Source organism: Solanum pennellii, chromosome 7 (genome assembly GCF_001406875.1).
Source record: "Solanum pennellii chromosome 7, SPENNV200".
NCBI lineage: Eukaryota > Viridiplantae > Streptophyta > Magnoliopsida > Solanales > Solanaceae > Solanum > Solanum pennellii.
This window is the reverse complement of record NC_028643.1, coordinates 62,641,036-62,700,488: the sequence shown is the minus strand read 5'-3', so window position 1 is coordinate 62,700,488 and position 59,453 is coordinate 62,641,036. Positions and strand designations below refer to the sequence as shown.

The 59,453-nt window shown below is 34.4% G+C and overlaps 1 protein-coding gene across 1 annotated transcript; it reads right to left on the bottom strand.

Annotated features, from left to right (window-relative positions):
• Positions 1 to 21,694: 21,694 nt before the first annotated feature.
• LOC107026022 lies at positions 21,695 to 33,330 on the bottom strand. Its single transcript, XM_015226847.2, has 9 exons — positions 33,154 to 33,330; positions 31,702 to 31,763; positions 31,494 to 31,629; positions 29,929 to 31,229; positions 28,009 to 29,510; positions 26,704 to 26,834; positions 25,843 to 26,612; positions 23,405 to 23,517; positions 21,695 to 22,224 (listed from the first exon to the last, which is right to left on the bottom strand). The coding sequence occupies exons 2-9, from the start codon at positions 31,738 to 31,740 to the stop codon at positions 21,942 to 21,944; spliced, it is 4,275 nt and encodes a 1,424-aa protein (XP_015082333.1). The 5' UTR covers positions 31,741 to 31,763; positions 33,154 to 33,330; the 3' UTR covers positions 21,695 to 21,941.
• Between the last annotated feature and the right edge of the window lie 26,123 nt (positions 33,331 to 59,453).

Sequence of the window (59,453 nt, the reverse complement as noted above, 5' to 3'; positions counted from 1 at the left end):
TTGGAGAAATTGTAGTAGAGGATGTTGTTGAGGAGTTCAACAAATTACAACAGACGGATACTATTGATGAATTTTTAGGGAAGTTTGAAGATCTCAAAGCTCAGATGCTCATTAGGAATCCTATTTTGTAGGAGGCCCATTTTCTGTCTAGTTTCATAGGCGCTCTGAAAGAAGAAATTCGTTTTGAAGTTAAAATGTTTAAACCAGCCACGCTTAAGGAAGCCATTGAGAAACCTAGGATGAAGGAAATTGATATCGAAGCTACATTAAAGAGGAACAAAGGTGTTAGTAGAACAGTTCCATCGACAGCACCGGTCTAGTTAACAAAGCATCGGGGGTCACAACTTACAGAAATAATTCGTATAGGCTCACTCCTGAGATATATGAGTATAGAAAGTCTAATCATCTATGTTTTAGCTGTGGAGAAAAGTATGGTCCTGGTCACATGTGTAAGAAAAGGCAACTGAATTGCTTACTGGGAACAGTTGAGAATGAGGTTGAGATAGACCAAGCAATGATGGAAGAGGAAAATGTGAGATGACCATTGAAGGAGTAGTGGAACAGGAGATACAACAAGCAGTTTGTTTAAATGCATTAACATGTCATAATCAAGGGGAGAATACTATCTTTGTTGGAGGTACGGTGAAAAAAAGACAGCTGTCTATATTAATTGATTTAGAAAGTACTCATAGTTTTATTGATGAGCAAACTGTCGCAGCATCTGGGTATAAGCTGAATCCTTGCTCACTGGTCAGAGTAACAGTAGCAGATGGAAATTATGATATGTGAAATTCTCAGTGCAAGGATTTTTCATGGAAAATGCAGGGAAGAAATTTCATAGAAGACTTGCTTATCATTCCTTTAGGTGGTTGTGCTTTGGTGTTAGGTAATGATTGGATGAAAAGATATAACCCAACTAAGTTTGATCATGAGAGAAAATGTGTTACTATAGGCAGGAAAAGTAACAAATTGGTATTACCGGGGTTAGTAAAAGAAGGCAGGTTAAGTATGATGTCTAGTGGAGCTATGAGAAATATGTTTAAGAAGGGGCAAGATATTGTTGCTCATCTATTCATGATGAATATAGTTCCAGCCACTGCAGATGAGGAAGTTGACAAAGGAATTCAGGAGGTGTTGAATCAGTATTCTGAGGTATTTGCAGAACCAAAATCCTTACCACCAGTTAGAACTTTTGATCACTCCATACCCCTCAAACGAGGAGCTATGCCATTTAGTTTAAGGCCTTATAGATATAATTTTCATAAAAAAAATGAACTGGAACGACAGGTAAGGAGATGCTTACGAGTGGGGTAATACAATCTAGCCAATCTCCTTACTCTTCACCAGCTTTGTTGGTTAAAAAGAAGGATGGATCATGGAGATTTTGTGTTGATTATAGAGGGTTGAATAATATCACCATTAAATACAAGTATCCATTTCCTATAGTTGACGATTTTCTAGACGAGTTACACGGGGCTTCATTCTTTTCTAAGATGGACCTTAAAGCCGGTTATCATCAGCTTCGAATGAAGTTAGAAGATGTTCACAAAACTGCTTTCAGAACACACGTGGGACATTATGAGTTTAAGGTGATGCCTTTTGGACTCACTAATGCACCAACTACGTTTCAGGCATTGATAAATCAAGTTTTTCAACCATTTCTTAGAAAATTTATTTTAGTTTTCTTTGATGATATACTGATATACAACATGTCGAGAAGAGATCACTTACAACATCTACAAGTCGTGTTCGAAACTTTAAAGTCAAATTCTTTATTTGCCAAGAGGTCTAAATGTTCATTTGGACAAACTCAAGTGGAGAATTTGGGCTATATTATTACTAAATTTGGAGTGACTACGGATCCTCAAAAGATTAAGGAAATGGTGGACTGGCCTAGACCATGAACACTTCGGGCTCTCAGAGGATTTCTCGGTCTAACAGGATATTACAGAAAATATATTAAGGATTATGGTACCATATGCAGGCCGCTTACAGATTTATTAAAAGAGGTTAGCTCAATACTTTATTGGCCTAAGATGAAGTTTATTGCTACCTTTGCCGATACCTAATCAAGCTTGGAGTCAAATAAGTATGGATTTTATAGAAGGATTACCAAAATCATGAGAAAAATATGTGATTTTAGTGGTGGTAGATAGGTTTACTAAATACGCTCATTTTCTAGCTCTTGCTCATCCATATACATCAGCTACAGTAGCCAATTTATATTGGAAGAAAATTCACATATTACATGGTGTTTCTGATTCTATTGTCACTGATAGAGACAAGGTATTCTTAAGTAACTTTTGGCAAGATATGTTCAAGCTTTTAGGAACTCAACTTCACTACAGTTCAACTTATCATCCCCAGAGTGATGGCCAAACTAAGAGAGTTAATAGATGCTTAGAAAATTATCTCTGTTAGTGGAAACAGTGGCTTCCAGCTGCTGAATGGTGGTATAATACGAACTTCCACAATAGTCTACGTTGTACTCCCTTTGAAGCATTGTACGGTTATACTCCACCCTAGTTATCAGTTGGACCACTTTTAGAAACATTAGTTCAAGATGCAGAAGATGTGGTGATGCAGCGACAACAATTCCTTTAATTGCTTAAGGATAATTTGGCTACTGCTCATGCCAGGATGAAATTTTTTGCTGACAAAAGGCATACTGATCGTGAGTTTTCTGTAGGTGATTCATTTTACCTAAAGCTCCAGCCTTATCATCAGACTTCAATTGCATTAAGAAAGAATTTAAAGCTTAGTTCAAAGTACTATAGTCCTTATATGATTTCGCATAGGATTGGTTCAGTGGCTTATCGATTGGCACTTCCTCCTAACTCTAAGATCCATCCGGTCTTCCATGTGTCACTATTGAATAAGAAAGTGAGGAATCGTGTTGTGGTTCAATCTGAGTTACCTTATACAGGCAATGATGGTCAGTTTTTGGTTAAACCTGTGGCAATATTACAGAGGAGATGGTTAAGAGGAATAACGTGGGTGTTGTGAGAGTCTTGATTCAATGGTCTAACCTGCGACCGGAGGATGCAACATGGGAGGATTACAATTTTTTGCGTGCCAAATTTTTAGATTTTGATTCTCATCCTTGAGGTCAAGGATAGTTTGATGGGGGAAGGTATGTGATGATCTCAGTAGAATTAATAAATAAATAAGTGAGGCTTAGGGGATTCGAACTCGATGAGAAAGGAAGAGGCTAAGTGAAGGTCTAGGATCGTTGCAATTATATGAGTAGCAACGGCCCCAATATGGCCACGTGGATTCGGTTATATAAAGTTGTTAGAGGAGAGAGAAGGCATTAACGAAAATCTGGTAACTCAATTCTCCTTCCATTCTCTGTTTTCTTCTTCCTATTTGATCCTTTCCCTTCTCCTCGTTCTTACTCTTTTCTTCTTCTTCTTCTTCTATCTGCAGAATTCGATCATCAATGGTGATTCCTTCCAGTATTAGTTCGATAGTTAGTTTTCATGTAATTGAGAACCTTTCTATATTCAATGAAGTCCTGGAATTGTCAAAATATTGTGTTTCGATTTACTGTGTTTCAATTGTTCTGTGAATTCGATCAGTGATCTCAGTGAGATCATAACATCTTCTCAACCAAGTGCTACTTTTAGAGACAACTCTTTGCGTATTATAGATGAGTTTGATTTGCAATCACTCAAACAGATCCTGAAGAAAGAATATCCATTGATAAATGTAGTCCTAGAATACAATAGTTTTAGAGACAATTCTTTGCGTTTTATAGATGAGTTTGATTTGCAGTCACTTAAACGGATCCTGAAGAAAGAATATCAATTGATAAATGTAGTCCTAGAATACGAGATGAAGTGAGAAAACACTATATTCAACAGGGGCTTGTCAACCGATAGTAATGATAATGAATATCCTCAAAGTAGATTCAGGATGAAGTGCTTTCTATACTAATTTTCTTGATAAAAAGTAGATTGTTCTTTTTTTAATTATAAAAATAATAAATTCATTATTAAAATTTTGGGACTTTAAACTTTTGGAGGCCTAAGAAGGCTTTGCTAACGTCACCCTTGTGCCACTCCTAACCTTATTCTTCCTTGAGTCACTCTTAGTAGTGCCCCTGTCTTCAAATCATAGGTTCACCTCTGATAATGTACATAATTTATACGACATAGTATATGTGTATGTGTTTGGTTAAGAAATATATTATACATATTAAATTGACTGATCAAATAATAACTTGCCCTTTATTATAAATATAAAAAATAAATCCCCATTTAAATTTCATAGTCATGATATTCACTATCTTCCTATATATTGGCCCGCAGAATTTTGTCCATATTCTTCTCATTGCCATTAGCAATTATTAATTATTAATATTAATTATTGATAGATAGATGAATAAATTAGATTTGTAATATAGACCACAAGTACTACATTTGGTTTTATCCACTTGTTGTCCTTTCAATCTAACTTATTAGGCGCTCTTTGATTTATAACCTTTTCTTATCTCCAACACCAACTAATAAACTTGGAAAACAAATCGTCATCATTAATAATTTAACGTAAAGTCTTGTTACATCATACATCTTGAAAATAAAAAAATCAATAGCTATAGTTTATTTTTTTATCCAATACTTTTATTTTCATTTATTGCTTTTAATATATGCTCATCGAATAACTTGCGGAGAAAACAAGAAAAAGAAAGTCCTTTTAAGAATTATAGATCTTGAATAGTATATATCAAAATGTCATATTAATCATGGTATGTGATATATATTTTTTAAAAAGTTTGATATTTGATACAATATTCGATATTTATAAAAAAATATATCAAAATATCGAATTTTGTGTTGGAGTATATAATTATATATAAGTAAAAATTAAGTATATATGTAATCGATATTTTAAAAGGCGGGGGCGTGAGACGATGTGTTTTATTTAGTGTAGGGTGAGATATAAGCCTCAATACGTGGGAAGTACACCCTATGAATTTTTAAAATTTTAATTTATATATAGTATAATAATATAATAACACAAAATTATAAAAATAAATCAATAGTTTTAAATAAGTAGAAATATGATGAAATAAACTAATAGAAAATAAAAATTATAACATGATTATACAAGTATAAATAATCTAATATCTTAACTTTCAAATAATAAAAGAATCATTATTTTTCAAAAATATATTTTGTCATACTATTTGATTTACCACTTAAAAGAAAATAATTAATAACCTTACTATTATTATAATAAAAATATCACTCTATCATGACTAAAAATAAAATTACTTTCAAATAGCTAAATAATATATAATAATTTTGAGACATATGACTAAATCATGAAGACTAATGATAAGACTAATGATAAGTGAAAAAGTAAAATTTTGCAATGTATTTTTAAAAGAAATGTTACGTAATATATAATTATTTTCACAGTGCTACCAAATAGGAAAGATGTGATACTAAAACTTCTTATTTTTGAGGCATTCTCAATCTTCTTATCTCTATAGATTAAAAATTATTAAGTATTATTTAATTATTCAAGAATTATGAGGGTCAATAATGTTAACTAAAGATTTTAACACATGAATTGTGTAAGATCTGTTAGGCGAGCCTCGAGATTTGGGCTTAGAATGTGCTTAGGGTGTGCAATCGGGCACTTAAGGCGTGTAAGTCTTACAAACTGAGTCTCACACTTGAGTCTCGAAGTGTGTTGTTAAAAGCCCTAGAGCGTTCTCCAAGATGAGTCCCAAGAGAGTTTTTCAAAACATTGTTAATATAACTATATAATAATAGCAAATATATAAAATAGCAACTGATTACTTAGATGTTCTAATTTTTACTAGTTATCTTTATTAAATGTTCTTTTTCGGTGATCGATTAATTAAAAGAATTATTTGTACTTTATTTTGAATATTTTTACATGAGTAAGGTTTAGTATATGATATAATTGAGATGTTATCAATCATAATTATTTATTATACGAATATATGTAAGTTGAAATTGACAAACTATTGTAACCAATTTATCATATCATTAAATACTGATATCAAACTTTCAAATATTGAACCATACCAAATTAATTTGATAACATAATAATATAATATTTTAAAAAATGAAAAACCAAAATTACCAAATCAAAATTTTCAATTAAATTGATATAATTTATTCATTTATTTGATAAAGAAAGAAGATGTATCCAATCTTCTTATTTTCATTTATTGCTTTTCATATATGCTCATCCAATAACTTTAAGGAGATAACAAAGAAAAGGAATTACTTTTGAGAACTAAAGATCTTGACAACCCAGAGAAGCATAATGGAGAGGCCATGGAGTAAATAATATTTACCCTCTCTCATAATAGTTGTCCATTTTGACTTGATATACCTCTTAAGTGTCACATCCGGATTTACCCCCTAGACGTAACTGGCGTCGTCGTCCTCTTTGAGGACTAAGACTAACCTCTTAGTTTACATCATTACATTCATAGGTCAAATTTAGCGAAAAATTTAAAACTTTTCTTTACTTCTACTTGGAGGTTTACATAGACCTCTGCATACACATAATATATACATACATATATATATATATATATATATACATATATAGTATACATAGACCCTTCGTATAGGAAGGTTACATAGCCTTTTACTTTTATTGCACATAAGTATATAAGATAGAACATAGTCTTCAAAGATTGTCTCATCTCATAACCATCTAACACGATTAGCAAATTGGGCATAGCCCATACATCAGTGTAAAGATAGTCACATATAGGCTTATACAATCCCTAATTAAATGAAAAGAGATAGAATGTAAGTCTTAAAACTAAAACAACATAGGCTCGATATTGGCATCGCCCTCAGACAATGAGGACCTACCTTTACTTGGATGATCAAAGATCCAAGCCTTCTTCAAGTCGCCTTCCAAAACACTTCAAGGATCGAAACCTAAAATATTGGGAAAAGGGAAAGAAATGGGGTTAGTATGCCACTTGTACTAAGTATGAGCCCAAATGCTCACTTACTTTGAAATCATGCTAATAAAAAGGACTTTTTCTAAAATATACACTTTGCCTTTAAAACCTTTATACACATTCAACAAGACCATACAAATCAATATTTCATATTCATTAAGTCATAGGCACGTACATTACAAGAACTACAACATTAAGTCTATTAAAATCAAAATACATATCATATAAGTAGGTACATACTCAAGTAACTCTATCATCAAGTCATATTAACACTAAGCATGAATAAGAGTATATTTCAACATAACCAAATCAAAACAATTACCCATGAACCCCTATCAAGTCAACAAGTGCAACGACCAAGCAAAGCCCTGTAACCTTACTCAATCAAGTAACCCAACAAGAATCATGACTAACATCCTACTTCACATAACATAGCATTTAGGTATACATATCATCTTACTTTAACAATATAAATCAACACATCTTCATATGTGAACTAATCAACATATAGTATCAACAATGTGCAAGTTCATCACATACATGTCATATAGCATTATAAACATAATCATATATAAGAACATCCTCCTAAGACTCCCCTCAAGTCTAACTAGTGCAATGCTCATGTACAGTCCCATACCCCTACCTAGAATAAGCTAGACCTCTTAGGTTATCATAGTTAGAGTTCAATCATTTAATTCATTTTACCTTTTTGGGAACATATTGCCCTAACCAACATAGACCACATGAGCTAATGTGGAATGCGGTGTCATAAATCCCTACACCGAAGGAAGACGGACTGCTTGCCAAGGTAGTATCAAAATATAAAACATAGCAACTATGTGGATCCACTAGCTAGTATTCCTATAGGGGCAACATAGTTCAAGAACTAGGAGATATAGATGAGACTCTCTTTATGCTACATGCATTGTAGTCTCCAAATCTCAAGATTACTTTAGTGTTCCTACCTTCCTTATATGGGAAGGAACAATCCTCACTTTAGTTCACTCGGTGCTAAGCTAGAGTCCCTTTTTGAAATGTCTTTAAGCCTTTAATTATAAATCATAGCTTAGTTTAGGTCATAGGGTCTAATCTTTGTATAACATCATCATCATCATAGCTCAATAGTAATTTGAATGAGTATAAGCCCTTTCATTACAATTTATATAAGTGAGTTTAACACATTAACATTTCATATCATAATAAGGCACACTGGTAATCACCACCATCCTTATAACATTTACATCTTTATCAACCTCACAATCATAATCAAGACATTTCAATTCAACATCATACCACCCTATCAATCCTAATACAAGGCATACTCCAATACATTATCGTGACTTAATCATAATTATCCACAAATTGAAGTAAAAGATAGAGATCATAAGACTTACCAAGTCTCTTTCATAGTACATCATCAAGGTATTACTAGAAACCCTCATTCAACCCAATTTTGGATACACATCATCATAGATCAAAAATCAAAATGATAACAAGACTAGAATAAACACTATATCATAATTCAATACTAGATCATAGCTTTAGACAGATACTTAGATCAATTCACTTCCTAACCTACATCACCTTCTCAAGACTAGCATTAAATACTATAATTCACTCCAATTTGTAAATGATTAATGTAACAACATCATCTAATGGTAACTCAATAAATTACCAAGTTAATTGGACTAAATTCAACTTAATTTACATCAAAATCAAACCTAGGGTTAAGGGTCGAGAGTTGTCTTCTACAACCAAGACCAAACCATCAAGATATATAACAATTGAAAAATACATGTTAATCTATTCATATTATCCAATAGAACACATTACCAAATCAATTCATAACCTAATTTTCGATATTGAGAAAGATCCACATGAAAAGTCAACTTTTGAAAATATTTTGAAGGAACCCTTTGAGGAAAGAAGTCTCAAAGGTGAATTAGATTCCATACCTCAATGTTTGATGAAGATTTGATGGTGAATTCGTCCCTTTTAAGCTCCCAAATCCCTCCCCTACATTGTCTTCAATATTGTCTTTCAATAGAGAGAAGGAAGAGGATTTGTTTTGTGAGTTATGTTTAGTCTAACGAGGGTTTGGGTCTTTTTATAGGAGGATTAACTAACTTAATTAGACTCTCTTAAAACCCTAATTAACCACCTAAGACCTTAAATAATTAAATGAAACTAAGTTAAAATGTGCAGGAAAATTACAGTACCATCGACGACACCATGATCGACGGATCGTGGGTCAATCGACGGTCACTGTGCCCTTCCGTGCTGCACATCCGTCGTTTTTGTCAGAGACTATGCAATTGGAGCCCTTCGATAAATTGTCTAAGTGTGGAATTGACGTTTGGCAACGATGCCCCGTCGATCCACACACGGATTGTCGATGCCCTCTCGTGGGTGCACAACTGCCCAGGCAGTGTTTTACTCCACTTTCAAGGGTCCTCCTCAAGGGCCCTTGGTTGGTCCTTGGGGAGTCGTACCCAGACGTTTCGACCATATTTAAACTTAAACACATGCTAGACACTCTTCCACCAACTTTCACCCTTTTCGACTCTTAAAAGCTAGTCAAATAGGCTTAGGCACGCTAGTACCTCCTAACTAGTTTCCGGACGTCATGGACCTTCTTGGACGTTTTGATTTCTAGACTTCATGAATGACCTATAAACATTAAAATAGGCCTTAAAACAGTGTCTAGACCTTATGACACCTATGTTAGGCTTTAAGACATGTCTTGGATTTTTCGAAGTGTTACATTATCCCCCTTTAGGAACATTCGTTCCCAAATGACACTAAAAATCTTTAGAAGGAAGGAATAGACTCAAGACTAGCAGCCCAACCAAAAACAACACATAACAACATCAATCATGTCACTTACACAAGGAAATTAAAAACTTCAATTACCACACATAAGGATCAATATTACATTATGAGGAATATCCTTCTCACAACCATAAGAGCTCAATATACTTTACATGAGTCAATTATGTCAAAGTTCAACTTACCAACATACTATATATCATTTCATGAAGACTCGTCATATCAATATGCACAAGATAACTCAAACAAACCAAAGAGCAAATTTCAAGTTCAAATGCATAACTTCACTGTAATTCACTGTAAGGCTATTCAAAATGCACATTTTTGCAAGACTTCACCAAAATCAAAGCAACTTAAATTTTTAGTCATTATTTTCATTATTAGTAAGAACTAGTAACCTTAGTTATCAAATAGATAAGGGTAACGGGACTTCATGTCGGTCTCGGCCTCCCATGTTTCACCCTCAACTAGGTGATTCTTCCATGACACCTTTACGGAAGCCACCTCTTTATTCCTTAACTTCTTGACTTGTCTATCAAGAATTTGAACCGAAACTTACTCATAAGAGAGGTTATTCTTCACACCAAGACCCTCAACAGGAAGAATAGACTCAGGATCACCGATACACTTTTTGAGCATGGAAACATGAAAAACTGGATGACCCGAAGCCAATTCACTAGGATGTTTCAATTCATAGGCAACTTTACCAACCCTTTGCAAAATTTCATAGGTAACCACATAACGAGGACTCAAATTTCCTTTCTTGCCAAACCTAACCACCCCTTGCATAGGTGAAATTTTCAAATACACCTTATCACCTTCTTCAACACCAAATCCCTTCTCCTATGATCGGCATAAGACTTTTGACGACTGTAGGACATTTGCAACCGGTTCCTTATGATATGAACTTTCTCTAAAGTCTTATAAATCAAATCGGTACCAAGAAGCGAAGGCTCACCCACTTAAAACCACCCAATAGGAGACCTACACCTTCAACCATACAAGGCTTCATCAGGAGCCATGGAGATGGATGAATAAAAACTATTTTTATAAGCAAACTCCACCAAAGGAAAATGCTTATCCCAATTTCCCTTGAAATCAATAATACAATCCCTAAACATATTCTCAAGGATTTGAATAGTACGCTCCGCTTGACCATCCGTTTGGGGATGAAAAGTGGTACTCAATTTCACCTTAATACCCAACCCTTATTACAATGACCTCCGAAACCTAGATGTGAATTGTGCACCCCAATCCGATATGATTGATAACGAAATACCATGGCGACACACAATCTCATCTATGAAGATCCTAGCATAATCTTCTGCCGAATAAGTACACTTGACGGGAATAAAATGAGCGGACTTGGTCAATCTATCCACAACCACCCATATAGAGTCATATTGCTTTTGAGTTTGAGGTAACCCCACTACAAAATCCATATTGATGTCTTCCCACTTCCAAGTAGGAACTTGGATTTCTTGTAGTAAGCTACCCGACTTTTGGTGTTCGGCTTTCACTTGCTGGCAATTTGGACACTTAGCAACAAACTCTATTATGTCCTTCATCATACCTTTCCACCAGTATATTTCCCTAAGGTCATGATACATTTTGTCGAACTCGGATGAATGGAGTAGCGGGACCCATGGTCTTCCTCAAGGATTCGGTTCCTCAACTCATCTACTTTTGGAACACACATTCTTCCTTGGCACCTTAAAATACCATCCTCCTAGGGAGAATGCTTCATTAAACTTGCCAAGGACCGTTCTTTGAACTCCATCAATGATTTATCAAGGTGTTTTTTGGACTTCAACTCAACTACCAATGATGACTCGGAGTTATTATGAAACATGAAATCACAATTTGGAATATCTTCCAACCTCACACCCAACCAAGCCAATCTATGAACATCTTTCACTAGGTCTTTCTTGGCTTCTTCTATGTGAGACACACTACCCATAGTCATACGACTTAGAGCATCCGCAACCACGTTGTCCTTGTCGGGGTGATAGAGGACACTCATGTCATAATCTTTCAACAGTTTTAACCACCTTCTTTGTCGGAGATTCAACTCCTTTTGGGTAAACACATAATGGATACTCTTATGGTCGGTATACACATCAACATGGACACCATACAAGTAATGCCTCCATATTTTCAAGGCAAATACCACGGCCACTAACTCAAGGTCATGAGTTGGATAGTTTCTCTCATGTACCTTAAGTTGCCGAGAAGCATAGGCAATCACCTTCCCATGTTGCATAAGCACATAACCCAAACCCAATCAGTATGCGTCACAATACATAACAAAACCCTTTGTACCCTCTGGTAAAGTCAACACCGGAGCAGAAGTAAGCCTATCTTTCAACATTTGGAAGCTTCTCTCACATGTTTTTAACCACTCAAATTCCTTGCATTTTTGGGTTAATATAGTCAAGGGAGATGCAATAGATGTAAAACCCTCCACAAACCTCCGATAATAACCCGCTAACCCAAGAAACTCCTAATATCCCTTGGAGTCAAAGGTTTAGGCTAATTTTTCACCGCTTCCGTTTTCCTTGGATCAACCTCAACTCCCTCACTAGAGATAATATGACCAAGAAATGTCACCAACCTCAACCAAAACTCACATTTGCTATACTTGGCATACAATTGATGTTCTTTAAGTACTTGCAAACCACTCTCAAATGGTTCATGTGATCGCCCTCATTTTTTGAATATAGAAAAATGTCGTCAATGAAGACAATGACAAATGAGTCTAGGTAATTTCAAAACACCCTATTCATGAGGTCCATAAACGTCGTCGGAGCATTAGTGAGGCCAAAGGACATTACTAAGAACTCATAATGACCATATCTAGTCCGAAATGCCATCTTTGGTATATCCTCACCTCTCACCCTTAATTGGTGATACCCCGATCTCATGTCAATCTTAGAAAAGTAACTTGCCCCTTGGAATTGATCAAACAAGTCGTCAATCCTAGGGAGAGGGTACTTATTCTTAATAGAGACTTTGTTGAGTTGGCGATAATCTACACTTTTTTAAGGACCAATCCTTCTTTTTCACAAACAAAACCGGATCACCCCATAGAGAAATACTTGGTCTTATGAAGCCTTTGTCTAGCAAATCTTTGAGTTGAGGCTTTAACTCTTAAATTCAGCCGGAGCCATCTGATAAGGAGGAATTTATATGGGATTTGTATCCGGTAGCAAATCGATACCAAAGTCAATTTCCCGTTCGGGAGGAATACTGGGAAGATCATTAGGAAAGAACTCCGAAAATTCAGTCACTACGGGGACCAACTCAATGGGAGGAATTTTGGAGTCTAAATCTTGGACTCGTACAATATGGTATAGACAAACTTAAGAGATCATTTTGCATGCTTTTAGACAAGATGATACGACTATAAGAATGAAATTTTCCCCCTTCCACTCTACAATGGGTTCATTTGGAAAGTTAAACTTCACCACCCTTTGACTAACAATCAATAGAATCGAAGAAAACATGCAACCAATCCATACCCAAGATGACATCAAAATCAAGCATAGCATGTTCTACTAGTTCAACATAAGAAACTCTATTGGGCAACATTATAGGACAATTTCTATACACCCTTTTTGCAACAACTGACTCACCCACCGTAGACACTATAAAAGGTTCATGCAAATATCGGGCAAAATATCAAACTTTTTGGCTACTAGAGGAGTAACAAATGATAAAGTAGCATCGGGATCAAGTAAGACATATACATTAATAGAGAAGACTTTCAACATACCGGTCACCATATCGGGAGAAGTCTCTTGCTCACCCCTAAAGCGGAGAGCATAAAAGTGGTTCTTCTTTGGAGCCTCATTTGAACCACTTGATTGAGCTTGACCACTACCCTTTTCTTGACCCCACACATTAGGACAATCTCTAACATTATGCCCACTTTTACCACAACCAAAACAATTGTTCGTCCCCTTAAGACAATCACTATAGTGCTTCTTGCCACACTTTCCACAAGTTGGCTTCTCAGTTGATGAACTAGTTCCCTTTCCCTTCTTAGGATTAGGTTTATACACCCTATCACCACTAGCCTTAGGGAACTTGGAAGGAACTTGATTAGAAACGCGCTTCTTAAATCTAGGCTTGCCTTGTATCTCAATCCTATTCTTTGAAGAACCTCCATGAAAAGACCTTGCCCTCTTAGCATCTCTACTCTTCCTCTTAGCCCTTGCCTCTTCCACATGCTTGACATGGACCATAAGACAAGAAATGTTCATGTTGTCATGTAGCATAGCCGAATGATACTCCTTTTGCAAATCATCCGACTTTAGTTTGCATAGCTCAATAGTAATTTGCATGAGTGTAAGCCCGTTCATTACAATTTGTATAAGTGAAGTTAACACATTAGCATTTTAATTATAATAAAGCACATTGGTAATCACCACCATCCTTATAACATTTACATCTTTATCAACCTCACAATCATAATCAAGACATTTCAATTCAACATCATATCACCATATCAATCCTAATACAAGGCGTAGTGCAATACATTATCATGACTTAATCACAATTATCCATAATTTGAAGTAAAGGATAGAGATCAGAAGACTTACCAAGTCTCCTTCATAGTTAATCATCAAGGTCTTACCACAAACCCTCATTCAACCCAATTTTAGATACACATCATCATAGATCAATAATCAACATGATAAAAAGACTAGAATAAACATTATATCACAATTCAATACTAGATCATAGTTTAAGACAAGATACTTAGATTAATTCACTTCCTAACCTAGATCACCTTCTCAATACTAGCATGAAATACTACAATTCACTCCAATTTGTAAATGATTAATGTAACAACAACATCTAATGGTAACTCAATCAATAACCAAGTTAATTGGACTAAATTCAACTTATTTACATCAAAATCAAATCTAGGGTTAAGGGTTGAGGGTTGTCTTCTACAACCAAGACCAAACCATCAAGATATATAATAATTGAAAAATACATGTTAATCTATTCATATTATCCAATAGAACACATAAACAAATAAATTCATAACCTAATTTTCAAGATTGAGAAAGACCCACATGAAAAGTCAACTTTTGAAAATATTTTGAAGGAACCCTTTGAGGAAAGAAGTCTCAAAAGTGAATTAGATCTCATACCTCAATGTTTGATGAATATTTGATGGTGAATTCTTTCCTATACAGCCCCCAAATCTCTCCGTAGCTTGTCTTCAAGTGTGTCTTCCAATAGAAAGAGAAAGAATAGAGAAGGAAGAGGATTTGTTTTGTGAGTTATGTTTAGTCTACCGAGGGTTGGGGTCTTTATATAGGAGGATTAATTAACTTAATTAGACTACCTTAAAACCCTAATTAACCACCTATACCCTTAACTAATTAAATGAAACTAAGTAAAATGTGCAGGAAAATTATAGTACCATCGACGACACCACGATCGACGGATCGTGGATCGATCGACGGTCACTGTGCCCTTCCGTGCTGCACATCCGTTGTTTTTGTCAGAGACTATGCAATTGGAGGCCTTTAAGAAATTGTCTAAGTATTGATCGACGGCTGGCGAAAATGCCCTGTCGATCCACACAGATCGTCGATGCCCTCTCGTGGGTGCACACTGCCAGGCAGTGTTTCACTCCACTTTCAAGGGTCCTCCTCAAGGGCCCTTGGTTGGTCCTTGGGGAGTCGTACCCGGAAGTTTCGATCATAATTCAACTTAAACATATGTTAGACAGTCTTCCACCAATTTTCACCCTTTTCCGACTCCTAAAATCTAGTCAAATAGGCTTAGGCACGCTAGTACCTCCTAGAACTAGTTTCTGAACGTCATGGACGTTCTTGTACGTTTTGGTTTCTAGACTTCATGAATGACCTATAAACATTAAAATAGGCCTTAAAATAGTGACTAGACCTTATGACACCTATGTTAGGATTTAAGACACGTCTTGAATTTTTCGAAGTGTTACATTAAGAAACTATAAATAGAAGGGTAATTTTACTATATCACTTTTTAAATATAGTAAATACAATTTCTTGAAAAATGTATAGGGAAATGACTATAACCAATGATAAAGGTAAATTAGAAATGATTGAACTCATCTGCAACACCTTAAATTTGGCACTAATTTTCACTTAGATACCTCAAGTAGACTTTCTTCATTTTAAACACCTCAAGTAGGGGTCCACTATGTCATTTTGACACCTTTTTGTCAATCAGCTAAATTATAAAGTGTGTGTAAGACACTTGCAGATGACATGGCATGATGGCTAATTAAAAGCTAATATGTGGCATTTGAATGTAAAAATAATAATTTAAAATAAATTATAAGAAAACAACTAATTTTTCAGCAAAAATAAATAAATAAAATTACCTATTTTCTACCATGTCACCCCACCTTATATCACCCCACCCTGCCCCATCTGCCTTTTACGTCCCTTTTGCCTCCCCAACTCTACACCATTTTTTTCATTCTTCTTCCATTTTTTTTCTATAAAAAATCATTAGATTTTAGGTTTTTTAATTAATTTTGAAAATTAGATATGACATTCTTCTAAATTTTTGAAAAAAATGGTGTCTTGTTCTAAATTTTTTTTTCAAAATTAGTGTGATGAGTTTTAAAAATTTTGTTCATGTAAACGTTTTTTAAAATTAGTGTGATAATTTTTTAATTTTATTTTTTCATATTCTGTAAGGTTTTTTATCATGAATTTTCATGGGGGAAGGTGGAATAAGTGGTAGGCTAAAAAGTGAAAAAGATGAAGGAAAAATATTCAAAAAAAAGAACTCTCATGCGCTCAAAATGGGCGCAACACACACAATACGTCAAGTCAGCAAAAAATGTCAAAATGACACAGCAGAACTCAATATAAGGTGTCTAAAATAAACAAAGTCGTTGCATAAGTGAAAATTGATGTCAACTATTTAGGGGGCTACAAATGAGTTCAACCATTAAAAATTAAGTGTAAAATTGTCCATGAATTCCAGAATGTGGATAAGTATTGTTGGATATCTATGTTTAGTAAAGTGGACAAGTATTGTTGGACGGAGGAAGTATACACTACATCAAGAAAGATCTTTAGCGGCAGTTAATTATCGATAATAACTCAATTGCCGCTAAATATAAATTTTTAGTGGCAATTAGTACTCTTTATATATGTCCTTAAAGTATTTAGCGAAGTTGAATCTAATGACACTTAACTAATGCCGATAAAGCTTTCACACTCTTTCTTAATGTGTCTATTTTTTGTCGCTAAAGTTTTTTTTATTGTAATGATATGATTACTATGTTTAACATATTATAACAAGTTATTTACTAATTACTGGGTGTTTCAAGTTACCAAATTAAGATTGATTTTAATTTAAAAAGAACAATGATTACTTTATTTACTTACTTCGAGCATCTTATTCAAAGTGTTTGTTTCATATTACTTGATCATTTATTAAAGGAAAAAGAATTTGATATGCCCCTTAACTTTGCTATCTGGAGCTGATATGTCCCTCATATGAAAGTGGCTTATATATACCCTTACCGTTGTACAAACGACTCACATATACGCTTACCGTTATAAAATGTGCTCATATATACCCTTAGTTTAACCAAAGTGAAAAAAAATTTTAAATCTATGTTTTTGATTTTTAATTTTTTTAAAAAATATCATGTAAGAGTATATGTGATCCTTCTAACGAATTTCAAGGTATATTTTAATCTTTATTATACATATTATTTTCTTTGGTTATCATTTTTTGAGTTTCATATTCTTATTTTTTTTCTTTTGTTCTTGAGTGTAAAGAGAAAATTTTAAAACTAATTACTTTTTTGTGGCTATATTATAATTTAAAACTATTTTCTTCGACTATATTTTTATTTAGTTTTTGTATTGAAAAAAATTGGGTCATCTATATTAAAGTTTACAAGAAAGTTAGTGAAACATAAATAAATTTGACCATCAAAATAATAATTTTAAATTAGTCGTTGAAACAAAAAAGTCAAAAAAAATTATTTGTAAGGACGATTAAATATATCCATATGGGATTATATTTTTTTAAAAATAATAGTAATTAAAATATTAAAATTAAAATTAATTTTTCACTTTCGTTAGAGAAAAAGGGTATGTGTGAGTCATTTGCAATCTATGCATGTATGAGCTACTTTCATAATGAGGGGTATATCAACTCTAAACAATAAATTAAAGTTGAGGGATATATTAGACCCTTTTACCTTTACTAAATTATGATTAATTTTTTTTTTAGTTTTACTCCTACAATTAATATGACGTTGGAAAGTTTGAACAAAATTTAAAAAAGATCTAAGAATTTCTTTGAATTTCTTTTTTCAAGAGGATAATTAATTTTAGCGGACAAAACAATAAAGTCGATTAAGCTCTTAATAATTTTTTAACTACCATATAAAATAGAAAGTGTGAATCTAATATAGAACAAGAATAATATTTCCTCTATTTACTATTATTTGTCATAATTTCTATTTTTAGAGTCAAACTATAAGAAATTTGACTAACATTTTAAGATGTATTTTTTCATCATATTAATATGTAAAAAATTAAAAATTCATTGAATTAACTTTTAAAAATATAATATAACAAATAAAAGTGGACGGGAGAAGTAGTAATTTAGTTAGGAAGCTCTTTGTTATGGTACTATTAGAAGTTTTAGAGAAAATGAAGAGGGTCAGTTTTGTGTTGGTCCCCAAATCCAAGCCAAGACAAACTAAACATACTTTAAAAATTAAACATTACATGTGAAATGGGAATCTGCTTTTCTTCCTCTTTTGTCCCTTCCACTTCCAGCAACAATCTTAAACCCTACCATTTTTTTATTCTTTTCCTTTTTATATTTCAAGTTAAGTTCTCCTTGCACCTTAACTAGGCATGATAACCAATGATGATTGTGGTGAGAGTCCAGCATTAAAACGAATACTTTTTTGAATTCTAAATATCACAAAGAATTCTCTCTAAAAATATATATTAAAATGCACAGTTTGTTCATTTATGAGCGAACGATAACTAATATCCCGTAACTCGGCCCGTTGACTCTTAATTCATCCTAAATAATATTATACCAACTTTAAAGGTAGTTTGCCCACAAATAAATGAGCTATAATTCCTTTTATTTCTTTTTCAAATGAATTTATATCTCTTTCTTTCTCACGTGAATTTATATTACACCGAAAATAATCGTATCCATTATTTTCCTGAAATAACAAAACAAGAAATCAAGTGAATATCCATATGTTTTGAAGTGAACAACTTTTTTTTATACCTTAAACGCGCACAACCTCAAAATTTATGATCAGGATTTTTTGGAGTTTTTGATATTTTTATTTTACAATACTCTTCGCATTTACAAATATTTGATTCAATTAAATTTACATACTCTCATTGTTGAGACATAACTATCAAATTTTAAAAATCAAAAAATATAAAGTATAAAAAAGTAGAAGAAAAATGAAAAATGTAGAGTGAATAATTCATATTTATCATTGAAGAAAGAGAAATATAGTTCAGGCGAGGAAGAAAGAGAGATAAATTCACTTGAGAACAAAGAGATAAATTCACGTGAAAAAGAAAGAGATATAATTCACTTGAGGAAGAAAGAGATATAGATCACGTGAGAAAGAAAGAAATGTAAATTTACGTGAGGAAGAATGAGATCGATATAGTTCACGTGAGGAAGAAATAGATATAGTTCACGTGAGAAAGAAATAGATATAGTTCACGTGAGAAAGAAAGAGATATAGTTCACGTGAAAAAGAGAGAGAGATAAACTCACGTGAGGAAGAAACAAAATGAATTGTGCCTTGAAAGTTGGTCTAGTATTATTTTGGATGAATTAGGAGTTAATGGAGACGACGGGGTTAAGGAATATGGGCAAACTGTCCATTTTGATGTTTGTTTTTAGAGAGGACCCCTTTTAGTGTTTAAGGTTCAAAAAGTGTATGTTTTGATGTCGAACTCGTGGTAGAGTAGTAAATACTTTTCATTCTTAATCAAAGGTTTCAGGTACGAGTTCTCATAAACACTAAGTCGTCTTTGTTAGGAAGCATTTTACTTCTTTAATGTGGAATTTTAATTTTCGACGTAAATTTAATGTGCCATATCGAATAAAAGATGAATATAAAAGAAAAAAAAATTATGCATATTTAAATAAGAAGATTAAAATATTGTAGATCTGTTATGGACAATAGATTAGCTGCCGCATCACTTAATTAGTTGGATCCAGTTACATTTGTCTCACTATAAATATTATATCATATAGATTGATCATTGCCCATGCTTCTAGTGACTTATTATAGTCTACTAATTAAAATATAATGACCATGACAAAGGGAACATTTTATTATATTTGGATAATGCACCGCAAACTGACAACATATAATATTCCATCCAATTGAAAAATGGCTCAAAAGTATTATTATTTTATTGCTACCTTGTCTAACCTTTTTCCAAAAGCATGCTTTCTTTCCATTATAACAACATAATTCTTTTTCAAAAAAATATGTGTCAGAAGATGGTGCTGAAATTTCTAAGAAGATTATGAGTTAATTAGAACATAATCACAAGAAAATAAAAAATATATATAAAATTTAAAAAGAATATCAAATCTACATCCCTCAAGGGTACAGGCACAGAGTTTTTCTTTAGGACTTAAAAGAATAGTACAAACGTCTCAATTACAACCACTTTATATAAATTTTCAAAAGTATTTTCCAAACCTACGGATGTACATAGATCGAATTAGTTTAGATATTTAATAATTCAAATCGAATTATTTGTATTGGATTTCTAAATATATATATATCAAATATAAACTAATAAATCTCAGGGTTTTTGTTAGATTTTTAAGGTTTTTTTTGGGTAAAGTATTAGTACAAACATATTATTTTAATTATTTATTGTAGCTAAAGAGTTACTATTCGTGACAAAATATAATAATTAGCTACAAAATTTACTATGACGAAAAAGATATGGCTATATCATTTAACTATTACCACAATAACATTTATCGCGTGGAAAAATCTATGACTAGCTACAAGATTTTATTGTAATACATAAGGGATAAGAGTGAAAAATATTCCATCTCTGGTCGAATTTGTTGTTGCGATAATTAGGACCTATGAACTATTTAATAGTGTATTTATTTCATCCCCTAAACTATTTAATAGTGTATTTTAAAGGTATAGATGTGCCCACGTAGACGCATTATTTTTTATGTCCACGTGAACAAATATATATGTTTAAAATATGGTATTAAATAGTCTAGGGAGGTAATTTGTCCTCATGAAAGTTCAGTATCGCAACCGCAAATTCGACTAAATTAGGATATTTTTCAAACTCTTATCCCTAATAATAAGGTTATAGTTATTTAGGTAATTATTGTCACGAGTATTAGTAACTGTAGCAAAAATGAGAAATAAGCTTTTCTAGTTTGACTATTGTGGCAAAAATATTTAACGAATTTGTAAATTGCTACGAATTTGAATTGTCATAAAAATATGTGTAAAGTACAAAGCAAATTAGCAGAATAAGGATTGTTATTAAAAAATGTCAGGCTAGTTGAAAGAATTAGAATACACAAACTCAAGGAATTTTCACAATGAATTGACACTCGTGTCAAAATGTGTCAATATATATGTATTTTCTGGCCAAATGTAAATATGATTTAAGTGAGCAACAGAGATTAAAAAACAATATTAATCAACGTTAAATCTCTGTGCACTTAATATTTTTATAAAAACTAAATTATAAAAAATGCAATAATTATTAGCAATAAAATGAACTTGGATGAGGTAGGATGGAGGACTTTGTCCAAACCTCAACACATACTTCTTCCTCAGTTTTTTTGACCTCCAACAACATACGAAACTATTATTAAATGACAAAATTATGAGATTGTGATGCAATTATGTTTAAAACAATTGGAACAAAAGCATTTCCCAAGTAATATCCAAAAGCCTAAATGGCAAAGGTCCACCAAAAAAGAAAGAAAAAATTAAACTACCTTTTTCTGTACAACTCCTTAACTACTGCAAATTATGTACATCAACAAACCAGGCAATTTTTCAACTATTGCTCTCCCGCAAAATTTTGTTTGCACATTCTCCCTTTGGCAACTAGCAGAATATACGAGCCTTGAACAATAACCGCTGCTCGCTGCTCAATAAAGAGAACCACTTTCTTAGACAATCAGTTGGATTTGCAGCTGGTGCAACTTCAATGTTACTTCCGACAAGTTCCTCGAACCTAAGAGGAATTAGGCCAACTAAAGCAATTCCAATGGAGAACTGGAGGTGGAGATCCATTCTTTTGGAGTCGCATTGTGAAAGTAATGCACAGAAAGAGCTTCTTAATCTCTGAATCCTAACATCTTCATATCCAAAAGCTTCAAGTCCACTCCTGTAAGAGATATCATATATAAAATGTCGGTTTAGCATGAACTGAATAAAACCAAAAAATATCCATGTAGAAACGCCGATCTAAACATTAAACAACAAACATAATTAAGAGATGCCTATCAAAAATAAATATAATTAAGATATAGAAGCATTGAGGTTATAATAACTAGCCTTCCATCCAAAGGTCAATTTGTTCATCCAAATGATGATTGTGACCAGCATCTCTACTTATTCACACAACTTAAAACACGGTACCTAGTTCTAAAATAATCAAATGCCCCAAACAGAAAAGTAACTTGTAGTATTCCAACTCTTTTCCTCGTCAATCTCATTCCAAAAGAAAATTCAGCCACCCAACTACAATGTGAAATTTCATCTTTTCTATTGCTGGCAAATGCAGAATGAGTTTGTTCATTCATCTCTGTAGGGCCTATAAGACTTCTCCAAGAACCACCTCAGAGTTCCAACTCCTGTCGCTGGCTATTAAGGCAATAAAAACTTAATTTTCTTGATATGTAACAATATAATATAAGTAAACTATCTGTGAAAAACATCTTTTTTTTACTTTATCATTTCCTGTTGATTGGAAACACCTATAGACAGTAGGTTTGTGCTAATTCTGTCTACCAAATCAATGAAGTTAGTGTAAATCCAAAAGAGATCAGGCCAATATTGTCCATTAAAGTTCTTACTTGCACGAGTGCTAGAGAATAGACCACCAATGGGAGAACGGTTGGGAAACAATTTGAGTTCGTTCGGTTACGTGAGCAGATGTACTATGATCAATCAGAGTACATAACTGTCAACCTATACATGTATGAATGGATAAATTGGTTGAAAGATTTCTGGATGGCCAAACAAAAACCTTTAAACGCATCCAATATCAGCAATGCCACTTATGTTGAACTATGGAAAAACTTCAGGATAAGGAGAAATATAATAAGGATCAGGATATCATCTCATAAGAAATGCAATGATTTGGTTCATAACAAATGTGCTTCAATCGAAAGAAAAAGAATACATCATATATGATCAGGAAATGGTAAAAAGACAAGTATGCAGCTTAGGCCATCAACAACACTCAAAATGCCAATAGAGATCGCTCTCATATTTCCCCACTTAAAACTTGCAATATGTACAGGATAAATGCTGAAAATAATTTACCATGTTTGGTCAGTTACCTTCCAAGTTGACCAAGAAGAGTAGTAATAGCAGCAGCATTGTGCTCTGTTGAACAATATTCCAATAACTTCAACAGTGGACAGGCAATTTTGTCAAACATCCAATCCCAGCTCTGCTTGAGAGATAAAAAACAACAGAATTAGGCAGAAACTTCTGAGAAATGAACTGAAAAGAAAGAAAGTAATTACCTACCCAGAACCTATAATCCCCACAAACCCTACTGCCCATTAGGAACCGAGCAAGAGAATTATGCCAGATATTATTTTAAAAGGAAAAAGATTCTCCAAGAATATCCTCCATTGAAAAAAAGATCCAATAAAAGATGGAGTGAGCATACAGAAGACTCAAATACAGTAATATAGGAGTTAAAAGAGTTGAGAATTTGGGTAAAGTAGTAGGCATTACAACTTTACAACTTCAATTGCTCCCCATAAATGTCCACTTGACGAATCAATTGAAAAATTTCGCATCGAAAAAGAAGCTATAGAAAGTGAAGAAATCATGACAAAATACAATAAAAAGCATGACAAAGCATTCTGAAGAAAGGAACAGTTTCTACAACAAAAAGTGATGATACTGAAGTACACGAGACAACAGATAGTAACAAAAATAGAAGGACAAGATACTGAAAGAGAAGGACACCTTTCAAGCCCAAAATAAACCGCAACCAACTAAGTATAGAGATAAATTGCGTGAGAATTAACTGAAAACATTAAAAGTGGACGAAATATAACTCCTATCCAATTAAATGGGGTAATTCCTAATAAGATTCACCTTAACATATTTTAATTTTTTGAAATCCATTTGTATTTTCGTTCTGATTTTTCATCCTTCTGCAAATACAAAGTCCAAAGTCCAGGATGCAAAAGCACCATATTAAGTTAACGTGTTTGTAATATTAGCATCTCATTGAGATATTAGGAATTGGAGTGGATTCAAATTCCCATGCCAAAAAATGTACTTTTAAGAAAGTGGGCAATGGGAATAAGACCAAATTCTGGAAGGAAGAATGGTATGACATGGGTAATCTGGAACTTCTTTTCCCTGACATTTACAATCTAGTTCTTTATCAACAAAGGACCATAGCAGAGATGTAGAACAGGGATGGAACTTCAATTTCAGAGGACAATATAATGACTTGGAAGTGATGAGGGTGGCAGAATTTATCAACATTGTTGGAAATTTTAATAGACTCCAGAAATATGAGGACGTGTTATGGTGGAAAGCTGACAGTAGAGGCATATTTAAAGTAGGGGCAACTTACAGGTTGATGGAGCAACCAAGTCAACAGAACCCGACTTGGCCATGGAAACAAATTTAGAAGCGCAGAATTCCTTTAAAGTATCATGTCATATGGCTAATAGCTAAGGAAGCAACTCTGACTCAGGATAATGCAATTAAAATGGGGATTATGTTCTAGATGTTTCCTATGTGGGGAAACCTCAAAAACTGCAAACCATCTATTTCCACACTGCAAATATACTCAACAGTTATGGAGGGTGTTCATTAGCCTCAAAGGCATTTCATGGATGATACCTAGGAGAGCCACTGAAGCTCTAATGAGGTAGGTGTACATGCTAAAGACAGAGGTAGATGGAGAACTATCCCTGCTTCAATATAGTGGGCAATCTGGAAAAAGAGGAATTCTAGGTGTTTTGAAAGCATGGAGATAATGTGCAGAAAGTTAAACTTCACTGCATTTTGTTGTTATGTTTTTGGTGTAACCATTTATACTCAAATGAAATTGTCTCTATAATTGATGTTCTAGACTTCATATAGACATAGAACATTGAAGTTCGGAGTTCATCTATATACAAGGTTTCAGTATAACCCATGTATTGTTGTGATATAATACAAAGTTAGCGAGTTTAAAGAAAAACAATAAGAAATGGTGCAGTAATTACTTTTAAAAAATCAGCATGCACTGCTGAATGAGCAACAATAAACAGATTTTACCTCTCCCTTGCAAGTGGAGTTCCTAAATATGGATACTAGAAAATGATGGAAGACAACGTGCAAATGTTGGAACATTCTATAACAATGCACAAAAAGAACATACTATTAAAATTAGCAAAAGGACAGCAATACCCGAAACTATGTTTTTCCTTTAGATAAGGTAACATAATTTTATTAAGATTAGCAAGTCAAAAGAAGCCAGTAGTATTCAATAGTCCATATCAATGCCTTGTGATAAGATTTTTTTGGGAGGATCAAGTCACCAATTATTCATAATATATTCAGTTGGAACTTTTTACATTTATAAAAGAAATGACAGTCTCCTGATATAGCAATGTCATTCATTCAAGAAAAATATCCTAATAGCACTCAAATGTTCATACTTTCTTTAGACCTGGATCAAGAGAAATAAAAGAGAACGGATAAAAAAGGATATAATTTCACAAGATTACAGAGTATATTAATAAAATAAGAATCATACCATGAAACCTGCAACTAGCTCCATCAGTGCAAGGGTATCAATGAACTGGCTTGAATCCCTCAAAGTAACATATGCCCACTGTACTAAATCTACATTATCTGCGGATTCATCAGTTCTCTTTCCATAACATTTGATTCCATATCTTGATGAGTTCAATGATTCCATCAAATCCAACCCCACAGCAGAGCAAGAATAACTCGTAAGACTATCCAAGAGTGAGGACGCAACAACATCCATGGTAGCTGCACTCTCTGAAAACGGGCACTTACTACCCGAACAAATCTTAGACAAAGACTCAACTGTAGTTGCAACACAAGAAAGAGGATTAGGAGATGATCTATTATTGTAAATAAGCATCACCAATGACTTCACCACAGTCATGGCTAAGCCATACTCTTTGAGGGTAATATATTTAGTACCACATAGATAGGCAAATATATGAAGAATATTTAGAGCATCAGATCTTAGCGTCCTTAAAATGTTGCAGGAAGCCTCACAAACAAAACCAATATGGTCAAACGCGCCACATACTGATGCTAGCAAAATTCCTCCAGTTAGCAACAATTGAGTAGAAGCTAGTTTCTTGCACAAGCTTATACTACGACCATCCAAAATAAGATGGATTCCTGAATTGGACGCAAGCTCTGAATCAGAACTTACAGCATGCACCAGCAATTTACCATGCAAAAGAAAATCCTCCATAAGAGAAAGTACATCATACAAGTTGCAAGATTCCACAAATATCCTTCTCATGTCTTCATGTGAGAGTTCTGCAAATACGGAAGATTAGGAGTCGCTAGGCATATACATTGTGAAAAATTCCATGAAACATCTTAATCTAAACAGACAAAAGGCAAGAACCTGTATATATATGCTGAGCAACAGAATTTATGAAAAGGATCAGGTCTCTCTCCCAATCATCTCGAAAGGCTCTTGTTGCAGTTTCAGAAATGTAGAGAAGTAAGAGTGAAAAGACGACACATGTCTTCTCCCTGAAAAAAGTGGGAATGGATACAATGTTAGCTATGTTTGATTATCAACATATCAAATTTGAAAACATTTGCTAGCTAATGAAGCATAGGCAAAACACTTAACATGGACAAGGACGAGATTAGTGCACATAAACTAAGAACATCCTACAGCCTATGAATGACAATTTGGCTGAAAGCATCTTAAACTTTTGCAAATAACTTAAAATATGTAAACCCTCCAGATCGCTGTAAGGCATCTAGAAAATAGATTAGAAAAAACAATCCAGCATAAGTTATCAATAAATTTATATAAACCTTCCATACATTATCATCACAACCTAATAACAAGTGATTCCATTTCCATGTTGCAAATCATCCTATCTGAACAAAATCAACATGTGCCAACAGAAAAAGTGTTTTTCAGTTGTTACAAGCAGGCACAAGTTTATGAGCTCGGGATGTCAAAAGGTTGTGATTCAAGAATACAGATTAAAAGCTTGGACATAATCAACAAGTAATACCCCCATTTTAAAAGTTGACTAGAAAAAGTTAGTACTGCCCATCCATTATTCAATTGATGCCAAGTACCTCTAGATGTGAGCTAACTAAGTCTTCTAATTCTTTTGTACCAGTTGGAAGTAAAATTGAGCAGAGGAACATCATTGTCTCATATTACAAGAACAAAACAATATAGATACTTGAAAGGTACTTCTTTTGGGAGATAAGCACATGATTCTCAGATATCCTACCACCATGAAGAAACATGAATACGAGCATAAAACTTATGGTGTAAGACATCTAAAAGATCAGTCTATCAAGTGACATACATTTGAATATTTAATTCATGGCCATTTGACCTTAGGCTAGCCTTCGGCTAAATCCTACTTTCTAACTCTTAGGGTGTGTTACAAATCGATGTGCAATTACTAGGTTGGGTAATTACTAATTACTGGGTAGTAAAAACACAAACTAGTAGTTTCAAAAAAATAAATATGTATCACGTAAATACAGAGCAACTCCCTGAGTCATTGGTTGCACAAATGTAATTACATAGTAAATTTTAAATTTGAAAAGCAAAGTGAAGTAAACCTTTTTAGACTAACAAGTAAAGAATTTTAAAATGTATGACAAATATACGTATGTCCAGTGCAAAGTAAGCACGAAACCCAACTCAAAATAGATTAGCTTAGCTTACTCATTTGAAATTTCTTGAAGATTCAAAAGAGTGACCAGAATACTCCTAAGAGAAGTATCTGATGATACTGAGCATTGAGCAAGACAACGACTGGTAGCATGGTAAACACTTGAAATGGTTTTCGCATCATTGTTGTTTGAAAAGATGACACAATACTTGGCAAACCCATCCTGTAATGAGACGGCTCTCCTTTCCGATGAAATCTGCAGCCCCTCAGTAGCAGGAGCAGCTAGGTCTGACCTGCACAATGCTTCCAATGTAACTGGATCGGAACTGCAGGATAACTTGCAAGCTGTGTCAAGGTTTAATCTCTTAGATGAATCAACACGATCTTTTTTCTCAGGTAATGATGATTTTTTTGGAGGATCTATGGTAGGGTGTTTTACTTTATTAGAATTGATATCCACATTGATGACATCAAAATTGCCTGATGAAGCCACAGTCTCCCTTGCATTTAAGAATCCCTCATATAAAGGTGTGTTAATCGGGACAACTGCCACACTGCTATGGCACTGAATCTCAGGAATTGTAGGGGATAAAGGCATTTCAATTGCTAGACGATAAGACTCTTCATCTGTATCATTATCCAAATTGAGAAGCTTTATATATTCCCCACCGATAAGTTCATCAATATCTACCAGATCATCGTGTTCCCCATCCTTGCAATCCTGGGCAGTTTCTGGAAGGCTATAGACATTTGGAGATTGATGTGCACAGACATCAGATTTGACACCAGAACTGTCGAACTTTATCTTTGCCACACTATTATTGTTTAAAAGCTGCAGACCTAGTTCACACGATGTTTTTCTCTTCTTGGTAGATCTAAAATGTTCGCTGAACAAGTCATGTCGAATGTCAGCTACCAAATGCTTTTTCTCATCATGAAGTCTATCTGTTCTACTATTTAACATACCATCATGTAAAGAGATCTTTTGTGACAGCTGTCTTTGCCACTTGTTACCCTTGGAATTCAAGTTCCCATTATATTCAATGGCATCAATAAATCTGCTCATCCTCTTATGATGTGACGCCGTCCTCTCAGTATAAATACAACTGACATGACTCTTGACATTACTTTCAGCAATTGCTACAACATTCTCGTTGCACTTTTTTCTTGCATCTCCAGATAAACTTGAGATGGTCGGTTCTATGTCCAATTTTCCTTCAGCTGATTTAGCTGATGATGAGATAGAAGCACATCTTTCCTGTGAGCCCACCAATAGCCTGTTAGAAAAAGATGCTGAACTGGAATTCATGGCAGAACTCTGTAACACTTTTTTGTTGGAACCTCTAAGCAAAGGCTCCAATTTAGAGTTAATACCTGATATTGATTCAGGGTTGTTCCCTCCACATATAGGAAGCGAAGGTACACTACGTTTTATCTTTTGCTTGGATGGATCAGACACTACAGCAGCTAACTTCATCGAGTCATTCCCAAGATGGCAGTGCATATCACGAGCTTTCAAACCAGAAAAATTATTTTTCAAGTTAAAGCTGCAAACCTGCACTTCAGGAAGATCAAATCATGAAGAAACCATAAAAACATAGTTTGTGTCAATTTGATTAAAAGAATTGAAGGAATAAAGACAACCCAAAGTAAACTAAATGGGTGTCTGTGAAAATGGAGCAGGTATAGAGGAGTGAGCTCTTCTGAACATATCATATACTATTTACAATATTTTGCTGAACATTCTGCAAGAGTGCGTCAAATAAGCAATTTTAATGAAGTTCCACAAATTCTTGAAAAATGTTAAGCTAATTGTTCAAACAGTCACAATTTCTGTTTCTACCAACTCCAGTTCTGGTTGAAATTACCAAATATAATGCATACTTCCCCAAGGTTTCTTGAGAAAACTTCTTAAAAAACACCTTCCTTACTATATAAGAGCTTTAACTATACCAAGCACGAGAGAAACAAACCTTTTCCAGGTCATGCTCATCGTCTTGAAATAAGCAACCATCCAACATATTTAGACGTCTTAAGAAGTGAACAACCTCCTGCTTTATGCTAAGTAGGCTTTGCTGTTGTATAGTATCACTACTATGAGCTTTTTCTAACTTAGCTACTTTTTTGACATGCTTCACCAGCTTCTTTTCAAACTTCAATTGCTTCTTCAACAGCTTAACTTTACCAGTTTCAACATGCACATTACTATCAGACATGTGAAGAGGACAATCAGCTAATGACCTTGTAGAAATTAGCTTTTTAATTTCCTTCTGCAGTTCTTCAACCTGTTTTGTGTAATTTTCAACCGCTTCAGACAGCTGATCAGCACGATCTTTTTCTTCAGATGCCTTCTTTTTATATGCTTCTGCAGCCTTTCTTTGCTTTTCCACTTTTTTCATCTCTGATTTAACACGCTTTTTCTCATCCACAACCCTATGTTCCATTTCCATGAGCTTTCTTTGGGCTGCATCAGAATTGAAAGCAACATCTACCATGGTAACATCTCTATCCACTGCCACTGGACCAAGCTCAGATGATAAATGAGCAGTTCCTACAGTTGTCCCTTCACTAGATACGATGTTAACCATTTTACCAGATGCCATGAGTTCACCAATCTCCTTCTTCAAATTATCAACCTTTTGTCTATCCTGTTCCAACTGCCAAAATAGAGCAGTAGCACGACTTTTTTCATCCATGGCCATTTTGCGGTTGGCTTCTGCAATCTTTTTTTGCTCTACAGTTTTCATCCCTGCTTCATCTGCACGTTTTCTCTCTTTAGATGTGTTTTCTCTTTCCGCCTCCAGCTTCTTCTTAGCATCTTCAAACTCAAAAATAACCAAAGCTAACTTCAATTTCACTTGATCAGCTTCCTTTTTCAGATTTTCCAAACTAAGCCTATTTACTTCCGCTCTTTTCCTTTCAGTATCAGCAAGTCTCCTCTCTTCATCAGCCCTTGTTTTTTCAATCTTCAATTTCGTCCTCAAGTCGTCTGCCTTTTTCCTCTCCAACTCAGCCTTCTTTTTCTCCGACTCTGCTCTCACTCGTTCTTTCTCAACAAGCTCCCTTAGTTCATTTATCTTTGTTTCCCTCTCGGAGAGATGCTCCTTAAGCTCTCTGATTTCTCTACCAATATCATCAGCCACCAATTTTTTCTTCAAGGAAAGTATCTCATTCTTCAATCCAGCAACTTCACTCTCTAAAGAAACCCTTAAAGCAGATTCCTTTATTTTTTCCTCCACCTCATTGTTTGTCCTAACTTTCTCATCCTCAAGATCTGGAAAAGATCATACAAAATATAGCAGCAAATCAATGTGTCAGTTCAAAGAAATCAAACAAAATACGTGTCAAATCAACGTATGTCTTTGACAAGAAACAAGGCAGCCTGGCATGGTCAAACTCCTAGACATTAAATTCCAGTGTTTTACTTCTTTTTATTTAATAATTTACAAATTGCTCAGTCCTTCTCTTTTAAGTTGTTACTCAAATCTCATATTCAGAAATCAAAGGGGATGTAAATCTATAGTGGAAGTAACTATACTTTTCCTGAGAGATAAATTTTCTGCCTGCATTTTGGAGACTTGTTCCTCGTAAATGGAGAGACCTCTACGAAGAGCATTTCTTCGATCTTCAAGCTTTGTGTAGCCATCTTTCAATTTACTGTACTTGTCTTTCCACTACAAAGACGATCCAAAATCAGAAAAAATCAACATAAGTAGTAAATAGAAATGTTAAACCTGATTACTTACAGCAATGCAGCAGCGATTTGTAAGATCTTTTTTTATCATTACAGCGTCCAAGATTGATGTTCCTTCACACATATATTAGCTTAAAATCAATATAATCTCGAGAAACTTATGCATACACATGGAAAAGAAGGGCCACATAAATCCCTCAACTAAACCCTAGAATTTAAACGGTTCACTCTACTGCTATTACAGCTAGCTTAAAACCCCTTGGTTAAACCCTATTTTAGAATTCTTAAACTTCAGAATTGGACAGACACAGAAGTGGACGGACACAGGCATATGAATATCAAGTCGGTTCGGATTTAATCATCCACGTATAAGCAACGGATATCAAACCGGGTCGGATCTGTCACTATCATTGAGGACTGCTGAACTCGTACGGTTATCAACTCATATAAGGAGTTACCTTTATTTATTTATTTTAATGACGAGGGAAACCCGCTAAAACCCCCGTTCCTATGCAATAGCTCACAAACAACATAGGAGAAGTAACCCGCACTAAGCAAGCCCGGTGCGACGAGCTCGACCAAGAAGGCAAACCCTTGCTTTTACTGGCAAAGGGTTTCGAACTTGAGACCTCCAACAAGGAATTTCCCTTATTTCTATTACTAGTATAAAAGCACTCGTGCTCATAGTGCAGTTTAGTTGTTTCAGATCATATAAACAAGAATGAAAAAACACCATTTGACCAATGTTAGATTAACTTCAATATCTACATTGAAAGTTTGGTATCTCATTTACCAACAAATAAGATACATCAATTGATTCTACACATTCTTCCATAAATTTTATGGAACCTATTTGTTGTTTTGACAAAGAATATGTCAGTTGCACATCTCAATAAATTTCTTTCTCATCTCTAATATACGACCTTGAGGCAAAAAGTTGATATAAAATAATGTCAGCTTTGTTTACAAAAAAAAAAAACTCTCTCCATAGGTTTTCTGAACAGTCTACTGTAGATGGTTCCCATGATCCACAACATGAATAACATAATCCCCTCCCGAAAGACACCAGATACACCCGAACCTCCAGACTTCCCAAATGATACAAAAAAAAATGATGTCCACCTAAACAAGGGAATGGAACTTAATCTCTCCTACTAAATGTATGAAAACACCAGGATATGGGGACCAATCACAGGAGCCCATCCTTGTAACAAAAATCAAGAATTTACAATCCTTGGAGAAATTCTCTGTTTGGGATAAACCCCAGTTGACTAAAATGTGGAAACCCACTGCTAAAACCCCAGAACCACTTGTGGCAAAAAAATGATGTTGGCCGAGAAGAACACATTCACATTAATAAATAAATATGCAGAAAGAGCTTCACTCTCATTCAGATATAGAATTGTAAGCACACAGATCTTAAGTAAAAATCGAACAACTTTTTTTTCAAGAAAATTTAAATATGTTAAAAAGAAATATGTAGGGCATGGAGAAAAGAAAGTACCTCAGAGTCACAAAGATAAATTTGAACACAACGAATGAGAATTTGCAGGAGAAGAGGAATTCATATCAGCATCGTCATCTCTTTGTGGCAAAACCCAAAGTTAGGGCAACAGTGTTTTTTTGTTTTTTTTGGCAGAGCAAATAACATTGTACTAATATGATTTAAGTGCTAAATTTTTAAAAATTAGAAAAATCATGGTACATATATTCATTTGACTTTGAGATATTTTCTTTGTTGGTGGCTTAAGTTCCTTTTTTAAAAATTAGATAGAAGGATGAATTTTGTAAAATTTTTGGATAGTGCAGGAATGTTTTTCATTTATTTGTATTTTAGAGTCTTATTTGTTTTCATTAAGATTAAATGTTTGAATCTGAATATACATTTGAATATTAAAATGTGCATTTAAGATCTAGATGTATAAATCCGAATAAACATCTGAATATTAAGATATTGTTTCTAAATTTGAATAATGAACTAATTGAGACCGTTTGTTTTCAATATCTGAATGTGGATATGAAATTAAACGCTATATTAATAAAATATTATAAAAAGCTCATTTTAGTAAAATAGCTTTTTTATATAGAAAATAATATTTTAAACAGTTTTTTCGTAACAAGATAATATGCTTTTTAAGAATTTAAGATTAAGTTACTTCATTAATATGTATATTATTTCCACTCAAAAACTTCTAGAAACTAATATATTGAAATGCAAAATAATTTATAAAGAGTAGTAATATTATGTTTATGAAAACATTATATTTTATAATATACATTTTATATTGCATTATGTTAGATTCTAAAAGTGTTTTCATACACAATATATTACTACTTTATATAGATTATATTACATTGCAATATATTAGATTCTAAAAGTTTTTTAGTGCAAAGAATAGTCGTATTAATGATGTAACTTAATGTTAAATTCTTAAAAGATAAATCATATTACCTTGTTAAGATAAAAATGTTCAAAATATTATTTTCTATATAAAAAATATATATATTTTACTAAAATGAGGTTTTTATTATATTTTCTTGATATAACTTTTAATTTCATATGCACATTGAGATATTGAAAACAAATAGTCCCAATAACTTAGTGTTCACATTCAAAGATAACATCTTAATATTCAGATTTACACATCTAGATCTTAATGCACATCTTAATATTCAGATGCGTATTCAGATTCAGACGTCTTAATCTTAATGAGAAAAAAATGAGGTCTACGAAGCTTATAAGAAAATAAAACAAACAAACTTAATGAACTGATTCTGAATAATTAAGATTCATTCCTCAAAAACAAACACACTTAATGAGGCGAATCTAAATGGTTAAGATTCAGACCTCCATTAAGTGCAAACAAATGAGGTCTAAGTTTAAATCATACTTCAGGGATGATTTTAGCCAAAACTTAAATAACATTTACGTAAGTTCATGGGTATATTCATCTTTTTTTTCCTTTTATTTAACTATTGATTTGACGTAATCGAACCATTATCTTAATTATGTTTTGTTATTTTATTTTTATTATTATTTAATAATTATATTTTATTTTTTACACTATTTCTTCATCATAGTTTTATCTTTTACCCTACTTTTATTGTAGGTTTATCATTCAAATTGTAGATGTGTGACATTATAAATCGAAGAATAACGATACAATCTATCCACACATTGTATTCATTCAAAACGAGATAGTACAATATAATACAATACATTGTGAAACAATACGTAACAACCATCCAAACAAAATGTCAAATAATAATTGTACAATAAGCATATTTATGCAACACAAAAATAAAAATAAAAATAAAAATTCCCAAATTCTAGTTAACAAGGAAGCTCAACTCCCTTTTCTATATAATAATAATATAAATATAAAACTTTTCTATATAATAATAATATAAATATAAAATTATTAGATTAGAGATGACCTTCTTTGGGTGTCCAATGTTCTAAATTAGAGTAGTTATTTTTATTTAATTTTAATTGTTGAAATATGTGATTTGATTAATTGTGATTATCTCTGAGTCGTTATAAAATTCTAGAAAGAATAAAGTGGCATCAAGCTAAAGGTATAGAAGTTTGCACACAAATTACTACTCATAATATGCAAATGCGTCTAAGGGTGAAAATTCTATTTATGAATGTTGTGTCCCAAATAAATAATGAATTTTTTTTTTACATTCATTAAACATCATTTATATATGTGACTGAATGATATATTTCACTTCGCTGATAATAATCTTCAAAAAAAATATTGACACTTATTTGTTGTAAGTGATGATCAATTTATTTACTTATATAAACATATTAAGTAGCTTTATAATATGACAATTATAGCATGACACATACGAGAACGTTACATTTGTACACCAACATCAAAGAGACAAATATATATTAAGAATATAAATATAAGTGTAAAAATTATTCAAATAAATCATGTTAAGTACGAGAAAGTGTACACAGTTTCAAGAAAAGTTCCATTTCATCCACACCTCTCAAGAAAAGTTCCATTTCATCTAGACCAAAAAAATGTACTGTGGCTAATATCTCACAAACCAACTCTCTTCTAATCATCTCAACTTAGAGTTACAGATGATAAAACTTCAAACTTTAAAGTTATTTTTTCTGGCTGATGATTGTAGCTTTTCTTCTTCTATTACTTTTGAATCATCAATATGTCATCTGCAGTTACATAGGTTGAAATTGAACACTACATGAAATTACTCATGAATTTAATAGTTCTATAATTTCTTGTGTCAATATCAATTAACATCAAGGTATAAAGGAAATTCTACACCATTTTTGAATGTTCAAGAAAAGTTTGGTCTTGATTTATGTGAAGTTTCTCTAGATATAAAGCAATTGATAGCTCAAAGTTTGATTGCCACGATTAATCAAAAGATATGTGGCAGACTCTCGAGTCCTTTAGAGCAAAGCATGCTAATAAATGGAAACATAGCTAATGTATAATATGTGATATTCATTTGAGGACAGAGTTGGTTGCTCATAATCAAGCAGTGATTTTAGAGATCTCATTCTACATTTTGTGCACATTTTCTATGCAATATCAATAATAACATACCATCAAATCCCACAATGTAGAGTGTAGAAAGAATATAGTGTACGTATATCTTACCTAGAGATAGAAAATTTATTTTGATAGACCCTCGATTTAAAAAGGCAACAGTCCCAAACAGAAACTCATGCTCATGAACAAGCCAAAATCTAGTTTCAGATAACGTGAATCTAGAAGTTAAAAGGAAAAAAACTTTCAAGAAATTTATTAGCCATCTGTGCACAAATAATTTTACCTAAAAAGTTAATAATAGCATATTCTTGGCCAAAAATTCTTACATGCTAAATGAAAACCATTATAATGAAAGTACCTCCTTTTTTCAACTTTAAGAATAGAATTTAGAAATCAAACTATACAATTGGATACAACAATTAAGATGAGTATCAAATAGCCAAATATCAAAGAAAACCTACAATGGGTAACTAACTAATTTCACAGTGTGCTCATTAATAAAATATCTTTCTACTACTACTTCATATAAAGAGGGAAACATTTTAATCATCACCACTATAAATCAATGATGTTGCTACCTCAACAATCGCTCAATAGCAATATAGGAAGAAAAAAAAATATATATTTATGCATAATAATGATAAAAAAAATGTTTTAAAATAATAAGGATTGGTACTATTAAATTAGGTCTTATGCCTACCTCACACCTCAAAAACTAGCTCAAATGGGAGGGAGATTGGTCAAGGCTTATAAGTAGTACACTAATCTTACTAACCACCAATTTTAGACTTTTTCTTTCTTTAACACTTCACCTCTCTTTAACACCCCACATCACAGTAGTGTTTAGCATTTGGTGCATGAACAATTTTAATTTTGGAGGGCTTCAACATTGGGTGATATGGAACTTTACTCTGATACCATGTTAAATTAGGCATTGGGCCTAACTCACACCCCAAAAGTTAGCTCAAAAGGAGATGGATTTCCTAAACCCTATAAGGAGTCCACTCATCTCATAAACCACCAATATTGGACACTTCTCATTCTTTAACACCCTACCTCACACCTAGTGCATTCCATCTGGTGCATGGACAATTTTAATTTTGAAGGGCTCCAACATTGTGTGAGACGGAACTTGACTCTGATACAATGGGTGGCAGCCTATTGGTTTTCAAAAAAATTATTTTAAGTTTGAGTTTTAAATTTTTATATTGGAATTTTATTTTTTACTAATTCAAAGTTTTTGGGAGTATTTTGGATAAGTTTGGAATAAATTTTTGAATGAAATAGAAGTTTGGGGTTGTACTACCTTCAAATGGGACTTGCAACACTTTTTGGGGACTAATGCTTGTTAAACAACTGAGTAAGTCTCCAACTAAACCCTGTCATCGCCTAAAATATCAATGAAATTGGAAGCCAGCAATATCCATAAAACTCCTAACTTTTGTCGCAGAGGTAGAACGAACGCAATTCTTAATTGCCTCAATCTTTTGGTAGTCTACCATTACCCTTTATTTTCTAATCACATGCCTAAGAAAGGTAATTAAGGAAGTCACACTTAGAAAATTTAAATTACAATTTCTATTTCCCCATGATGTGATGTGCGTGCTCTTTTTATCCCTTGAGTAAATTAGAATATCATCTATCAACATAATCACAAAAGAATACAAGAATGGATTAAGAACCTCATTCATCAAATTCATAAACAATAAAGGCACATGTCACGATCCAGGGGTACCCCTAGACGTAACATGTCATACTCGACCCCTAAGGGGGGTCTCATACAAGTCTGTAGCATAATGACAGACATAAGTAATAGAAATGATGCATAATATCAAACTTTTTTACAATAGAAATATTTTCATAAAACCAAATGGAAGTCTAGACTTTATCTAAATGAACCATGTAATACAATTGAATACAATCTTAGGTTCACAACCCTTTTACAACATAGTCTTGAAAATAGAAAGTAAGATAGGAACTAAAAATGAACAATCCGTCCTCGAACCATGAGGACTCAACAAGAGTGTGGAGAGAATCGATCCAAGCTCTACTCAAATGAAGAAGTGTGTCTCAATGGATGGAACCTACAATTATAGAAAATGGAGAAATATGGGTTAACACAAATAATGTACTAAGTATGGAAGTCATACATAAAAACCTTTAAAGCAAGCATAAAAGGGGCGTTTAGTTGAAATCATGCATTTATCAAGTTTAAAAGCCATCATACACTTTTGTGAAGATATATAAGTCAAACCAAATCATAAGCAACCCCAAATTTATACTAGTGCAATGCAAAGACAAGATCTCATAACCCTAAATGCTAAGTACCACTTTTAGGTCAACAACATCATACATATCATACCTTGACCTCACTTATAGCCAGTGATCATATACAATAAAACATTCATATTCATAACTTATAGCAAGTAAAGTTAACCTTAACAACCATACATATCATACATGCATAATTCATAAATCTTCATAGCATAAGAGAACCTCACCACAATCCCTTTTAAAACCTACTTGTGCAATGCATAAATGGAGTCCCATACCCCACTCATACTAAGTAGTACCTCTTAAGAAGTCATAGTTAAAGTATATGTTCTTTTCATGATTCATATTCTTATCATATAGGGTAATTTAGCGTTAATCGATATAGATCATGTGAGCTACATGAAATTTGGTGTCTTACCCCTCACCGAAAAGAGGTGTCTGACTTGCCTAAGGTAGAATTTCATATATTACCTTTTAAGTGAATCTACTAGCCAAAGACCCATGTAGATACACAGTTATATGATAAATAGATTGCTACTAGAAATCCGGACTTCCTAACGTAAAAGGTTTCCATCTCATGAGATAACTTACTTTGGGAAGCCAGACTTTCAAACGTAAAAGCTTCCATCTCATTTTTACATATTCACTTGGTGCTACGCATAATTCTCTTTAAAATTCATATTAAGTCTTTACCTAAGTTCATGTTCATGAAAGTATGCTAAGCACTCAAGTCAACATGGTATCTGATGTGTCGTGATATCACAACATTTCTAATGTATTTCACCTAAGAGTTGTGTGTGTCTAAAGCCTTTTTATAGTGATTTTTTTATAAGTTTTGTGTTTTATTTTGTATGTAAGATGTTTAGCCGGCAAGATAAGAAAACAACTTAAAAATTGCAGAATAGGACCTATGGAAGTCATCGACGGTCCGTCGTTTGATCAATGGACCGTAGTTAGTGATAGTAGATGGCAGCTTAGGACTTTGGAGAAGAATCAAGGAAGTCTGACAAGTGTGGAACTACGAGAGGAAACAATGGTCTGTCGATTGATCAACGGATTGTACTGGTGAACCGTTGATTGGTTTAGAGAAGGTTCCAGTACCCGAGTTTGGAAAAATTCTAAGTATGGAGTGACAGAGGGAATCGACGGACCGTAGATGGATCGACAGACCGTGTTGTTGGTCATTCGATTGATTTAGATGAGGTGTTATCCAGTGGAGTAAAATATTTCTATGTCCTAACTGACGCAGGCAGCCTATAGACCGTCGATTGGTCGACGGTCCGTATATTGAAGGCGCGTTAACTTAACAAACTTTCCTTATTTCAATTCTTTTTTCTTTAGGACTATGTTTTCTATATATAGGGCATTAAAACCTTGTTTTTAGGGTTAACTACTACTATTATTGTTCTATTTTGTATCTTGGAGATTGGGTTTTTGCAAAAAACTTGAGCAATTTATCAATTTTTGGATTTGGTTTGAAGAATTTTTCCTGGAATTTCAAGTTGAAAATCTGGGTTTCTTCTTATTGTTGAGTAAATTCATGATTTCCTCATTCAAAATTATGAATTATGATCTTGCTTGCATGGGTAACAAAATCCACAACTAAGATGTGAGAACCATGGGTAATTAACAAAGTATAACTAGCAATTAAACAATTCTCAAATATTGTTTTTGCATGCATTCATAATTCTTTCGCTTAGAAGTCTTTTTAACGAATGCACGAGTTCCTACTTGTCGGACCAAGGAGGTAGGAATAAGAAAAGAATTATCAACATAGATTTGGTGTGATACTATCTAATAGGCTAGTGTCGATTGGTGCGAAGTAATAACTAAGCCATACATCGATTATAATGTCTAATATGAGGTAAAGGTAAGGGTTGGTAACTTAAACACACGTAGTCGGACCAAGGTACGAGGTGAAATTCTCTAGATGCCGGACCAAGGATTTAGAGATACCTAACCTACCACTTTGCATGTAAAATACTGGGAAAGAATTGCTATTGTTAGAAATACGAAGTTATGAATCTGTGGGGAACACATATACCCTAGTTATTCTCACAACTTGATAAAAACTCGAACTCTATTTTAATTTAATTGTTAATTTACACTGTTTAAGAAATGTATTTCACAAAACCCCCATTTATTTAATTGTTTTCGGAAAGACATTGACTAAACAAACATAATTGTGAATTAATGCTAAGTCTAAATCATTGTTCTCATGGGATCGACCCCAACCTACTAGTTGGGTTTTTTACTTGATAACGATCACTTATGCTTCTTTAGGGAGGTGTAATTTGATCGGATCAAATTTTGGCGCAGCTGCTGGGGAATCTGGCTTTTAGATTAACTTTAATTACGTTATTGAAATTTAGTGAACTATTTCTTGATTTTACTTTTCCTTTTTGTTTTGTTTCTCTCTTGTCTAGCTCTAGTGTATGCAAAGTACATGGAGCCAAGGAGAACCACTTACTCCATACGATCCCGAGCTCAATCGAACCTTAAGACGAATGGAGAATCAAGGGGTTCCAATTAATCCTAACAGAGGGAGTCTAGGTGATGGAGCAGGTCGTTAACCACGCACATTGAAAATCAGTTAGGTGATGCCTTGGGTTTGCAACCACCAGTAGCCCCACGACTTCAAAATTACTATAGGGGCAACATAAACATCGCAAACTCCGACGGACCTCTTGTCTAACCCCCACTCTCCCTTGGGCACACATTCGTGGTGACGAGTAGCTTGATGCAAATGATCACCGCGGGGGCTTGTTTTCGGGACTGCCATATGAAGATCCACATGCCCATGTCGCTAAACTGAGGTTTGTGTGCAGAAGTTGTGTGGTAGACCAGATTTGGACATGAACGTTATTGGATTGCGAGTGTTTTCTTTATTACTAACAGGAAATACCGCTATATGGTTTGCTGAGCTGCCCTACAACTGTATCTATACTTGGGATAAGTTGAGAGATGTGTTCTTAGCGAGGTACTATCCGGTGTCTAAGAAGCTAAACCACAAGGATAAAGGGAAAATTTTTGTGGCACTGCCTTGAGAGTCGATGAGTAGCTCCTGGGAAAAATTTACTGTGTTCGTGCGAGGCATCCCAAACCACCGTATTGGTAATAAGTCACTAAAAGAGCACTTGTATAGAGGCCAAGATGATAATAACAAATCAATGCTTGATACTATTGCGGTGGCTCATATGGGGAATATACATATGCTAAGATTGCAGAGAAGTTGGAGAAGATATCTCGCAACAATAAAACTTGGAGCACTAGAAAGTCAGACACTGGGGCGAAACACCTTCGTGGTACAAGCTACTAACAACTCAATCACTGATGAGATTCGGGATGAGATGGCGCATATTAGAACTAAATTAGGGTTGGTTTTGAAGCATGTGAACGGAGGCGCAGAGAAAGTGAATGTGGTGAACTATTTGGCTAAACCACCACCACGGGCAAATGAGTACTACTATAAAGAGGATAGATATGCAGTGAATGATCATATGGGGGGTTTTCGACCATACGCCCAAGGTTCCAATCAGGATAATTGGAGTCAACGTAAAGGAAACCAAGGTTGGAACAATGACAATTACAACCGAGAGGGTCAATATGTCTGAGATGGAAACTACAACCGCGACAACAACTTCAACTGGAACAACTATGGTAACAGGAATGAAAGGGGTGATCCATATGTTCCACCTTAAAATAGGGAAGTTGCACCTAGGGATGGTGGAGGTAGTATGGCGCAAATTGAGGATATTTTGCAAAAGATGATGAGGAGGTTTGATGCAACTGATGAGAATGTCAAGAAGATGAAAGGTGAAATATCAAGCATTGGACAAAAGGTGGATGCACATGCAGTCTCGATAAAACACATTGAGCTACAGATGAATAAATTGTCTACTACTATGAACCCACGCCAACCTGGCACTCTCCCAAGAAACAGTATCCAGAATCCAAAGAATGATGGGCACTGCATGGCAGTCACTACTCGAGGAGTTAAGTAGACCATTGATTTACATATGCCGTCCGTAGTTGAAGGAGATGTAAGAAAGGAAGATGAGGTAATAGATGTTAGTTGAGAGTTGGGTGATGCACCATCGAAAGAAGCAGAGTTATCCGAAAAAGTGGTCCCCTTCCCTAGACCTCCACCACCATTCCCACAGATATTAGTGAAGAAAAAGAAGATTGTAAATATCGGTGATATATCACTATGTTAAAAATGCTTTCCATCAATGTTTCGTTGATAAAATCTTTAGAGAAAATTCTCGGTTATGCTAAGTTTATGAAGGATATGGTGACAAAGAAGAGGTCAGTGAGTTTTGAGGATAATGACAGAATGCAACAATGTAGTGCTATTGCTACAAGGTCTCATGTGCCGAAGAAAGAAGATCTGGGCGCCTTCACTATTCCATGTACGATAGGGTTACTACACTTTGCTAAGGCTTTATGTGATCTTGGGGCGAGCATAAATCTCATGCCTCTGTCCATTTACAAGAAGTTAGGCTTGGGTGACCCAAAGCCTACTATGATGCGGTTATTTATGGTCGATTGAACTGTGAGAGGCCCATTAATATACTCCATAATGTGCATGTGAAAGTGGAGTCATTCGTATTTCCGGATGATTTTGTGATTCTTGACTGTGAGGTTGATTCGAGGTCCCCATTATTCTAGGAAGACCATTCCTTGCCACTGAACGTGCATCAGTCGGTATGGAAAAGAGGCAGATGAAATTTAGATTGAACAATGAAGAAGCAACTTTCAATATCTGCAGGTCCATGAAGCAGAGTGGTGAGCTCCAAACGGTATCTGCTATATCTTGCAAGGTTGAGAGTGTATTTGAAGTGCAAATTGAAGAGCGACTAGGTGTCGAGGCACTAGCGACAATTATCATGAATTTGACAGTGATGGTATTGAAGAGTTTGATTCTTTGGTAGCTTCACTTGAACGAAACGAGTATCGGTCAAAGCCAAAGAAATGGAGTTGGATATGAAGCATCACGAGTCTCCACCCGCACAACCATCTATTGAGGAGGCCCCAAAATTAGAGCTTAAGGATCTACCACCTCAGGTGAGGTATGTGTTATTGGGTAGAGATGACACTTTGCCAGTGATAATTGCAGCAGATTTGAATGGGCAATAAGTAGAGTGCTTAGTGGCGGTGTTGAAGAGGTTCAAGAGAGCCATTGGTTGGACTATTGCGGATATTATTGGGATCCCTCCCGGTATTTTTTCCTAGAAAAACCAACTCATGCCGGATCATAAACCGAGTATTGAGCATCAAAGAAGGTTAAATACACCTATGCAAGAAGTAGTGAAAAAGGAGATCATCAAGTGGTTGGATGCTGGAGTTACTTACCCTATAGCGGACAATAGTTGAGTGTATCCAATTTAGTATGTGCCTAAAAAGGGCGGGATGACTGTGGTACCTAATGAGAGGAACAAGCTTATTCTGATGTGGTGAAAGGGTGGAGAGTTTGCATGGACTACGGGAAGTTAAATTCTTGGACCGAGAAGAACCATTTCTCCATGACCTTCATGGATCAGATGTTAGATAGACTTGAAGGCAAGGGTTGGTATTGCTTTCTTGATGGCTGTTAGGGCTACAATAAGATATTTATCGCTCTAGAAGATCAAGAAAAGACCACCTTCACTTGTCCCTATGGGACTTTGCATTCAAAAGGATGTCGTTTGGGTTATGTAATGCACCAACGACTTTCCAACATTGTATGATGTCGATATTCTCTGATATGGTGGAGGACACTATTGAGCTGTTCATGGATGATTTTTCTGTAGTGGGAGACTCCTTTGATCGGTGTTTGAGTATTTTGGCTGAGGTACTCAAGAGGTGTGAAGATTATAATTTGGTGCTAAACTGGGAGAAATGTCACTTTATGGTGAAAAAGGCATAGTTTTGAACCATCGTATCTCTGAGAAGGGAATAGAGGTTGATTGAACCAAAGTAGCGGTGATAGAAAAGCTTCCTCCACCCATCTCTGTCAAGGGTGTGAGAAGTTTCCTTGGGCATGTCGTGTTTTATCGGAGGTTTATTAAGGATTTTTCGAAGATTGCACATACTTTGTGCAAATTGCTCAAGAAGGAATGTAGGTTTTATTTTGATGAATCCTGTCTTAAAGCATTTGGAGATTTGAAAGAGAAGTCGGTGTCCGCGCTCATTATCATTTCACCGAATTGGAGTGAGCCATTTAAGGTGATGTGTGATGCTAGTGGGTTTGCACTTGGTGTCTTATTGGGACAGAGAAGGGACAAAATCTTTCACCCCATCTGCTATGCAGTAAACCCCTAAATGAAGCCCAAAAGAATTATACAGTAACTTAACAGGATCTTCTTGCAGTGGTGTTGCATTCGAGAAATTTCGCTCCTATTTGCTTGGCACGAGGGTCATGGTGCATCCAGACCATTCTGCTTTGAGATACTTGATGACGAAGAAGGATGAGAAGCGAGGGTTGATCAGATGGGTACTGTTGTTGCAAGAAGGGGTCTGAAAATCAAGTTGCCGACCACTTGTCTAGATTGGAGGATGAAGCTATGCGGGAATTGGGAGAAAAGCCTGAAATTAATGATGCGTTCCCAGATGAACATGTATTGGACGCTTCTCAAGATCTGATCTCATGGTTCGCAGACTTTGCAAACTATCTTGCAAGTGATGTGGTTCCATCAGATTTGACTTTCCACCAAAGGAAAAAATTCATGCATGATGTGAAAAAATTCTTTTGGGATGAGCCTTACTTATACCAGAGTTATTCTTAAGGGGTTATTCACCGTTGTGTACCTGAGATAGAGATGTTGAGCGTTCTGGAGGTGTGTCACTCCTCGCCTGTGGGTGGGCACCATAGTGGTATCTGTACTACCCATAAGATCTTGCAGTGTGGGTATTATTGACCAATCATTCACCAAGATTCTCACGACGTTGCCAACTTTGCCAAATCATGTGATCGGTGCCAACGAGATTGACGAATTTCGAAGCGGCAAAAGCTTCCTTGAATCCCATCGTGGCGATTGAGCTATTTGATGTATGGGGCATCGATTTCATGCACTACAAAAAAACGTTTATTTTATGACGGTTTATTTTGTAGGAGTTTTTAGGAACTCCACTATTAATTCATTTTGTAACGTTTTAGTGTAACTCCCACCATATAAATCATTTTGTGGTAGTTTTATTGAGGAGTTTAGAAAATCGCAACAAGTTATTATAGTTTGCGGTGATTATCGACCCTAAAAAATTTATTAAATTTGTTACTTTTAAAAATTATATATATATATATATATATATATATGTATATATATATATATGTATATATATGTATATATATATATACATATATATATATATATACATATACATATATGTATATATATATATATACATACATATATATATATGTATATATATATATATATATATACACACACACGCACACACACACACATCTTTTATTTCTTCATTCAATCAGATTGTAATTTTTTTTAATCTATAAAGATACACTTGAATATTTTTTCTACTTTGTATAATCAATTTCACTTCGACGTTTTACCTTATATGGTAATACTTTAATTTAATTAGATATTTATATGATTTAGTGATTTGATATCTTATATAGTCATATTCATAAATTTTTATTTATGCTTGCATTTTAACTTAATTTAAGCTTTTGTATTTATAGTAACAATAGACTTTTTAAGATAAAATATTTTATTTAATAATTACTAATTACTAATAAATATTAAAAAGAAACTTTTTCTCCATCAAAAAGAATATCTTAATATCTTCCCTCCAAAACATTAAAAATAACATTAAAAACAAAACTTTCCCACTAATTCCCTAAAATCTCTCGAACTAACCAAATAATCACCCCCTTCCCACCCCTTCCCACGTAACACTAACATAAAAATTTTTTTGTCACCCTCTTCCTTTTCCCTTTATCTCTAATTTTTCTTAACGTCATTTTCAGGTAATTTTTGTGAGTGTGAATATTGATGTTTTGCTAAATTTTTTTCTTGTAGGTTTTGCACAATAGATATATGTTAACTATTTTTTTAAGGGATAATGTACAATAACCCCTCAACCTATACCCGAAATCTCAGATACACACTTATATTATAATAAGGTTCTATTACCCCCTGAACTTATTTATAAATAATTTTTTACCCCTTTCGGCCTACGTGACACTATCTTGAAAAAAAAGTCAACACACGCTGTGCCCATAATATAGTATTACGTAGGCCGAAAAGGGGTAGAAAATTATTTATAGAATAAGTTAAGGGGGATAATAAAACCTTAGTATAGCATAAGTGTGTCTCTGAGATTTTGGGCATAGGTTGATGGTGTAGTGCATTTTCCCTTTTTTAAAAGGGATAATACTCAATTACCCCCCTAGCCTATACCCAAAATCCCTACGACACACCTTATCTTTGATTAGGTCCTATTACCCCCTCCAACTTTTTTTAAAGTAATTTATTACCCCTTGCGTGCCTACGTGGCAATAATAATCTGCAAGGTCGAAGTGTTTGTTGAACACGCGCCGGGACCCACTTTTTCAGCTTTCGATAAAGTAACTTTACACTTCCCAAGTTTGAAAAGCTGGCGTTTTATCTTTTCCAAATTAATTTTACCAAAAAGTAGATGAAGTAGAAAGAGGGAAAGTCTTGCATGTGTGGACGGGATCGATTTCAAAGGTTAGAATTAGATTTCCAACTGAAATTTGATTTTCGATGTTGGATTTTGGGAATTAATTTTAAACATTGTCAAAACTTATTCAACTCGGATTTTGTCATAACCCTAACTTTATAAACATTGGTAAAAAAAATAAGAATTAATAATCGACATAAAAAGATGTAAAGAATATATTAAATTTTACTTTATCTTTTCAAATCAAGGAGCTATTTAACTTGAATGATAATGGATGGAGCTTCTTCAAAAATGAAGAACCATGAACATGGGGTTATTTTTTGAAAAGAGGAAGAAGAACTTGCTTTTGAGAGAAACAATAAAATTTATTTTTGAATTTTTTTTCAAATTGCTTTGACACGTGGCTAACTTTTATTGGTCATTGTTAGCCAAAATCTGCACTCACTCTGCACACACTCTGCACTCACGCGCCCTACATGGGTGAAATCACGATTATTGCCACGTAGGCACGCAAGGGGTAATAAATTACTTAAAAAAAAAGTTGGAGGGGGTAATAGGACCTCATCAAAGATAAGGTGTGTCGTAGGGATTTTGGGTATAGGCTAGGGGGGTAATTGAGTATTATCCCTTTTTAAAATATAAAGATTAGTCTTTGTTATGTGAGTTTGAGGATCCATATTAAAATTTTAAATTTGTGCTATTATTTTTAGTATTATTTAATTTGTTGATATTTTGTATTTTACAAGTTGTTTAGTTTGATGTATTGATGTCTTTACTTATTTCAAGATTTGTTTGATTTTCACCATATCGTAAAGTTATTTATTGTGGAACTTCTGTTAAATATTGGTTAGCCTCAATTTTAGTTTTGTTTGATTAAAGATTATGTAATAGGCAAATTATTGTATTTATAATTGTTTCTTTAGTAATTTTTTTTTTGGGGGGAGGGGGAGGAAGTGAGAAATATTTGAACTAAAATATTAAATAAGATGATGTCATTATATGGTTTTGAAAAATATAAACCTAACTTTTGTTTACGTAGAAATAATCATGAAATCGTTATTATTTACATTAGTGTGTATGAGAGAATATCAAAATAAATTTCTCTCGTCCATAATTTATATGTTTTTGGTCAAATAAAAGTTTTACCTGAATTTTATGTTTGAATGATTGAACTTTGACTGATTTTCAAGAACTACAAAAATATACATGGATCAATATATATTTATCTAATTATGTATTTTTGTTTGTTTCAACGTGATGTGGAGATTGAATGTACTTCACCTTGGAGAAGAGATTTAGTGACAACAACTAATTAAATCACCAAATAAATGTTGTAGAAATTTTTAAATGTTTATTTCAAGTGGATTTTTAATGATTTAAAATGTAATGTTGAAGTTATTATACACAAGTTTCTATTGTTTTTGTTTCACATGAATTTGAACAGGTGATGCTTATAAATATAAATTTATTTAATGAAATTTGATTTTTATTAAGTGTGTTATTTAGCAAATTTTTGTCTACATTATTTTTAAGGCTTAATGTAAATCAAATTTCACATTTATTATTAAAATAATAATAATTTCGTAAGACTTCACAAAGCAAATTATATAAATATTGATCTTATATCACACAAATTTTAAATATGCACAAATAAAATTGAAAAAAATATTGAGTTCATATTGTGTAGGTTCGAAATTGTCACATATTGATACTAGAAAACCTCCAGTAATTTAAAAGTCATTTCGTGGTGGACGTTGTGGAGGTTTACTTAAACCGCTACAAATATGCTCGTGACAAGAGTAATTATAGTGTTTTTAAAAATCGCCACCATTTGATTTGTGAGGTCCCTAAACTGCCACAAATTGAACAAAATAATCCCCATAAATTGAATATTTTTTTGTAGTGATGGGCCCGTTTGTGAGTTCTCATGGGATGAAATATATACTTGTGTCGGTTGACTATGTGTCGAAATGGGTGGAAGCAATTGAGCTCCTCAACAATGAAGGAAAGAGTGTCACCACATTCCTTAAGAAGAATATTTTCTCCAGATTTGGTACACCTAGGGCCATTATTAGTCATGGTGGCTTGCACTTTTGTAACAAACTGTTCAAAGGGTTGCTGGAAAAATATGGTGTTCGTCATTATGTGGCTACACCTTACCACCCACAGACTAGCGAGCAAGTGGAGGTATCCAATCAGGAGATCAAACAGATTTTGGAAAAATGGTGAATGCCAATAGAACAGATTGGTCACGGAGATTAGATGATGCTCTTTGGGCCTACCACACTGCATATAAGACTTTCATAGGTATGTCTCCACACCAACTCGTAATATGGAAAGACTTGTCACTTACCGGTCGAGCTAGAGCACAAGGTCATGTGGGCAATGAAGAGATTGAAGTTAGACTGGACTGGAGCACACTACAAGAAAGTGGAGATACAACGACATTTTCTAAATGTCGTATTATAAAGTTTAAATGTCACAAGTTTGTTTACCGACACATATTTTATATTTTGACCAGATCTCGTAAATTTTAGCGTCGTGAATTTTTTTGACATTTAGGTAATTATCGAAAAGAATTTGTGTCATTTAGGTAAGTGTTGAAAAGAATTTGCGTCATTTACTTTGCAACATATATGTAAATGTTGGTAAGATTATTACGACAATTATTTTTTGACATATATGTTAATGTCAATAAGAAATATAAGACATTTATTTTTGACATTTAGGTGAATGTCAGTGTGAGATATATGACATTTAGTTTCGACATTTAGGTCAATGTCAGTATGAGATATATGACATTTAGTTTCAACCATTTAGGTAAATGTCGGTATAAGATTTATATGACATTTATTTTTGACATTTACGTAAATGTCTATATGAAATATATGACATTTATTTATGACATTTAAGTAAATGTCGATATGAGATATATGACATTTATTTTTTCAACATTATGAAATGTCACTTACACTTTCTGACAATTAGATTAAATGTTGGTAAAAAAGTTTCAAGACACTTGTGACATTTATAAAATGTCACATTGAAATTTCAGAAGCTTTAGTTAATGTCAACAAATGCAATTATTAAATATCATAAAAATTAGTGACATTATTTTATATTTTACAAAATTTCATATTAATATTCTAATGTCGCCACCAACTCTTTTGACATCCCAGAAAATTCTATGTATAGTTTTTCTCAAGACATAAATACATACAAACAATCCGTGAGCAAGAAATATTCTTTAAAGCAAATATTTTCTAATATTATAATCAAAGAACAACATAGCAATATAATAAGTTTTCTGTAAAAGTAAACAATGTCAAAACAAATTATCTTTTCTATCTCAACCATATTCGAGATCTAACTAAATGTAATAATCTCAACATAAAACCAACTAATTGACTCCTGAATCAAATGTATTAAAATCTCCAGTAAATTTGCAATAGATCTTTTTGAAATCATCAATCCAAAAGTCAAGCCTGTTGAAGTTTTCAACTTGACCTCAATTTCCTTAAAAAATTTGCACAAGAAATTCACATAAGAAAATTTATAACTATATAATAATAGATATGAGATACCCATTAACTAGAACAAACTGGGATATCATAAATGACTAATTGAATTTATCTAAAAACAAACATATTAAGGAATTGATGCAAAAGCAATAACTATATACATGAAATTTCCCTCCTTTTGAAAGAAAAGAAAGATCTTGTAGTTTTTTCAAACATACCCACTGCTTTTTATTTGTGCCAACTACGGTAGTTTAAGTCCTCTTGATCACGTTATCTTGAGAAAAAATATTAAATTGATTATTTTGCTACTTTACAAAATACAAAATTTAACATTTCATTGAATACATAAGTGTGCCAATTTTTCCAGAAGAAAAATAAAAAAGGAATATATATGATTACTTCAACAGAAACATAACAATTATTTTCATGGAATAACTCCGACAAAGCAAGTCAGTATTGAAAATTCACACATTCAAGTAATAAGCAAGCAGATTACAGATACCTCATCCAACAATTCCTCGAATTTGGGAAGAAAAGAAGCGGTCCACATCGCAATTTCAGTGAATGAATTAAATTGGGCTCGAAAAATAATTTCCCTAGAACAAGATGGTTTAATTTATGTTATGTTGATGGGGAATCGATTATAATAGTTCTTTGGTTTTGTTGCTCTCAAACATTTTCCCTGGAAACATGTATGAATACACGCTCTAAAAACATTCTGGTCATTTCTTAATTTAGGGCACCTCATTAAAATGACTAGCATGTGAACATCACACTACAGTAGGGAGTACAATACTTACCTGCAATTATAGGTTTGTTGTTTATACAATAAACTGTTCATATGAATGTCAAACTAAGATTTTCACATTCTTCCTAGGTTTGTTGAAATCAATTATAGAATACGTTAGAAGAGAGATCTAGTTTACAAACAACGATTTCGCAATAACAAACTCACATACTCTCTAGTGTCAAGGTTGTGATAGAAGCTACAAATACCCAACTAGAATTACTAGCACAGTTATTTCAAGATCATCTAATCAATTACTACATTTCAGTTCCAAACTATTTGGTGAATGAATTAGCAGTCCATGAAATAGAGTAACTAGATGAGGCATTGTTGTAGATATTCATTCCAGAATCTAACTAAAAGAATTTGAAAGCCTAAGCATATCTTAATATGCGCATAACATCCTGCAGAGAGGTATACAATAAAATTTAATCCTTTTTCTATGGAGATTTAGTCGAGTTATAATTATATCTCACTTAAGATATTCTATGTAGAATGCATCCCAAAAGAATCATTAACCATATCTGACATTCTAGTTACTTGGACATAATTGTGCTCTATAGATCTACTACTTTCACCAACAACAAAGTTTTTAAAAATAGTGTCACTTACAATTAGACTTTATTTGAACTAATTCCACCAACTAAATCCACCAACTAAACCACAATATTTATTTGAACTTATTTAAACAACTCCAACTACTTTTGACTTAATTACAACAACTAAATCCACCAAATAAATCACATTATTTATTTGATCTTATTCAAACAACTATAAATAATTTTGACTTAAATCCAACAACTAAATCCACCAACTAAACCACATTACTTATTTGAACTTATTTAAACAACTTAATAATTTTTTAACTTTAACTAGTTTTGACTTAATTCCAACAACTAAATTCACCAACTAAATCACATTATTTATTTAAACTTATTTAAGAAACTTAAAAACTTTTTAACTTTTACTAGTTTTGACTTAATTCAACCATTCTAGAACAAACTAATGTCGATTTAGGCATTTATAATGAAGAAGTATTTTCATAAGTAGGAACATGTGGTGCACATGATTGTTTTTCTTGGAGAGAACAAAGACTCAATGAGTTGAATGAGCTTGATGAGTTTCTCCTAAAGTCCTATGAAAGTTCTGTCATCTACTAGGACCATAGAATCAAAAAGCGAGGATTTGCAGTTGGTGATTTGGTGCTTCTATTCAACTCTCGATTGCGCTTGTTTTCTAGCAAACTCAAGTCCAAGTTGACTGGGCCATTCCTCATTACCAAAGTGTTATCTAACTAAGAGTCCAAGTTGACTGGGCCATTCCTCATTACTAAAGTGTTCCCACATGGAGCGGTTCTATTAGAGAACAAGGAAGGCGCAAGGTTCACAATTAACGGACAAAGGATAAAGACCTATCTGGGCATGCGGAGAGTGTGCATGAAGTGGTTGAAGCCTATCATCTTGATGAAGTCGGAGTAATTAAGAGGCATGCATCGTGCCACGACGTTAAATCAAGCGCTTCTTGGGAGGCAACCCAAGGTGTACTCTCTAGCCAACTATAGGTTTTGTTTTCCTTGTTGAATTAGTCATAGTCTTGTTTAGTTGTTCCTATTATTTCATCTTTGCTTGTGTGCTAGTGTTGTCTAGAGATTAGTATAGACTCCTCATCTTAAAATGTCCAGAAAAACACAAAAGAATGGCCTAATTGGTGCTACATGTGCAAGGAGCAAAAGCATAATTCTGCAGAAAATGATCGAGTGTAGAGGTCTATGGACCCCATCGACAGACTGTCGATGATGTCTGTAGATCCCATATATGTTTTCAATTTTTCTCTAAGTCTGAAGTGATCGACGGTCCCAATCGACGGCCTTCGATTGACCTATGAACCGTCGATGGGGTTTTGTAGGTCCAAATCTACCAGTGATCCGACCCGAACCTACCGGTAATATTAAAACACCTAACATTTAAAATTCATTTCCTCTTTCCTTTTCTTTTAAAATTCCCTTCCATAATTGTTTCATTCCACCATTTCCTTCCTATTTTACACAAATTCAACCTCTCCAAATCTCAAATCACTCACCCATCATAATTCTTACTTCCCATACTCTCTATCTTTTCCAAATTCTCTGTTTCTTCATTCTCAAGAGGCATGTGATCGAGGTTAGACGCTTAGGCTACTTCTTCCAAGTCCTTCACGACCAACTCACTTCTAAGAAAGGTATTTCGATTTCTCTTAAACTTTGAATTCTTGTTCATAGATAAAAATAGGAATCCGGAAGTGGGTCTTGACCTTGGGGCTGAGCCAAGTAAATTAAGCATGATTAAACTTGCGCGATGGCTCCCATGGGGATGATAGACAATTGTTGTGTTGCAAATTAACCATATAAAATGTTGGGTGTCTCAATGTGTCTGAAAATTCCAACTTAGGATTCCATGAGTCTACTGAATTGGATTAATAATTGCATGAAATCGGAACCTTAGGATCATTGAACTAGTATTGGGTGTGTTAAAATGTTTGTCTAAACTTGATTGTATAAAATGAAGCGATAAAGAAACTAATAATTGGGACCTGTGCAGGCCTAAATTCTGTATCAGGCCAACAGTACAAGACCCCGTCTACGGAATGTCGGTGGGGTCTATCGATTGAGATATCCAGAAAATTCTAAGTTCAAAACGACGGAAGTGGACTATGGTCCGTCGATTGATCGACGGAACTTTCTGCATGTCTGTCGTTCTCATCATAAAACCTGATCTCACCCCTTTCATAAAATAAATCTAAGTATCGATGGGCTGTTCTGCACGTCTGTCGTTCCAATCAGAAACCATGTTTTGAGCCATTCATAAAAATAATTCTAAGTGGCAGACAACGGACGTGATTGATGGGCCGTCGATAGTGTCTATCGATCTGACTCTACAAAAATGACCCGCACTTCTGTTTCTCAAGTCTTTGTTATTTCCATTACCTGTCGACTATTTCGTAAGGATTCTATGATACTAACAATTGCTTCACAGGTACAAATGGCTCCATACAAGTACGTTGTCTATGCCAAGCGAGGTAAATCCAAGTTGGTTGCCCCGTCTCATTGGTTGATCGATGAAGACACCGATAACGAGTAGAACCAGCCTATATCCCTCCAAGGTGTAACACCCCGTAGCCAAAAAACACCACCAATTTGTTTTTAAGAAAAATCTGCAAGTGCTACCAACGGTGGCATCAACGGACCGTAGCTTGAACCACGATCCGTCCTGCACAACTGTCGATGGGATCAGAAACTCCCAAAAATTTTAGCCTAGAAAAATTGGTTAAGTCTTGGACGATGGACGGACTTACGGTCCGTAGTCCGTGATCGTCGATCAAGACTCCCTTCAACCACTCTCTGTCAAGAGCTATGGATGACCAGCATGGTTCGTAGGTGGACCTACGGTCCGTAGGTGGAAAATTTGCAGCCAGTTAAGGGGAAATGCAGTTAGGTCAACTTAAAATGATCATAAATCTTATCACAAAATGAAGTAGGTCTCCCATGACCTACCTACAGATAGATAATTTAATTATATTTCCATAGCCACCGATCTTGCTAAAATTTGACCTCCGAGTAAAAAGTTATGCCCATTTTAGTAAAGGCCTGTCAAACAGGACCTCACGACTGACCCAAAGACGGGGCGTCGGGCGCACGACGGACCGTCAGTCCTCGCCGTCATGAGGCCCGACAGCAACCTTCCCTGGGGTCTTTTTGACCTTTCCCACTCCATTTAAATCCTAAGTTACGTTGTTTTGACCCTAAATCATCATATTTAGTCATTTTAAGTCTAGAAACATAATTAAAACATATCAAAGTCAAATCACTAAATCAAAACTTAGAAAATTAGAAGCAAGGGAGGAGAAAAAAAGCTCAAGAACCCTAGTTCAAGAACTCCACAAGATCCAACAGTTCTAGCCCCGAAACATAAGTATTTTTCCGTGGATTTCATCACCAGGTATGTGGGATTTCACTAGTGGGTTCCTTTCACCCACTGGTTCACCCATTGGGTCTTTAGTTTCAGTTAGTTCTTGATTCTCTTATCATGATTAAACCTAGGGTTTCTAGAACTTTGATATAACGTGATGAATTTATTAAATATATGTTCCAAATGAGATTATCATGTTATTACTCAGATTATCACATGAATTTCAGAACCCTAGCTTTGTATGTCTTTAGTTCTTGAATTACACATGCTAGGTCATATATTTCAGACACTTCAGATATAAATGCCTCAGTTATAAATGCATAATTACCAGATTAATTGTTGCATTCTCAGTTTGCATGTTCTGTCTCGAGCTATCCAGTATTTACAGAAATTCATATATAATCTGTTAATTTAAATAATTCATTGGGAGTAGGATAATACCGAGTTAGACTAGGGTTTAGCGTACCCAATATTCCCAGAACTACTAGCCAAGTAGGTTGTAAGTCCCCTCTCTGGGCAATCAGTTTAATGATCACGCCAGCATGCCTCTATACCTTTGGCGGGATATATTGGGTCCTCTCGATGGGGCGTATACATCGGACTCCACATTTAGCTCATGTGGTTTTATTATCGGTTATTAGTAGCTACCATAGTTCAGTCAGGCTCTCTGCAATGACCATTTATCAATATATTTAGTATTCAGTTTCAGCATGTTATAAATTGGTCATTGCATCAAGTTAGCTCAGAAATCAGCACATCACGTTCAGATTATTATACTTGTTTTTGTGCTTGTTCATTTATGTTTTATTTCAGCTTTACTCTATCCTACATGCTCAGTACCTTTCAAGTACTGATGCATATGTGCGCTACATCTTCTCGTGATGTAGGTTCAGGTTCTCATCATCCAAATCACGCATAGATCGATTTCTCGATCTCCAGTTCAGCAGATTCAGTGGTGAGTCCTCATTCTCCGAGGACAACAGTCATGAGTTCCATTTTAGTCTTTAGTCATTTAGTTTCAGTTTTTGCTAGATTTAGCTGGGGCTTGTCCCAGTATTTCTAGTCTAGTTTAGAGGCTATTTTCCGACATAGTTAGATTCAACTTAGTATTGAGTTAATATTTCCTTTGTATTAAACTCATTGTTTTCAAATATCTCAGTTATAGAATATGGGTATTCCCCATATTTTCATTTTAAGTATGATTTAGCTTCCGCAACAGTTTATTATCTTTAGTGTGCTCATGATCATGCCAGCAGGGTTAGCTTGGGATCACTTGTGGTCCTAGTTTCCTTGTCCGCGTCTCGGAGGTAGCTCGGGGCGTGACAAAACTTGGTATCAGAGCACTAGGTTCAAGAATCCTAGGTTGTTTGAAAAATCCGCACTAAGTGGAGTCCTTTTCATGGGTGTGAAGTGCACCACATCTAATGAGAGGTAGGCTATGAAGTGTTTTAGGAAAAACTTCACCTTCTTGTTACTCTTATCGTGCGTAAGGTATGATCTAATTCCATTCTAACTCGACGTTGAACGCTTAAGATCATGCCTTCTTGTAGAGCTTAGGCATGGAATGCTAATGCACGTAATGCTAACACGGTTCCTCTAGTACCAGATAAGGAAGTTCAAATGCAGAATTTCATAAAGCCAATTCAGCTTTTGGTCAAGAGTATGACCAACCAAAAGAATCAGCAGGTTCTAGTTCCTACTAATAGAATTGATCGATCAATGGCAGCCAGAGTTTGTGATTTTTTTAGGATGAATCCGTCTAAGTTTTTAGGGTTGCATGTTGGTAAGGACCCACAGAAGTTCATTGATAAAGTCAAGAATATGTCAGTAACTAGTAGTGATAGGTGAGATTAACATCCTACAAACTCAAGGATGTGACTCACATATGGTTCACTCAGTGGAAAGACAACAGAGATGACTTTGCCTTTTGTAACTCAGTATAGCAATCCAATTCAATGTCATTCAGAAACTCTCTCAGAACTTTTCTAAGTCTCTACTCCAGTCGGTGACCCAACTGTAGCTAGACGGGTATACAAAAATTGCCCTGTCACAATCTCTCAGAAAGTTACCTCAGCAGATCTAGTAGAGTTAGAAATGGTAAACTTCGATGTCATTCTAGGCATGGATTGGTTACACTCATCTTATGCCTTAGTCGATTGTAGAACTAGGATTGTTCGTTTTCAGTTTCCAGACGAACCAATCTTAGAATGGAAGGGTAGTAGCTTAGCGCTTATGGATCGATTTATTTCTTACCTTAAGGCTAGAAAGATGATATCTAAGGGTTATCTCTATCATCTAGTTTGGGTTAAGGATTCCAGCCTTGAAACCCCATCTCTTGAGTCAGTTCCAATAGTCTTTGAATTTCAAGAAGTATTTCCAAAAGATCTTCTCGGGGTTCCTCCCGAAAGGGAAATCGACTTTGGAATTGATATCCTTCCAAATACCCAACCTATTTCTATTCCTCCTTACAGAATGGCTCTAGAAGAGCTTAAGGAATTAAAGGAGCAGTTGAAAGACCTTCTAGATAAGAGTTTCATCAGACCTAGTATTTCACCATGGGGTGCACCAGTATTGTTCGTAAAGAAGAAAGATAGTTCTCTCAGAATGTGCATTGACTATAGACAGTTGAACAAGGTCACAATCAAGAATAAGTATCCCATCCCCAGGATTGATGACTTGTTTGACCAACTTCAGGGTGCTAGTCATTTCTCAAAGATAGACCTTAGATTGGGTTATCATCAGCTCAGAGTCAGAGATAGTGACATTCCGGAAACAACCTTCAGAACTCGGTATGGTCATTATGAATTTGTAGTTATATCATTTGGACTAACTAATGCTCCTGTAGCTTTCATGGATTTGATGAACAGAGTGTTCAAACAATACTTAGACTTGTTTGTTATCGCCTTCCTTGATGATATCCTCATTTACTCTAGGAGTGAGGAAGAACATGCAAGTCATTTGAGAGTTGTTCTGCAGACTCTCAAAGATCACCAATTATTCGCTAAGTTTAGTAAATGTGAGTTTTGGTCGCAATCCGTTGCTTTCCTTGGTCACATTGTATAAAGCGAAGGGATCCGCGTAGATTCACAAAAGATAGAAGCAGTGAAACAATGGCACAGACCTACCTCTGCTACAGATATCAGAAGTTTCTTAGGTCTAACAGGTTATTACAGAAGGTTCGTGGAAGGATTTTCATCCATAGCCTCACCATTGACTAGGTTGACTTAGAAGATGGTCAAGTTCCAATGGTCAGATGATTGTGAGAAAAGCTTCGCAGAATTGAAAACTAGATTGACTACATCTCCTGTTTTGACTCTACCAGAGGGTTCAGATGGTTATGTGATCTATTGAGATGCATCCAGAGTTGGACTTGGTTGCGTGTTGATGAAAAGAGATAAGGTTATATCTTATGCCTTTAGAAAGCTTAAGGTGCATGAGAAGAACTATCCAACTCATGACCTCGAGCTTGCAGCAGTGGTGTTTGAACTCAAGATATGGAGACACTACTTGTATGTTGTTCATGTAGATGTGTTCACCGATCATAAGAGCCTTCAGTATGTGTTCACCCAGAAAGAGTTGAATCTTCACCAGAGGAGATGGCTTGAGTTCCTTAAGGATTATGATATGAGTGTGCATTATCATCTTGGAAAGGCAAATGTAGTGGCCGATGCTCTTAGAAGAATATTTATGAGTAGTGTAGCCCATGTTAAGGAAAAAAGAAAGGAGCTAGTGAAGGAAGTTCACATGCTTGCTCGCTTGGGAGTTTGCCTTATGAGCATATCAGACAGCGGTGTAACAGTTCAGAATGGGGCAGAATCGTCTTTGGTAGTGGAGGTTAAGGAAAAGCAAGAGAGTGATCCGATCTTGCTTGAACTAAAGGGTGCAGTCAACAATCAGAGAGTGGAGGTTTTCTCCCAAGGAGGAGATGGTGTACTTCGCTACCAAGGTAGATTGTGTGTTCCTGATGTGGGAGAGTTGAGGCAACATATTTTTGCAGAAGCTCGTAACTCCAGGTATTCTATTCATCTAGGTGCCACTAAGATGTACCGCGATCTGCGGGAAGTCTATTGGTGGAATGGCATGAATAGGGATAT

What these genes read in the sequence shown, in the direction of transcription:
- LOC107026022 (XM_015226847.2), bottom strand. Translation starts at nt 31,740, where the DNA reads ATGATAAAAAAAGATCTTACAAATCGCTGCTGCATTGCT. An exon ending in AAATTTATCTCTCAGGAAAA is followed by an intron (nt 31,230 to 31,493) that starts GTATAGTTACTT and finishes GATCTTTTCCAG; the next exon opens with ATCTTGAGGATGAGAAAGTT. An exon ending in AGCTAGTTGCAGGTTTCATG is followed by an intron (nt 23,518 to 25,842) that starts GTATGATTCTTA and finishes TCTCTCAAGCAG; the next exon opens with AGCTGGGATTGGATGTTTGA.